The sequence below is a fragment of the Lolium perenne genome, chromosome 3 (assembly GCF_019359855.2).
Source record: "Lolium perenne isolate Kyuss_39 chromosome 3, Kyuss_2.0, whole genome shotgun sequence".
Lineage (NCBI taxonomy): Eukaryota > Viridiplantae > Streptophyta > Magnoliopsida > Poales > Poaceae > Lolium > Lolium perenne.
In genome coordinates, this window is record NC_067246.2 from 313,382,882 (window position 1) to 313,443,829 (window position 60,948).

The 60,948-nt window shown below is 42.7% G+C and overlaps 3 protein-coding genes across 4 annotated transcripts in view; 2 read left to right on the plus strand and 1 right to left on the minus strand.

The window, feature by feature from the left end:
• Positions 1–252, plus strand: part of LOC127345499 (uncharacterized) — a 1,363-nt gene extending 1,111 nt beyond the window's left edge. The window contains exon 1 of the mRNA XM_051371979.2: positions 1–252. This exon is cut by the window's left edge and continues 1,111 nt beyond it. Within this exon, the coding sequence (XP_051227939.1) occupies positions 1–71 (71 nt within the window). The 3' untranslated portion in view covers positions 72–252.
• Positions 253–29,337: 29,085 nt separating this feature from the next.
• On the minus strand, positions 29,338–30,816 carry LOC127345500 (uncharacterized). Its single transcript, XM_051371980.2, has one exon. The coding sequence runs from the start codon at positions 30,693–30,695 to the stop codon at positions 29,760–29,762; it is 936 nt and encodes a 311-aa protein (XP_051227940.1). The 5' UTR covers positions 30,696–30,816; the 3' UTR covers positions 29,338–29,759.
• A 28,055-nt stretch (positions 30,817–58,871) lies between these two features.
• LOC127345501 (uncharacterized) lies at positions 58,872–60,306 on the plus strand. Of its 2 annotated transcripts, none has more exons than XM_051371982.2 (2): positions 58,872–59,336; positions 59,464–60,306. In XM_051371982.2, exons 1-2 carry the CDS (start codon positions 59,142–59,144, stop codon positions 59,815–59,817), a joined length of 549 nt encoding a protein of 182 aa, XP_051227942.1. In that variant the 5' UTR covers positions 58,872–59,141; the 3' UTR covers positions 59,818–60,306. The 2 variants fall into 2 exon arrangements, with proteins under 2 accessions (XP_051227942.1, XP_051227941.1); XM_051371981.1 differs by having other exon boundaries at positions 58,873–59,336; positions 59,461–60,306.
• Positions 60,307–60,948: the final 642 nt, after the last annotated feature.

Genomic DNA, 60,948 nt, shown 5'->3' on the forward strand with positions numbered 1-60,948 from the left:
TTCCTCTGACGGCGAAGCTGGCCAAAATCTCTGAAACTCTCTCATCCCCTGAGCCTGCAGACAGATCTTAAATTGAATTGATGATGTATTGTGTGTTAAATCATGGCTTCGACAAACAATAAGTCAGGACTGATGAGTTTCCCGTAAAGTGGGACGCTATACTGAATGTTTTTTGCACGGACGATATACTGAATGCTGATATGCATTGTCGTTGTACTAATAATACTGTAATACAGGAGCTTCATTAGCAGACGTCGATGCAGCCAAGGTACTCGTTCTCACAGCCGTTGCCACACGGCACGGTCAGCTGCCGCTGGCTCATCATCATCGTCCGCGGCAATGACACGCTGGTCGTCACGGCGGCGCACCCGGCCGACGCCTGCCACGCCAGCATCTCCCTGACGCAGTCGTGTACGCACTGGTCTGCCGCCTCGCCGCCGGCCTCGTCGTTGATCGCCACTGGCACCCGACTACAGCTCGCCGTCGACATCATAGTCAGGACGACCGCGGTGACGACGAAAAGCGTTGGCGACACTGCCATACGAGAAAAGAGCGCCATTCCGATTGATCGTGGCGTGATCAGCTCAATGTGAAATAAGCCTGCTTAAACGAATGGGACACGAGACTACGAGAGACGGAGAGAGTTAGGTAGTTGTTTGGACGAAATTATGCAGGGCCATTAGCAAGCTAACTACTTCAATGAGCATACAAGGAAGGATTCTCTGTATGGACTGTATGTCTGTATCACGGCCACCGGATTTTCAACGGTCAATTTTGCCGATCGCTCACGCAAACAAACCACCGTGCCGCACTGTCTTTTTTTTTTTTTTTGAGGGAACGAAAGGTAACTTCTAGCCACCTTCTTTTGGGCTATCAACAGCCCACAGGAGAGACCGAAGAAATTATAAGGGCCATGGTAAATTATCTGATGGGCCTGTTGCATGTTTGCGCATTCGAGTTATTGTGTTGCACTCTTTTTTTAAAAAAATGTCCCTTTGCTTTTTATTGGCTTCCCGCGATAGGCCCCTTAAGAAAGAAAGATCAAGTTTTTTTTGGACTCAGCTCTCGAAAACGTTCATAGGGGTAGGATGTGCGTGTGTGCTGACGAGAGATAACCAGCAGAAAAATCTAGCCATCCGCCAGATGAAGTGGTCGGTGGCGAACTCCCTGATCTTCTACCTAGATGCGATATGAAAATGGTTGATGACGAGAGATCTCGCCCGAATGATAAAATTCAGTTGTCGCAATCCCCACAGACAGCGCCAATTGATGAGGGGTAACCTCGGCAATGCCCATGCATATGGACTTCGGGTTTCGTGAGAAGACAACGATGGAGATTCCGGGAGCGAGAGTAGGCACACGACGTACCCAGGTTCACGTCCCGTTGGTGGAGGATCGCTACATCCTACTATCAATCCAGTATATGATCATAGTTGTGTTACAAGGAGCTACCAAAGGCAGAGTTGTGTTTCTCTAATCTAATATTCTGTTTATGTTGTCATATGTCTAAGGGGTGCCTCTGCCTTGTTTTATATATGCAACTAGCCTAGGTTTACAAGAGTTATTCTGTTTCTTGTACTCCAAGTCGATATGACGTGCGGGTCCAACTTGTCTAATCTTTGTATTGGGGCAATTCCATAATGGGCCCAGCCAGGTATAGTAATAATGGTACCCGAAAGGGTATGCCCATGATATGTGCATTCACAGGGATAAGCATATGTGCATATTTGTGAGCGTTTGTGTCTGTACTGTGTTTTGAAAAAACCCTCCGCGGTAAGCTTTTTTTTATTGAGAGAAAACACGATTTGAGGTGTTCTTCATTGAAATTAAAAAAAAGATCGACATCACCGAAGGAGAGATACTTAAAGTGGGAGACTAACTCCACTATGGGTCATGCGGGGTGTATGTCTACCCAGCAGAGAGAGAGATACTTGAAAAGGGGGAAACTAACTCCACTCAATTGTGCAGGACGAACGTAGGACCAGAAGAAAAACCCTACCGTACATGAGGAGTCGGGGGAGGGTGGAGGGGGAGCAAATGTAGTCTATCTCTCCTAACTCGAGCGTTTTACCCTCATGGGGGTGGGGGTGGGAATGTGGGTTAGTTGTACGTTTTAGGTCTTCTTTGGTAATCGAGTATTATAGGAATTAGTGGGGATAATACTCTAGAGTATTTGGTAAAATCGTTGCCGTCACCCAATCCCCACAAAACCCCATCCTCAATCCACTAGGTAGCAGTTGAGTATTGGGGATCGATAAAAATACACCAAAGTTTGAAAAAAGTGGATATTAAAGTCGCTTATACTCTAGCACCAAACATGCATTTAGAATAAGTGGGGATTTAAAATTTTATGAAGATTATCTCCACTAATCTCCAATAAACACTAGAAACAAACAAGGCCGTAGGGGTGTTAGTTGTACTTTTAGCACAGTTAAACAACCAGGTATCCAACTGGTACGTGCGAAGGAATCCAGGAGGCGGTGGAAAGAAGCTACAAAACCCATCTAGGGTTCCGTCCTCCTCGCCGGCGATACCGCCGGTCCGCTCCACCTCCGGTGGCCTTGGGGTCTTGGAGGTGTGGCAGACCACGGTCCCTCGCCGGCGGGGAGTTTTCGTTCTTAATTTAGTTTGCTTTTCAGTCTATTTTTTTGGGATGGTGAGACGGTGGCTACATCCTGAAGTCAGAATAAGGTCCTCCCCGCCCTATCCTCGCTCCGATGGTGCATCTAGCGCTGAAGGAGGGTGCATGGAGTTGTGTGCCCATCGGATCTCCTGGGATCCGGTCGGTTTCGTATTTATTGGTGTGGCTTTATGATAGTCTGTTCCGATCTACGGTTATCATCATTGGTGATGGTTGCTGCTCTGGTGCGCTGGTCCTTTGGGACCTTAGCATGATGACTTCCCGTCTGTCTACTACAACAAGCTCTACTACGACAAGCTTTTCCTGACTCCGGCGATGGAGGGGCGAGGATAGTGATGTCTACGCACGCTTCTATTTCTGTAGACAGTGTTGGGCCTCCAAGAGCAGAGGTTTGTAGAACAGCAGCAAGTTTCCCTTAAGTGAATCACCCAAGGTTTATCGAACTCAGGGAGGTAGAGGTCAAAGATATCCCTCTCAAGCAACCCTGCAATTACGATACAAGAAGTCTCTTGTGTCCCCAACACACCTAATACACTTGTCAGATGTATAGGTGCACTGGTTCGGCGAAGAGATAGTGAAATACAAGGGATATGGATGAATATGAGTGGTAATAACAATCTAAAATAAATATGTCAGCAAGCAAACATGTAACAGAACTTGTTGGAAACGGTGTTTCAATGCTTAGAAACAAGGCCTAGGGATCATACTTTCACTAGTGGACACTCTCAACATTGATCACATAACTGAATAAATAAATGCTACTTTCTACACTCTCTTGTTGGATAACAAACACCATTCATTGTGTAGGGCTACAAAAGCACACCTCAAGCCGGAGTAAACAAGCTCCACAACATCCGGAATTCATATTAAAGTAACCTCTAGAGTGCATAATGGACCGTTGCAATTTAGACCGAGTACTAACATAGCATACACACTGTCAACAATAGCTATGAAAGGGGGAATAGATCGCATCAATACTATCATCGGTTCACAGACAAGCGGGAAGAGCGATTTACACAGGTTCGGGGCCCTCGATGAGGTAAAACCCTTACGTCATGCCTGTCTGTTCTTGATTATGATGACAATGGGTTACAATGGGGTGCCGAATAGTTCGGCTGAGATCTCATCGAGATTACTACTGCTAGGGTTACCTAGCTCTAAGCTTTTTCTGGCTATGATCGCTAAGATTGTTCGTGTCCCTCGGCAGCCCCTCTCCTGGCCTTTATATAGGAGGCCAGGTCTCAAGGGTCCTAACCGAGTACGACTAGGTTTACAGCACTTTTAGATCTAATCTTTCCTTGTTGACCGCTTCCTTGTCTTGCCCGTCAAGGCTTCTTCCGGTGCGCTGTCCAGGTGGCCCATCTAGCCTTCGGGTGTCTTCATGGGCCTCCAATTAGTCAATATAGGATAGGGCAACGTCCATTACTCGAAGGGTAGTGCCCACGTCAGTAGCCCCCGAGTGTCTAGCCGAAGATAGTTCGGGTAGAGACTAATGCATGTCTTCTCCTGATGTTCTTTGCTTGTCTTGAATTTGCTCCGTCTTCTGTTTATCGGGTGCGCGCCAGCGCTCCCGATGGGAGTAGCCCCGAGTCTAGGTACGGATGCTGATAATCCGTGCGTAGACTCAAGTTGTACTACTCGAATATTTTCCTCTGTCGATGTTTTTCACAGGTCTTCATAGGTCATCCGGTATATTTTCTTTATGCAAAGGATAATGAGTAACGTGCCCAAATTTTGTTGGTTAACTACCGATGGCAAAACAACGTTACCCTACACAGAATCAAGTCCCCGGGCATGATCCTGGAGTGCAAAAAACTTTTATTGGGTGTGTATCATGCACTCCCGATGGGAGTGTCTAGGTGCAAGCACTTGTAACCGAGTGCAGACTCAATCCTTCTTCCTTCGACTGCTTATTCTGTCGAATCTCGATTTTATCGGGTGCGCGTCAGCGCTCCCGATGGGAGTAGCCCCCGAGTCTAGGTACAGATGCTTGCAATCTGTGCGTAGACTCAAGTCTTTCACCCGATAACTTTTCATTTTTTCCTTCGGATGCTTCTGTGTTTCTCTTTTTTTTATATATGACGTCACTGTCGCGGGCTGATTGACAGGATTTGACCTGACGTGTAACTGCTGTGGGCCGATTGACAGGACTTGACCTAACGGGCCCACCCTAGCTCTGCGCGGGCAGGTTTTAGGGCTTGATTAATGCACGCGTGAGGATCGAGGCATCTTCTCAATTTTCGCGCGACGTGGGAATAATGGGCCGCCGGTTCCACTCCTTCTTCAAGCGCCACATGTACGGTCAGATCTTCCCCACTCCCCACGATGCTTTGTGGAGTTATGGCCACGATTGGGCGCAAATTCATACGGGATAAATAGGGAGCCTCCTCTCTTTTTTATCTTTTACCCCGTTTACTGCTCATCTTCTCCTTCAAGCCTTCCTGTTCCTCCACCTCTTCGTCAGAAGCTCCGTTCACCATGGGCAAGAGGAAGAGCGGCAGTACGTCGGAGGCGGGCAAAGTTAGCCGCGATTGGAGCGCCTCCGCCATTTCCAACCGCGACATCAACAAACTCCGCGCTCTCGGCTTCATCTCCGCATCTGAGGATGACATTCGTCTCCCAGGTTCAGTTTCTCGCCCAAAGCCCCCGAAGGGCTTCACTGTTATGTTTGCTGCTTTCTTATTCCGTGGCCTTTCTCTTCCGGCCCACGAGTTTCTTCGTTCCCTCCTTTTCTTTTATGGGATTCAGCTCTAGCAGCTGACCCCAAAATTCCATCCTCCACCTTTCCATTTTTATTACCGTCTGCGAGGCCTTCCTCGGCATTGAGCCTCACTGGGGCCTTTGGAGGAAGATTTTCTACGTGAAGCGTCACAACGACAGTAATGGCCCCCCCGTTGTCGGTGGCGTTGGCTTTGTCGTCAGGAAGGAGGTCGATTACTTCGACTACCCGATGAAGGAATCCGTCCAGGGCTGGCGCAACAAGTGGTTCTACCTGCGAGATCCCGCTGTTCCTGGGCGGCGTTCAAATCTCCCTCTTTGGGATGACGTCTTGGTTGCTCAAAAGAAGAAATCTTGGCAAAACACCCTTTCTCCCGAAGAAAAGGCGACAGCCAATGAACTGTTTGAGCAGATAGTCACTTTGAAGAATTCAGGAGGCCTGACGATGTGCGGCACTGAAGTGGTTTCAGTGTTCCTACAACGTCGAGTGCAGCCACTGATGTCCCGCCCTCACCAGATGTGGCTTTATACTGGCAAAAGCGACAAGTCAAGGATCAACTCTGCCGACCTGTCGACAGATGAGCTTCGAGACGAAGTTCGTCGCCTAACATGCCTTAGTACGAAGGACACCATTGTCTTGACGTCGGCTCGTCCTCCTTATGATCTCAAACACCTCCCGTACGAGGTAACCTTACTGCTCCTTGTTTATTGTTATTATTTATTTTCCTGTCTGTGCCTTATAAGTTTCTTTCCTTCTGCAGGCTCCCATCGTTGCCCAATGCTATCCTCCCTCACCCGAGAGCGGCTTGGTATTGGAGGATGACGATGACGATTCTGAGGGAACCGAGGACGTTCAACACGTTCTTGAAGACAGCGATGTCCAGGAGGAGGAAGCTGCCGAAGATGACACCTTCCTCAGGAGCAGGCGTCGTAAGCAGGTACACGATGATCTCATCACCTCGGCTGAATCAAGTCCTAGAGGAGGAGATAATGATGCCGATGAAGCTGCTTCGCCTCCTCCTGCTAAGAAGAGTTCAATAAGTTTCTTCGTGGACGAAGATGACCTGGATCTGTGAGCATCTATACTCTTTTTGTTTTAATCTATTTCCCGTCATCCTTTATGCTAACTGTGTATTGTACTTAAGTAGCTCCGATGACGATGTTCCTCTCGCGAAGAGGGCCAAGCTTGCCTCTGTGAAAGCAGCATCGGCTAAGGAGTCAAATCCTTCTCCCGCCAAGTCGACACCTCCTTCACGAACGGGTGTGGAGAAGGTCCCAGTATCAAGGGTTATCCCTTCTGATGATGCTCCCACCCCGTCAGCTGGTCGTGATCATGTAAGTACTTAATCTTCCTGGTTTTGCCAAGTTTCTATTGTCTGGCTCCTCTTGATTTTTCCTAGCTGCAGCCGATTTATGCTACAGTCGACGTCGTGGCGGACTTTGCTGAGCAATTCACTCGCCTTGAAGCCGAAAACTCCCAACTTCGAAAGGCCGTCAAATCTTCGGCTGATCAGGTGGTCGAAGCCAACAGGCTTGCTACTGATGCCAAGAATGAGAACGCCTTGTTGAAGGAAGAGGTGAAGAGGCTAAAGCGTCAAATGAAGGATGATCAGGATGCCAGGCGTGCTGCGGCGGCTGCAATTGATGAGAAGGAAGGTGTCCTCCGTGAATCCGTCAAGAATTTATTAGGTAAAAACCCTCATGGTATTCTGCTTCTTTCTTGATGTTTCTTTGTTGATTGTTGATATGTCTCTCTTTCAGAGGCTGCCAACATAACTGTCAGCCGACGCCATCAGCTCCGAGAGGATTCCACAGCCGACGCTTTATCACTTGCCACCAAGTCCAATACCCAAATCCTTAAACTGCTGCAAAAGTCTAACGGAGCACTGTCGAAGCTATACTCGATGATCTTCCTGAAGATGACGTTGGACAAAACTCTCGACGAGATGGCGGAAGCTTTCCTTGTCAATCCTTCTGAACCTGCGGAGGTACTGAAACGCCGCAGCCGCTTGGTTGGAGCAGTCTTTACTTTTCAGTTGCTTATGGGTCATGGGATGGGGTCGGAATTGGAGGAGTTTTCTAAGGCACTGCCTGTCGATGATGAAAACCATCTAGTCGATCTTGAGTCTTTCAAGAGATCGGCAATAACTTGTGCCAACCGACTTCTGAAGCTGGTGGATGAAGCGCAAGCCAGACCTGTTCCTGAGTCTACCCCTGGTTCATCGTCGGCAATCCCTTGAACTGTTTACTTGACTTGTTGTACATAAGATCATTCGTAACTCCAAAAATTCGGCTTTGTTGCCAATTTAAACATCCTTTTGTTTGTATGATGTGTGCTTGATGCTCCCGATGGGAGTTTTTATATTAATGCTTAGTCTGAACTGAAGACCGTACTGCAGATTCCTTCATCTTCTTCCCGTGCCGAGCTCTTTCCGAACCCTTCGAGTAATGACGAATCAGACCTTGTTCGTCGTTTACGTGATCAGGTGTCCTGTCTGAATAAGGACATCACCTCTCTTCGTGCGATGGCTGCCTTGGTGAAGAAAAAGGGAGAGATAGCGACTGCTGTCGAGCAATATGCTCTCGATGGTCTTTATATTGCTACCGAAAGTTTGAGCTGTAAGTATTAGCCTGCCTTCTGGCATAGCTTGAATGTTTTTTTTTACTTGACACTCGTTCCTTTTCCAGTTGTAGCTTCAGATGCGGCTGAGGAAGACAAAAAGATCCATGAAGAGGTTGAGGCGATGACCGACGTCGCACATCCAACACATGGTCTGTGGTTGCATCGTCCGAAGGCTGTCGTCATGGCGAAGTTTAAGTACCGGGTGATGAAGGCACATTATTACTTTGATAAGTACTATGCCCATCTCATGATGGTTTGGAACACCTTGTTCCCTCTGGACCAAGCACCCGAAACCTTATCTGGCTTATTTACCCGATTCAAGTCTCCTGAGAGGATTCGGCAGCTGGTGCGGAAAGAGCTTCTGGCTGGTGCTGAACTTGCCTTTGCTTCAATATTGGCGTGCCATCCATCTTTAGACTTGACAGCCGTAGCGAATACTGAAAGAGATTTAAGCCAGCATTATGATGTTGCTAGAGGTCCTGCTTACACCGTCGTTTCTCGGATGGAATCGTGCCTTGAAAAGGATCTGAAGGCCCACTGGGACCGGGGGACCCGATTATGAATGTAATAACCTTGTATCTGCATAAGATTGTTTACTGCGTACGCTGCACGCTATGTTAGTTTGATTAATATTTTATTGTCGAGTGCGGCTGAGTGATCAGTTCAACCTGCTTTCTCGACGACTTCGTTGAATTTTATGCAATGTTATTGCGAAGCCGATATGTAATTTATTCGAGAGCTTGGCTTCGTCACACGGTGCACCGGTTTGAGCCTTATCTCGTGATAATGTAACCATCGACTGCAGCTCTCGCAGATTTTTCGAGGCTTGGATTGGTTGTTTTTGTGTGTCATTAATCTTAGCTCTCGCTGAGAGTATTCAATTAAAGACACTATATAAGCCAGCGCTCCCGATGGGAGTTAGAGCCGATTGTAAGGACTCCAAACGTTATGCTCGGGTGCCAAAGCCTGAAGCAAGAAAAAGGTAGAAAATCTGATTAGATCTTTATTCATAATGTAAAGCAACTCTATAGGCCGTTAAAAAACAATCGTGTCCTATGTATAGAACCGTCGCAACTGCGCGATGTTCCATGGATTCTCGACGTCTTTTCCTGAGGCTGGATTTTTGAGCCGATAGGCTCCTCCTGGTATCACTTCAGTGATGATGTATGGTCCTTCCCATGGAGATTCTAGCTTCAGGGGTCTTTTTTTGCTTCAGCCGAAGTACCATATCCCCAACAGTGAAGCTTCGACTGCGTATTCGTCGGCTGTGGTAGTTTCTCAGCGCTTGCTGGTATACCGTTGTTTTTGCCAAGGCGATGTCCCGTGCTTCGTCGAGGAGGTCGACGGCGTCTTGCAGCGCGATATTGGAGGAAGACTCTGTGTATGCTGTCACTCGAGGGGCTTCAAATCGGACGTCGGCTGGTAAGACTGCTTCGGCTCCGTACACCAAGAAGAATGGAGTGTATTGAGTCGACCTGTTGGGCGTGGTACGCAAGCTCCAGAGCACGGATGGTAACTCTTCGACCCAGGCTCCGGCCGTGCCTTTAAGGCGTTTCTTGAGGCCATCTCCTATTAGGCCATTGATCCTTTCCACCTGGCCGTTGGTCTGGGGGTGAGAAACTGATGCGAATTTCAATTTGATTCCTCCGTCATCACAAAATTTCCTGAACTCCTCGGAATCAAAGTTGGAGCCATTGTCTGTGACGATGCTGTGGGGCATACCAAATCGACAAGTTATTCCCTTGAAGAATTGAATCGCTGTTTCGGCTTTTTGGTTTCGTACAGGTACTACCTCGATCCACTTAGTGAATTTGTCGACTGCGACCAACAAGTACGTGTGTCCTCCGGGTGACGATCTTGGCAGCGGTCCAACTTGATCGAGTCCCCATTGAGCAAAAGGCCATGCCAAGGGTATTGTCATTAAATCCGTTGCAGGAGCGTGTGGTTTTGATGAAAATCGTTGGCAGGGATCACACTTCATGACTAGGTCCCTAGCATCCGACGCTGCCATTGGCCAGTAAAATCCTGCCCTAAAAGCTTTGGCCACAAGGGCCCTACTTCCTGCATGATGCCCGTAGGTTCCTTCGTGTATCTCACGCAACAGTGCTTTTCCATCGTCAATGGCGATGCACCTTTGGAAGATCCCTGAGATGCTACGTTTGTAAAGCTCACCATTTATCACGGTGAAAGCTTTTGAACGTCTGACGATTCGCCTAGCTTCTACAGAGTCTTCTGGCAGCTCTTGTTTTGTCAGATATGCTAGGAATGGTTTGGTCCATAGTGGCTCAAGGAGGAGGACTTGTTCGGCAGGAGGGGCTGGAGATTCTTCAGCCGAAGGGGTTTGCTGTGAGCTTGCCTCTAATTCATCAGCCGATGAGTTCGGAGGTGCCGACGTCTTTTCTTTTATTGATCGTTGAGCGATCACTTCGTAAAACACTCCGTCTGGGATGGGGGAGCATGTAGACCCGATGTTTGCCAAAGTGTCGGCTTCCTCATTACTGGCTCTGCCAATATGTTTGAGCTCGCATCCTTCGAATTTAGCCTCCATATTCTGATACAGCTGCCGATAAGCGATCATGTTGTCACTAACTGCGTCGCACAAGTTCATCGACTGCTGCACCACCAAGTTCGAGTCTCCATAAATTTCTAGGCGAGTAGCACCACACGCTTTTGCCATTTTCATTCCATGCAACAACGCTTCGTATTCTGCTTCGTTGTTTGTTGGCAGAGAGAAATTCATGCGTAGTATATACTTCATCTTATCTCCCTGCGGTGATATCATCACCACTCCTTCTCCTGCACCTGTACTCCGTTTCGACCCATCGAAGTACATTGTCCACGACCCTGACATGTCGGGTGTTGCCGGTGTCTGTGACTGGATCCAATCTGCCACCAAGTCTGGAAGTACTTGGGATTTTACCGCCGTTCGGTTGACGTAAGTTATGTCGTGTGGTGCTAGTTCGATAGCCCATTGGGACACCCGACCTGTGGCTTCAGGATTGGTCATTATGCTCTTCAGGGGCGCTTCACTTACAACTTTAATCGGATGTTCCGTGAAGTATTGCCGCAACTTGCGAGCTGACCTCCATACTGCATATGCCAGTTTCTGGTGATGGGGATACCTCTGCCTTGCAGGCGTAAGTACTTCACTGAGATAATAAACGGGCCGCTGCACACCATGGACTCTTCCTGCTTCCTCTCGTTCGACGACTAGAACGCTGCTGAAGACTTGTGCCGTTGCAGCTATGTACATGAGCAACGTCTCCTTCTCGCGTGGAGTCACAAGTACTGGGAGGTTGATAGGATTTTCTTCAAGTTGTCGAAGGATTCCTGTGCCTCCTTTGTCCACTCGAACTTTTCTGATTTTTTCATCAGGTTGTAGAAGGGCAAGGCTTTCTCCCCCAGCTTTGCAATGAACCTGCTGAGCGCTGCCAGTCGTCCCGCCAGCTGCTGCACTTGGTGCAGATTCTTTGGCGGCTCCATATCGAGAATGGCTTTGATTTTTAAGGGATTGGCTTCGATTCCCCTGGCCGATATGAAGTACCCGAGTACTTGTCCTCCGGGTACTCCGAAGAAGCACTTTTTGGGATTCAACTTGATTTTGTATCTGTCCAGATTGTCGAAGGTTTCCCGTAGATCATCGATGAGTGTGGCTGCGTGCTTCGTTTTCACCACAGTGTCATCGATGTAAACTTCAATGTTTCTTCCGATCTGCTCCGCAAGGCACGCTTGCATGCAGCGTTGGTAAGTGGCTCCTGCATTTTTCAACCCGAAGGTCATGACGTTGTAACAGAAAACGCCGTGTGGGGTGATGAACGCGGTTATCTCCTGGTCTTCTTTCTTCAGTTTAATCTGGTTGTACCTGGAGTATGCATCGAGAAAAGAGAGACGGTCGCATCCGGCTGTGGAATCGACTATTTGGTCTATTCGAGGTAACGGGAAATGATCCTTCGGGCAGTGCTTGTTAAGGCTGGTATAGTCGATGCACATGCGGAGGGCGGTTGTGTCCTTCTTCGGCACCATAACGGGATTGGCCACCCACTCAGATTCCTTAAGCTCTCGAATAAACCCTGCCTTGCGGAGCCGATTAACTTCTTCGCCAATTGCTCTTCTCTTTGGCTCAGAAAACCATCGCATTGATTGCTGTACTGGTTTAGCCGTTGGGTCAACATTCAGGGCGTGCTCAGCGAGTTCCCTGGGGATACCTGGCATGTCGGATGGTTCCCATGCAAAAATCTCCCAGCGCTCACGGAGGAACTCGATGAGCGCGCCTTCCTATGCGTCAGTGAGATCAGCCGAGGTATTGACCGTCTTCTTCGGGTCAGTAGGGTGCACCTGCAGCTTCTTAGTTTCCTTCGCAGTGTCGAACTCATCGGATCTCACGTTTCGATTGTCGGCTGGTGGCTGTGTATGGTCTGTAACGGTATCGATCGTGTTGAGTTCTTCCTTGGCTCCAAACTTCGAGGCGATCTTCTGGAACTCCCTATCGCAGTTGTCTGATCGAGCGAAGCTACCGTGAACGGTTATTGGGGTCCCGTTGTTGCCTGGCATCTTCAGTTTCAAGTATGCGTAATGAGGCACGGCCATGAATTTAGCGAACGCAGGCCTGCCGAGGATGGCGTGGTACTGAGATTCCCAGTCGACTACCTCGAACTCGATCTTTTCTTTCCTGAAATTACTGGGTGTACCGAAGACTACGTCTAATGACGTTTTGCCTAGCGAGTAAGCGGGTCGAGTCGGTATAATGCCGTGGAACCCTGTATCAGATTCTCTTAACATGTCGACTGTCAAACCCATTGCTCTCATTGTGCTGGCGAATAGCAAGTTCAAGCCACTTCCTCCATCCATGAATACTTTCTCCATGTTGTACCCTCCAATCTGCGCTTCAAGGACAAGGGCCGCGTGACCGGGCCTTGGGACAGCTTTCGGGTGATCCGCCCTGCTGAAGGTGATGCTTTGCTCTGACCAATTGATGAAATCCGGCGTATCAACCATGGTGACTTCTGCATATTTTACTTCTCGAGAGAACTTCTTGATTTCTCTCTTCGAAAAGCTGGTTTTATGGATCATGTTGATTTGTCCACGTAACGCTGGGAATACTTCGGATGGTACATATTCGTCTTTTTCCATTGGCTCATATGGTACCGGTACATATGGTTCTGGCGGATGGTCGTAGGACCTTGCTTTCTCCTCCATCATACGTACTCTTGATACAGCTCCAGCTCTAAGATCATCGCAGAACTGTCGAATCTCTAGGAAGTGTCGGCAGTTCTTCAACGGATGGCTGGACTTCTCCCGACCATCTTTTGGGTCATAGTAGGAGTGGAGGTAACATGGCGCCTCGAGTTGCTCCGTGGCCGAGAGGTATGGAGAACGGGTGCGACCCCTGATTGTCGATGTGTCATGGCATCCTTGCTCAAACTGCCGAGGATGAACTGCCGTTTTGCCTTCCTCTTCACGATATGAACTTCTTCGCCTCTTCCTTTGCCCAGCCGCGGTGTCAAGATCCCCTCGGTCGCTCTCTTGCGTGCTTCTGGGTGAAATTTTTAGGGTTGTCACTGAAGGGACACCCTCCGGGGGTACGGCCTTTGAGTCGGAAGCGCCGGCCCTCGGGAGGCGGAGGAAGCCTCCGGAGTCGATGATGAAGTGGACGCCACCGAAAACAGCCTCCGGGTCGTGAGATGATGCCATAGAGTTTAGATGAAGTGCTTCGCGGCGCAGCACGAACTCGAAGGACCCGCAGCGGACCGGATCTCTTGGCTCCGCCGGCGTCGGTGATTCGAGTAAAAACGCCGCGGATGTGACTGGTGCTGCCGATGCTTTGCCTTGTGCCGACAGGCTTCCCACAGACGGCGCCAATTGTCGAGGGTACTCCTCGCCAATGCCCTCCGATAGGGGCTTAGGGTTGATGGAATCCTGCAAGCTGACACGAGACATCGGTTCACAGACAAGCGGGGAGAGCGATTTACCCAGGTTCGGGGCCCTCGATGAGGTAAAACCCTTACGTCATGCCTGTCTATTCTTGATTATGATGAAAATGGGTTACAATGGGGTGCCGAATAGTTCGGCTGAGATCTCGTCGAGATTACTACTGCTAGGGTTACCTAGCTCTAAGCTTTTTCTGGCTATGATCGCTAAGATTGTTCGTGTCCCTCGGCAGCCCCTCTCCTGGCCTTTATATAGGAGGCCAGGTCTCAAGGGTCCTAACCGAGTACGACTAGGTTTACAGCACTTTTAGATCTAATCTTTCCTTGTTGACCGCTTCCTTGTCTTGCCCGTCAAGGCTTCTTCCGGTGCGCTGTCCAGGTGGCCCATCTAGCCTTCGGGTGTCTTCATGGGCCTCCAATTAGTCAATATAGGATAGGGCAACGTCCATTACTCGAAGGGTAGTGTCCACGTCATACTAACATAGCATACACACTGTCAACAATAGCTATGAAAGGGGGAATAGATCGCATCAATACTATCATAGTAATAGTTAACTTCATAATCTACAAGAGATTACAATCATAACCTACGCCAAGTACTACATGATGCACACACTGTCAACATTACATCATGGAGGAGGAATAGACTAGTTTAATAACATCACTAGAGTAGCACATAGATGATATTCAACTAGATCACAAAGCTCATGATCACATAAAGATCACATGGGAGAGAGAGATGAACCACATAGCTACCGGTACAGCTCTTAGCCTCGAGGGAGAACTACTCCCTCCTCATCATAGGAGACAGCAGCGGCGATGAAGATGGCGGTGGTGTCGATGGAGATGCCTTCCGGGGGCAATTCCCCGTCCCGGCGGCGTGCCGGAACAGAGACTTCTGTCCCCCGAATCTTGCCTTCGCGATGGCGGCGGCTCTGGAACTTTTCTCGTATCGTGGCCTATCTTTTTAGGGTTTTCACAACGGAGGCTTTAAGTAGGCGGAAGGGCAGCCTCGGAGGGGTCCTGGGGGACCCACACACTAGGGGGGCACGCCCCCCCTTGGCCGCGCCGCCATGTGGGGTGGGGCCCCCTTGGCTCCCCTCTGGTCCCTCTTCGGTGCTCTGGAACCTTCCGTGGAAAATAGGACCCTCGGCGTTGATTTCGTCCAATTCCGAGAATATTTCCTTTGTAGGATTTCTGAAACCTAAAACAGCACAAAACAGGAACTGGCACTTTTTTTTTTGAGGAGCATGACCGTAGGGGAATCCCCTACGGTATAGATTTTCTATTTATATAAAAGCCACGAGTCAGAGGACTCAATACCAAGTTTACAAGGGAGCTAAGGGGGGAAGAAATGAACAAGATGCAAAATACACATAGCTATAGAGAAACTAAGTAAAAGTAGACTGCAACCAAGCCAGCAGTTGTTGCACTAACATAGGCTTAACTCTGTACTGATGTAAAAGCAAGTCGCTCTGGAAACGCACTTTCCATCTACCCAAAGACGTGCTCTGATCCTTGAAAATATAATCATTTCTTTCCTTCCATAAGTTCCATGCTGCGCAACAAAATATTTCCATGAAACATGGTCCAACAAAAGTGGATTTTGCCAAGGCAATGCGTTGGGAGATAGGCAAAGTGCAATCCCAGGATATACCAATATAAGCCCAACAAGAAGATGCAAAGGAGCACTGGAAGAAGAGATGATCCCTGGTCTCTAGAGTATGCCTTGGACAGAGAACACATTCAGGCCCGTCAGTAATATTCCACTGCTTTCTGAGCATCATATCTTTTGTGTTCAAACGGTCTTTAAGAAGCAGCCAAATAAAAACCTTGAGTTTGGGAAGGCTCTTCGATTTCCAAATAAATTGAAGAGTATTGTCTTGGGGAGCTTGGGCGAAGGCAAAATTATAGTATCTAGCTGAAGTGTAAATGGAGCTGCCCCAGGGAAAGATTCTTGCATCATTGGCGGTCACATCAGTGATCAAACCATTCAAATAACCTTGAATTTGGTGGAGCTCTTCAAATGCTTGGACCGAAAGAGGAAGTAAAAAGTTGGAACTCAAGTCAGGAGAATGTGCAAGCTCTGCAACAGTAGCATCTTCATTGAGGGAGAAAGAGAACAGTCTAGGAAACTGATCGCATAACAGGCCATTCACATGCCAGGAGTCTTTCCAAAATAGAACGGTCTCACCATTTCCAATAGCACAAGAAGTCAAAGATCTGTAATCCTGAACAAAACTGAAAATGTCCTTCCACCAAAAGGAACCTCTACTAGTTTGGGCATGAGGGGCACCATGAGGATACAGAGACCAAATCAAATTTACCCAAGGGACATCCGCCTTGCTATAAAATTTGTGTAGGTGTTTCATAAGCAAGGCTTTATTTTGGAGCTCCAAGTTCAAGACCCCAAGACCACCACAGTTTTTAGGCTGGCAAACCATCGACCAAGCCGCCAGAGAATTGACTGCACCTTCCCCCTCCTCCTTGGCCCATAGACAGTGTCTACGAGACCTATCGGCAATATTGATAATGGTTTTTTGAACTTTGAGAGAACATAAGAAGTGTATTGGGAGGGAGGACAAAACTGACCGAACCAGTTGCAACCGGCCACCATAATCCAAGAACCTAGCACTGGCATTAAGTCGCCTCTCAATTTGGTCCGTGATGGGCGTCAGATCTTGGATGGTGGGTTTTGTGGTGCCTAAAGGGAGGCCGAGGTATGTAAAAGGTAAGGTACCCACAACACAGCCAAATGCATCAGCAAGATATTGCAAGAAGTAGTTGTCAATATTAATAGGCATTAAGCATGACTTAGAGTAATTCACTCGTAGACCAGTAGCTGCTAAGAAAACAGAGAGCAGATGTTTCAGAGCCAGGAGTTGATCAGGGCAAGCTTGCAGAATAAGGAGTGTGTCGTCAGCGTACTGGACAATCGGAAAGCTGGAGTTAGGTATAGGGAGTGGGGCAGTAAGGATTCCTTGAGACGCTAGAGCATTAACCATAGATTGTAAAAGATCTGCCCCCGCGACAAACATAACCGGGGAAAAAGGATCACCTTGGCGAACTCCACGCCGACAAGGGAATTTAGCTCCAGGAACGCCATTAAGAAGGAAGGAACTGGCACTTCGGCATCTCGTTAATAGGTTAGTTCCGGAAAATGCATCAAAACGATATAAAGTGTGAACAAAACATGTAAGTATTGTCATAAAACTAGCATGGAACATCAGAAATTATAGATACATTTGAGACGTATCAAGCATCCCCAAGCTTAGTTCCTACTCGCCCTCGAGTAGGTAAACGATAACGAAGATAATTTCTGAAGTGACATGCTATCATAATCTTGATCAATACTATTGTAAAGCATATGAGATGAATGCAGTGATTCGAAGCAATGGTAAAGACAATGAGTAAACAACTGAATCATATAGCAAAGACTTTTCATGAATAGTACTTTCAAGACAAGCATCAAAAAGTCTTGCATAAGAGTTAACTCATAAAGCAATAGATTCAAAGTAAAGGCATTGAAGCAACACAAACAAAGATTTAAGTTTCAGCAGTTGCTTTCAACTTTCAACATGCATATCTCATGGATAATTGTCAACACAAAGTAATATGATGAGTGCAAATAAGCAAGTATGTAAGAATCAATGCACACAGTTGACACAAGTGTTTGCTTCTAAGATAGAAAGAAGTAGGTAAACTGACTCAATATAAAGTAGAAGAATGGCCCTTCGCAGAGGGAAACATGGATTACTATTTTTGTGCTAGAGCTTTTATTTTGAAAACATAGAAACAATTTTGTCAACGGTAGTAATAAAGCATATGTGTTATGCATAAGACATCTTATAAGTTGCAAGCCTCATGCATAGATTACCATTAGTGCTCGCACCTTGTCCTAATTAGCTTGGATTTACATGGATTATCATTGCATAACATATGTTTCCACCAATTGTTACAAAGGTGTACCTCTATGCCGCCTGTACAAAGGTTTAAGGAGAAGGTTCGCATTGGATTTCTCGCTTTTGATTATTCTCAACTTAGACATCCATACCGGGACAACATAGAAAACAGATAATGGACTCCTCTTTAATGCATAAGCATTCAACAACAAATAATATTCTCATAAGAGATTGAGGATCAGTGTCCAAACTGAAACTTCCACCATGATTCATGGCTTTAGTTAGCGGCCCAATGTTCTTCTCTAACAATATGCATACTCAAACCATTTAATCATGATAAATCACCCTTACTTCAGACAAGACGAACATGCATAGCAACTCACATGATATTCAACAAAGGTGTAATATTTGATGGCGTCCCCAGGAACATGGTTACCGCTCAGCAAGCAACTTATAAGAAATAAGATACATAAGCTACATATTCAATACCACAATAGTTTTTAAGCTATTTTCCCATGAGCTATATATTGCAAAGACAAGGAATGAAATTTTAAAGTTAGCACTCAAGTAATTTACTTTGGAATGGTAGAGAAATACCATGTAGTAGGTATGTATGTGATACGTCTCCAACGTATCGATAATTTCTTATGTTCCATGCCACTTTATTGATGATACCTACATGTTTTATGCATACTTTATGTCATATTTATGCATTTTTCGGCACTAACCTATTAACAAGATGCCGAAGAGCCAGTTGTTGTTTTCTGCTGTTTTTGGTTTCAGAAATCCTAGTAAGGAAATATTCTCGGAATTGGACGAAATCAACGCCCAGGATCTTATTTTTCCACGAAGCTTCCAGAACACCGGGGAAGATACGAAGTGGGGCGACGAGGCGGCCAGACGCTAGGGCGGCGCGGCCCAGGCCCTGGCCGCGCCGGCCTAGTGTGTGGGCCCCTCGCGTCGCCCCTAAACCTACCTCCTCCGCCTACTTAAGCCTTCGTCCATAATAACTCCAGTACCGAGAGCCACGATACGGAAAACCTTCCAGAGACGCCGCCGCCGCCAATCCCATCTCGGGGGATTCAGGAGATCACCTCCGGCACCCTGCCGGAGAGGGGAATCATCTCCCGGAGGACTCTTCACCGCCATGGTCGCCTCCGGAGTGATGAGTGAGTAGTTCACCCCTGGACTATGGGTCCATAGCAGTAGCTAGATGGTCGTATTCTCCTAATTGTGCTTAATTGTCGGATCTTGTGAGCTGCCTAACATGATCAAGATCATCTATCTGTAATGCTATATGTTGTGTTTGTTGGGATCCGATGAATAGAGAATACTATGCTATGTTGATTATCAATCTATTATCTATGTGTTGTTTATGATCTTGCATGCTCTCCATTACTAGTAGAGGCTCTGGCCAAGTTTTTGCTTTTAACTCCAAGAGGGAGTATTTATGCTCGATAGTGGGTTCATGCCTCCATTAAATGGGACGTGATGAGAAAGTTCTAAGGTTGTGGATGTGCTGTTGCCACTAGGGATAAAACATCGATGCTATGTCTAAGGATGTAGTTGTTGATTACATTACGCACCATACTTAATGCAATTGTCTGTTGTTTGCAACTTAATACTGAAAGGGGTTCGGATGATAACCTGAAGGTGGACTTTTTAGGCATAGATGCATGCTGGATAGCGGTCTATGTACTTTGTCGTAATGCCCAATTAAATATCACTATACTCATCATATCATGTATGTGCATGGTCATGCCCTCTTTATTTGTCAATTGCCCAACTTTAATTTGTTCACCCAACATGCTTATTCTTATCGGAGAGACGCCTCTAGTGAACTGTGGACCCCGGTCCATTCTTTTAATCGAATACAATCTACTGCAATACTTGTTCTACTGTTTTCTACAAACAATCATCATCCACACTATACATCTAATCCTTTGTTACAGCAAGCCGGTGAGATTGACAACCTCACTGTCACGTTGGGGCAAAGTAATTTGGTTGTGTTGTGCAGGTTCCACGTTGGCGCCGAAATCCCTGGTGTTGCACCGCACTACACTCCGCCGCCATCAACCTTCAACGTGCTTCTTGGCTCCTACTGGTTCGATAAACCTTGGTTTCTTACTGAGGGAAAACTTGCCGATGTACGCATCACACCTTCCTCTTGGGGTTCCCAACGGACGCGTGCTGTACGCGTATCAAGCTCTTTTTCTGGCGCCGTTGCCGGGGAGATCAAGACACGATGCAAGGGGAGTCTCCACCTCCAATCTCTTTACTTTGTTTTTGTCTTGCTTTATTTTATTTACTACTTTGTTTGCTGCACTAAATCAAAATACAAAAAAATTAGTAGCTAGTTTTACTTTATTTGCTATCTTGTTTGCTATATTAAAAACACAAAAAAAAATTAGTTACTTGCATTTACTTTATCTAGTTTGCTTTATTTACTATTGCTAAAATGAGTAATCCTGAAGTTGAAGTTCGTTCATTTAAGCAACAAGGGGGAGAATGTTTAAAAGATGCTTGGTATAGAATTAGTGATGTCCATAATATGTGCACTAAGAAACACTCCACCACTATCCTACTCAGGAATTTTTATGTTGGTATCTCTAGCTGGAATAGGTATGTTCTTGATTGTCTCATGGGAGGTAACTTCCTAGGTACTCCTGCTTAGAAGCTAGTTGCATTATTGAGAGTTTATTTGGAATACCGCCTGTTAATGAAGTTAAAATTGAAACCTCTCTTGAAGATGTCATGAAAAAGTTGGAAACCATAGAGCAAAACCTTCCAAGTATTGAGACTAATTTGGGAGCATTACTTGATAGCACTGATAAACTTGATAAATCTCTAGGTGGAGTTAATGAGAGAATTGCCATCTTAGAAGCTTGTGCTATTCATGATAATCAAACCCAAAGGATTAGTGAACTTGAAGAAGCTATGGGAACCTTAGGTTTAACTTTTTCATCTATTAAGTTTAGAGAGAAAGCTTACGTGGGTAAGGAGCAAAAGTTCATGTATGTCTCTAAGGTGCATAAACCAAAAAGCTATTATAGGCCTAAAATTGATAAAGCTCTTAAAACCACTATAGATAAGGGAGCATCTAAGATACCTAATGGGACAAATTGTGAAAATTATGATGTTGATGCTTCGTCTCTTGATAATACTTGATATACACTTTCTGCGCCTAGCTGAAAGGCGTTAAAGAAAAGCGCTTATGGGAGACAACCCATGATTTTACTACTGCACTTTTATTTTATATTTGAGTCTTGGAAGTTGTTACTACTGTAGCAACCTCTCCTTATCTTAGTTTTGTTTCATTGTTGTGCCAAGTAAAGTCGTTGATAGTAAGGTTTATACTAGATTTGGATTACTGTGCAGAAACAGATTTCTTTGCTGTCACGAATCTGGGCCTAATTCTCTGTAGGTAACTCAGAAAATTATGCCAATTTACGTGAGTGATCCTCAGATATGTACGCAACTTTCATTCAATTTGAGCATTTTCATTTGAGCAAGTCTGGTGCCTCAATAAAATTCGTCTTTACGAACTGTTCTGTTTTGACAGATTCTGCCTTTTATTTCGCATTGCCTGTTTTGCTATGCTTGATGGATTTTTCTATTCCATTAACTTTCAGTAGCTTTGTGCAATGTCTAGAAGTGTTAAGAATGATTATATCACCTCTGAACATGTGAATTTTGATTGTGCACTAACCCTCTAATGAGTTGTTTTGAGTTTGGTGTGGAGGAAGTTTTCAAGGATCAAGAGAGGGAGATGATACAATATGATCAAGGAGAGTGAAAGCTCTAAGCTTGGGGATGCCCCGGTGGTTCACCCCTGCATATTTCAAGAAGACTCAAACGTCTAAGCTTGGGGATGCCCAAGGCATCCCCTTCTTCATCGACAACATTATCAGGTTCCTCTAGTGAAACTATATTTTTATTCCATCACATCTTATGTACTTTGCTTGGAGCGTCTGTTTGTTTTTGTTTTTGTTTTGTTTGAATAAAGTTGGATCCTAGCATTCATTGTGTGGGAGAGAGACACGCTCCGCTGTTGCATATGGACAAATATGTCCTTAGGCTTTACTCATAATGTTCATGGCGAAGGTTGAATCTTCTTCGCTAAATTGTTATATGGTTGGAAACGGGAAATGCTACATGTAGTAATTGGTAGAATGTTTTGAATAATGTGATACTTGGCAATTTTTGTGCTCATGTTTAAGCTCTTGCATCATATACTTTGCACCTATTAATGAAGAAATACATAGAGCTTGCTAAAATTTGGTTTGCATAATTGGTCTCTCTAAGGTCTAGATAATTTCTAGTAAGGGTCGAACAACAAGGAAGACGGTATAGAGTCTTATAATGCTTGCAATATGTCTTTTATGTGACTTTTGCTGTACCGGTTCATACTTGTGTTTGTTTCAAATAACCTTGCTAGCCTAAACCTTGTATCGAGAGGGAATACTTCTCATGCATCCAAAATCCTTAAGCCAACCACTATGCCATTTGTGTCCACCATACCTACGTACTACATGGTATTTCTCCGTCATTCCAAAGTAAATTGCCTGAGTGCTACCTTTAAAATTTCTATCCTCTACCTTTGCAATATATAGCTCATGGGACAAATAGCCTAAAAACTATTGTGGTATTGAATATGTACTTATGCACTTTATCTCTTATTAAGTTGCTTGTTGTGCGATAATCATGTTCCTGGGGACGCCATCAACTACTCTTTGTTGAATATCATGTGAGTTGCTATGCATGTCCGTCTTGTCTGAAGTAAGGGCGATTTACCATGAGTTGAATGGTTTGAGCATGCATACTGTTAGAGAAGAACATTGGGCCGCTAACTAAAGCCATGATCCATGGTGGAAGTTTCAGTTTTGGACAAATATCCTCAATCTCATATGAGAAAATTAATTGTTGTTGAATGCTTAAGCATTAAAGAGGAGTCCATTATCTGTTGTCTATGTTGTCCCAGTATGGATGTCTAAGTTGAAAATAATCAAAAGCGAGAAATCCAATGCGAGCTTTCTCCTTAGACCTTTGTACAGGCGGCATAGAGGTACCCCTTTGTGACACTTGGTTAAAACATATGTATTGCGGTGATAATCCAGGTAATCCGAGCTAATTAGGACAAGGTGCGGGCACTATTAGTATACTATGCATGATGCTTGCAACTTGTAGGATATAATTTACATGATGTATATGCTTTATTACTACCGTTGACAAAATTGTTTCTTGTTTTCAAAATCAAAGCTCTAGCACAAATATAGAAATCAATGCTTCCCTCTGCGAAGGGCCTTTCTTTTACTTTTATGTTGAGTCAGTTCACCTATTTCTCTCCACCTCAAGAAGCAAACACTTGTGTGAACTGTGCATTGATTCCTACATACTTGCATATTGCATTTGTTATATTACTTTATTTTGACAATATCCATGAGATATACATGTTACAAGTTGAAAGCAACCGCTGAAACTTAATCTTCCTTTGTGTTGCTTCAATACCTTTACTTTGAATTTATTGCTTTATGAGTTAACTCTTATGCAAGACTTATTGATGCTTGTCTTGAAAGTACTATTCATGAAAAGTCTTTGCTATATGATTCATTTGTTTACTCATGTCATTTACATTGCTTTGATCGCTGCATTCATTACATGTGCTTACAATAGTATTGATCAAGATTATGATGGCATGTCACTCCAGAAATTATCCTTGTTATCGTTTACCTACTCGGGACGAGCAGGAACTAAGCTTGGGGATGCTGATACGTCTCCAACGTATCGATAATTTCTTATGTTCCATGCCACTTTATTGATGATACCTACATGTTTTATGCATACTTTATATCATATTTATGCATTTTCCGGCACTAACCTATTAACGAGATGCCGAAGAGCCAGTTGCTGTTTTCTGCTATTTTTGGTTTCAGAAATCCTAGTAAGGAAATATTCTCGGAATTGGACGAAATCAACGCCCAGGATCTTATTTTTCCACGAAGCTTCCAGAACACCGGGGAAGATACGAAGTGGGGCGACGAGGCGGCCAGACGCTAGGGCGGCGCGGCCCAGGCCCTGGCCGCGCCGGCCTAGTGTGTGGGCCCCTCGCGTCGCCCCTAAACCTACCTCCTCCGCCTACTTAAGCCTTCGTCGATAATAACTCCAGTACCGAGAGCCACGATACAAAAAACCTTCCAGAGACGCCGCCGCCGCCAATCCCATCTCGGGGGATTCAGGAGATCACCTCCGGCACCCTGCCGGAGAGGGGAATCATCTCCCGGAGGACTCTTCACCGCCATGGTCGCCTCCGGAGTGATGAGTGAGTAGTTCACCCCTGGACTATGGGTCCATAGCAGTAGCTAGATGGTCGTCTTCTCCTAATTGTGCTTCATTGTCGGATCTTGTGAGCTGCCTAGCATGATCAAGATCATCTATCTGTAATGCTATATGTTGTGTTTGTTGGGATCCGATGAATAGAGAATACTATGCTATGTTGATTATCAATCTATTATCTATGTGTTGTTTATGATCTTGCATGCTCTCCGTTACTAGTAGAGGATCTGGCCAAGTTTTTGCTTTTAACTCCAAGAGGGAGTATTTATGCTCGATAGTGGGTTCATGCCTCCATTAAATCTGGGACAGTGACAGAAAGTTCTAAGGTTGTGGATGTGCTGTTGCCACTAGGGATAAAACATCGATGCTATGTCTAAGGATGTAGTTGTTGATTACATTACGCACCATACTTAATGCAATTGTCTATTGTTTGCAACTTAATACTTGAAGGGGTTCGGATGATAACCTGAAGGTGGACTTTTTAGGCATAGATGCATGCTGGATAGCGGTCTATGTACTTTGTCGTAATGCACAATTAAATCTCACTATACTCATCATATCATGTATGTGCATGGTCATGCCCTCTTTATTTGTCAATTGCCCAACTGTAATTTGTTCACCCAACATGCTTATTCTTATCGGAGAGACGCCTCTAGTGAACTGTGGACCCCGGTCCATTCTTTTAATCGAATACAATCTACTGCAATACTTGTTCTACTGTTTTTTGCAAACAATCATCATCCACACTATACATCTAATCCTTTGTTACAGCAAGCCGGTGAGATTGACAACCTCACTGTCACGTTGGGGCAAAGTAATTTGGTTGTGTTGTGTAGGTTCCACGTTGGCGCCGGAATCCCTGGTGTTGCGCCGCACTACACTCCGCCGTCATCAACCTTCAACGTGCTTCTTGGCTCCTACTGGTTCGATAAACCTTGGTTTCTTACTGAGGGAAAACTTGCCGCTGTACGCATCACACCTTCCTCTTGGGGTTCCCAACAGACGCGTGTTGTACGCGTATCAGTATGGTGGACACAAATGGCATAGTTTTTGGCTCAAGGATTTGGATATACGAGAAGTATTCCCTCTCAATACAAGCCTTTGGCTAGCAAGGTTGTTTGAAGCAAACACAAGTATGAACCGGTACAACAAAACTTACATAAGAACATATTGCAAGCATTATAAGACTCTACACTGTCTTCCTTGTTGTTCAAACACTTCACCAGAAAATATCTAGACTTTCGAGAGACCAATCATGCAAACCAAATTTCAACAAGATCTATGGCAGTTCTTCATTAATAGGTGCAAAGTACATGATGCAAGAGCTTAAACATGATCTATTTGAGCACAACAATTGCCAAGTATCAAATTATTCAAGTCATTATACCAATTACCACATGAAGCATTTTCTGTTTCCAACCAAATAAAAATGAACGAAGCAGTTTTCAACCTTCGCCATGAACATTAAAACTAAAACGAGGAACACAAGTGTTCAAATGAAAAAGCGGAGCGTGTCTCTCTCCCACACATGGATTGCTAGGATCCGAATTTATTCAGAGAATGAAAATAACAAAACGAAAATAAAACACACAGACGCTTCAAGTAAAGCACATAAGATGTGATGGAATAAAAATATAGTTTCACTAGAGGTGACCTGATAAGTTGTCGATGAAGAAGGGATGCCTTGGGCATCCCCAAGCTTAGATGCTTGAGTCTTCTTAAAATATGCAGGGATGAACCACGGGGGCATCCCTAAGCTTAGACTTTTCACTCTTCTTGATCATATTGTATCATCCTCCTCTCTTGACCCTTGAAAACTTCCTCCACACCAAACTCAAAACAAACTCATTAGAGGGTTAGTGCATAATCAAAAATTCACATATTCAGAGGTGACACAATCATTCTTAACACTTCTGGACATTGAACAAAGCTACTGGAAGTTAATGGAACAAAGAAATCCATTCAACATAGCAAAAGAGTAATGCGAAATAAAAGGCAGAATCTGTCAAAACAGAACAGTCCGTAAAGACAAATTTTTCAGGGGCACTTAACTTGCTCAGATGAAAAATCTCAAATTGAATGAAAGTTGCGTACATATCTGAGGATCACGCACATAAATTGGCAGATTTTTCTGAGTTACCTACAGAGGGGCCTACTAAAATTCGTGACAACAAGAAATCTGTTTCTGCGCAGTAATCCAAATCTAGTATCAACCTTACTATTAAAGACTTTACTTGGCACAAAAATGCAATAAAATAAAGATAAGGAGAGGTTGCTACAGTAGTAACAACTTCCAAGACACAACAAAACAGTAGCAAAATAAAAACATGGGTTATCTCCCAAGAAGTGCTTTCTTTATAACCATTAAGATGGACTCGGTAAATTTAATGATGCACTCGCAAGAAATAAGAATTGAAGCAAAAGAGAGCATCAAAAAGCAAGTATGAAACAAATTTAAGCCTAACCCACTTCTTATGAAAAGGAATATTGTAAACAAATAAATTCATGTAGAACAAAGTGACAAGCATAGGAAGATATAACACGAGTAACTTCAAGGTTCTCAACATAAAGAGGGGAAACTTAATATTATTAAGATGCATATAACCATGTTTCCCTCTCTCATAATAACTTTCAGTAGCATCATTGATGAAATCCACAATATAATCATCACTTAAAAAATTCTTATTCACATGCATAAAAGTATCATTACTCTCCACATAAGCATAATCAATTTTATTAGTAATAGTGGGAGTAAAACTATCACAACCATCATTGTAATCATCATAAATTGTAGGCATGGTATAATCATAATAAACTTTATCCTCCATAGTAGGTGGCACCAAAATACCACTATCATTATAATCATCATAAATGGGAGGCAAAGTATCATCAAAGAAAATTTTCTCCTCAAAACTTGGGGGACTAAAAATATCATGCTCATCAAAACCAGCTTCCCCAAACTTAGAATTTTCCATAGCATTAGCAACAATGGTGTTCAAAGCATTCATACTAATAACATAGCCATTAGCATGCATATAAAGTTACATAGGTTTTTTAATTTTCTCTTCAAACACCTCATGTCCTAACTCAAGATAAATTTCATAGAGATCTCTAATTTTTTTGTTGTTTTCCATTAAACCTAACTAATGAAATAAAAACAAGTAACAAAAAATGCAATTGCAGGATCTAAAGGAAATAGCTTCGAGCACTCACACACCGGCAACAGTGCTAGGAAATAGCTTAGTAGTCGGAGGATGTGAATACCTTTTACCTTACCTCCCCGGCAACGGCGCCAGAAAATAGCTTGATGTCTACGCACGCTTCTATTCCTGTCGACAGTGTTGGGCCTCCAAGAGCAGAGGTTTGTAGAACAGCAACAAGTTTTCCTTAAGTGAATCACCCAAGGTTTATCGAACTCAGGGAGGTAGAGGTCAAAGATATCCCTCTCAAGCAACCCTGCAATTACGATACAAGAAGTCTCTTGTGTCCCCAACACACCTAATACACTTGTCAGATGTATAGGTGCACTAGTTCGGCGAAGAGATAGTGAAATACAAGTGATATGGATGAATATGAGTGGTAATAACAATCTGAAATAAATATGGCAGCAAGCAAACATGTAACAGAACTTGTTGGAAACGATGTTTCAATGCTTAGAAACAAGGCCTAGGGATCATACTTTCACTAGTGGACACTCTCAACATTGATCACATAACTGAATAAATAAATGCTACTTTCTACACTCTCTTGTTGGATAACAAACACCATTCATTGTGTAGGGCTACAAAAGCACACCTCAAGCCGGAGTAAACAAGCTCCACAACATCCGGAGTTCATATTAAAGTAACCTCTAGAGTGCATAATAGACCGTTGCAATTCAGACCGAGTACTAACATAGCATACACACTATCAACAATAGCTATAAAAGGGGGAATAGATCCATCAATACTATCATAGTAATAGTTAACTTCATAATCTACAAGAGATTACAATCATAACCTACGCCAAGTACTACATGATGCACACACTGTCAACATTACATCATGGAGGAGGAATAGACTAGTTTAATAACATCACTAGAGTAGCACATAGATGATATTCAACTAGATCACAAAGCTCATGATCACATAAAGATCACATGGGAGAGAGAGATGAACCACATAGCTACCGGTACAGCCCTTAGCCTCGAGGGAGAACTACTCCCTCCTCATCATAGGAGACAGCAGCGGCGATGAAGATGGCGGTGGTGTCGATGGAGATGCCTTCCGGGGGCAATTCCCCGTCCCGGCGGTGTGCCGGAACAGAGACTTCTGTCCCCCGAATCATGGCGGCTCTGGAACTTTTCTCGTATCGTGGCTTATCTTTTTAGGGTTTTCGCAACGGAGGCTTTAAGTAGGTGGAAGGGCAGCCTCGGAGGGGTCCTGGGGGACCCACACACTAGGGGGGCGTGCCCCCCTTGGCCGCGCCGCCATGTGGGGTGGGGCCCCCTTGGCTCCCCTCTTGTCCCTCTTCGGTGCTCTGGAACCTTCCGTGGAAAATAGGACCCTGAGCGTTGATTTCGTCCAATTCCAAGAATATTTTCTTTGTAGGATTTCTGAAACCAAAAACAGCACAAAACAGGAACTGGCACTTCGGCATCTCGTTAATAGGTTAGTTCCGGAAAATGCTTCAAAACGATATAAAGTGTGAACAAAACATGTAGGTATTGTCATAAAACTAGCATGGAACATGAGAAATTATAGATACGTTTGAGACGTATCAGACAGCGGCGCGCCTTCGGCTCGTGCTAGTGTTTGTAGTCGTCGCTAGATGGTCCGAGTACCAATTTGTATTACTCCGTATTTTTTACTTTTTGGGTTATTTGTAGTACAGTTGATGATTATTAATAGATCGGTGAATTTCTCGCAAAAAAGCAATCAGCCTCCTTTTGAACAATAAAGTTGTTAAACAATTGAGTAGTTCACTGAGTCATGAGCTCTTGCAGCCAAAATATATTTTGTTCTCTTAACTCTAGCTGCCATAAACAGCTAGTATATATACATTGCAGTTTGACAAAAAAAACACAAATTTGTGCCTCTAAAAGGCAAAATAAAACTCAGTTTGTTTCCGGCGCATTCATCATTTTTGTGTAGATCTAAAACGTATTTATGGGCACATTAATACATATACATACTAGATGTATATAAGGTGACAGGTTATTCTAATATCCTCCATATTTTTTTAACAATGAAATGGAGATTTAGAAGAAAAAATCAACCTATGTCAACTATTGTGCCCCGTGCCCATTAGTTTCAACAAGCCCATCGCTTGAATAGTTTACTGGAAAGATCAGAGGCGAGTTGGAAAGATCAACAGATCAAGTATGTCACAAATTTTGGACAATCGTTGAGCAGCTAGCCCGCCCATCGCTGACCCACACCCCACTCTGTTCCCTTCAGAACGCTGCGATCGAAACGGTTATCTTGGCTGCTGATCTATTAAGCTCGTGTCTCAATGACATGTCGATCCATCTTCACTCACGGAACAAGAATCTTTCTGTGTTATACATGGATCGATCAGATGATCACATCGTTAATTTTTCCCAGAGGATTGAGCTTAACTAGCTAGTTTCGCCATCAATGGAATGGCAGCTGTTCCTTGATGGCTTGATGATGCTCCATGCACTGTTGGTAGAACACCGTAGCGGCCACCGTGGAGTGGAACAGCGCGCCGGTGGACGGCAGGAGATATCCAGGCACGAAGACGAGAGCCCATGCGGTACCACAGTACGCGGCAAACGCGTACGCCGGGTAGATGGCGGCCGGCAGGAGGTTCGCCACGAGCACCAGCACGGCGGCCTCCTTCCTCCTCGCCCTCGCGGTCACCAGCCGCCACGCTCGCCAGAAATGGGAGCCCCCGCCGCCACCTTCCTCTGCCGCCGACACGACGATGGCCAGCGTGAAGACGGCGGCGAGGCAGAGATGGGCGACGAGAGCGAGGAGGAAGAGGAGCAGCAGACAGCCGGAGATGCAAGACTCCATGCCGCCGGTTTCCGCGTGGGTGGCGCTGTACATCCACCAAGCCACGAGTGACGCCGTGAGAAGAACCGTGCACGCGAGTTCGAGGACGGCGACGAGCGCGGAGGTGGCCAAGGCGCAGCGGATCCTCCCCGTGGCCGCCTTGCCTCGGACGAGGTCGGCCAACGAGCACGGACGTCCATACGCAGTCGCGGAGGCGGCCAGCGCGACGGCGACCTGCGTGGCCAGCTTGCTGGCGAGGTACGCGAGGTAAAACAGGAGCAGCTTCTCGGTGTGCTCGAGGAACCCGTCGCTTTCCACGGCGTAGCGGACGCGGACATCGTTCCTGATCAGCAACTTTACCTGGAGAAGGACGGAGGCGGTGATAGGCTGGACGAAGACGACGGCGACGGCGACGGAGACGAAGGTGTGTGCAAAGGCGAGAGCGAAGAGCGACGCGAACAGGCTCCCATTTCGCGTGGGAAGGATCAAGGATTCCGCGACGAAGCTGAGACAGGATGAGGAACCTGCGGTGCTTGCTACTGTTGCGGCCATGGTGGAAGTGGAACTGATGAATTTGCTGAGGGATCAGGAGAGATACCGGCCGGAGTTTGGCCGTCGAACGTTACGTGTCCGTAGCCACTAGCTTGTAAATGGATGGATTTGCGTGGTGGTGCGCTGGCTCATGGCTGACTAGTCGTTTGAAGAAAATTCTTTGAAGACGACTTGGAAATTTACGAGTCGTCGGTCATTCAGTCCACCGTGATATATTCCGTTGGATTTGTTAGCTCTATGGTTGGTTGTCCTGCATTAGTCGGCTAGAGCTCAGTCAACAAAGATCTAATAAATCTCAGTCGCTGACATGAGTAGCTTAGGGCATCATGTATTGCTTGCTTAGTCTGTTTTGCTGATGTGAGCAGCCGCACTGTCTAGCTAGGGATTGCTTGCATGCGGTCGCGCTGAGGGGCTGCCTAGCACGAAGACGTTTAAAATGACATTTTGGCGTATGCAATACCTAATATGATATGTTGGCGTCAGTATACAGAAAGAAAAATAACAGAGCTCCATACATAATTGTATTTTTCACTATAAAAAAGTTGCAACCGACAGTAGCAAAATTTTAATTGCAACCGACATGCAACTAGAAAAATCTCAATTGCATCTCACGTGCAACTGGAAAAATCTTAGATGCAACCCACGTGCAACTGGAAAAATCTTAGATGCAACCCACGTGCAACTGGAAAAATCTTGATGCAACTCACATGCAACTAGAAAAATCTCACTTGCAACCCACATGGAACTGAAAAACGCTCATTTCTAACCCACCCGGAACTAGAAAATTCTCACTTGCAATCCATGCAGAACTGCAAAAATTCCATTGTACCCCATGGTAACTGAGAAAATCTCAGTTGCACCCACATGCGACTAGAAAAATATCAGTTGCAACCCAGATACAACCGAAAAAGTTCCAGCTGCAACTCATGTGCAACCATAAAATTCTCGGTTGCAACCCATGTGCAACAAAAAAATAATATTTACAACCCACGTGTAAGTGAAAAACTCTCAGTTGCAACTGGTTTGCACCTATAAAAATCCAGTTTGCAATCCATGTGCAACTATAAAAAAACTCGGTAGCAAGTTAGGCAAAACTAAAAAATCTTAGTTGCAAGCTAGGCATAGGAAGAAAAAAATTCAGTTGCAACCCATCTGCAACCGAAAAAATGTCAGTTACAACCCACGTGTAACCAAAATAATCTCAGTTGCAACCTATGTGCAACAGAAAAAATCTCGGTTGCAAACAATGTGTAACTAAAAAATATCAGATAATGTTTTATCAACTGGCAAAATAAAGATTCAAAAGGGACAAGAAAAATTAAATATGTTTCTTGTGAGTCATTCTGTTAGAAGATATGCCTACGGGGCATGCTAGTCACTAGATTGCTGTAAAAAAAACCAGAAGTGTGTGCATGCATGTGGATGTACTAGCGGATATGTATGTCACGCAACACGGCCGGACAGAAACACAACAGCCACAATGGCCCGAGACCTCACGTACTCCACAGTCCGTGACATGAGCAAAAAGAACACAAAAAAACACAGATCTTGAAGCATTCCATCATACGGTTCTGGACGTGACTAAGATTTAGAGGAGCTCGGGCAATTTAGAACTAGCAAATCCGATTTTTTATTTTGCTAAGTCTTCAGTCGACCTGAGAATTCAAATTATCAACTGATTTGGAAAAGTGTATAAGTTTAGAAAGAGGAGTAACATATATGTTATGGGATTTGCACTTTTCTTGATTGACTTAGTCAACTAAGGCATAAATGAATACTTTCTCCCTTTATATTTGTGTCCGGCGCTCTAATAATTATCAACTGATATGTAAACAACCAATTAATGAAATGTTACATATCAAAGTAGTACTCGCTCCATTACAAATTTATTAGGGTATTACGCATTTCCAAAAAAGTTAAACATTAAGTTGGTCAATAAAATATAAAATATGTAGCGTAAAAATTATATCATTTGAAACTTATTTTAATTATGAATCCGATAATATTATTTTTTAGACATATATGTTATATTTTCTTAACCAAATTAATGGTTAAAGTTGTCCTTTAAGTTAATAATGTCCTAATAAATTGTGCGTGAGTTGGTGAGCTCTCATCTGCGAATTGGTAGGATGAATGTGTTGAACATTTCAGGCCCAATTGCAAACTGGAATGGGAAAGGTGAAACGAATGTGGGGACCTCCTATACATCGACTGGGTCGGTGCGGACGCGGTGCCGCACACCCCCGATCTAGCGGTTGTATAATAGGCCACAGCCACGGCCCATCACGTGAGCTTTTCTTTTTCTTATTCTATTTTCATCTTTTTTGTTTATATTTTCGTTTGTTAAAACCTAAACTGTTTTTATGTTCGAAAGTTTAAATTTTGTGATTTTTAAAAAATTCTAGTTATTTACAAAAAAAAAATCAAAAATTGAACATTTTTCAAATTTGAAAAAAAATTAGATTGAACAATTTTCAATTTTTTTATTTTTTTAGATTTGAACATTTTTGGAAAACGAACATATTTTAAATTTGAATATTTTTCGAATATGAATTTTTTTGAATAGGGACAATTTTAAAATTTGAAAAGTTTTATAATTTAGCACTTATCAAACTTGAACAATTTTCACTTTTGAACGTTTTTCGAATTTGTATTTCAAATTTGAACTTTTTCGACTTTGAACAAAAGGAAAAAATAAAACAAAACGAAGGAAACAAAAAATCAACACAAAAGATAAAAGAAAAAACGGAAACAAAAAACAAAAAAATCGAAAATGGGCTCGGTCCAATACCCGACCAACTATGGCGTGCCTGGTAGGTAGGCACCGACCTGGTCGGTGTATGGCAAATCGGGCGCACCGCACATCCATGCGGCACATGGCCTAGCCCATATACCGTTGTCTTTGATTTTTCTGTTTAGGTTTTTTTTCGTTTTTTGTTAGTTTCTCTATTTTAATGCTTTTTGTTGGTTTTTTCGTCTTTCCAAAATGTTTGTTTTGAAAAATATTAATTTTCAGAAAATAGGTTCAATTATTAAAATTATTCAGTTTTAAAAAATGTTTAAATTTTAAAAAATGTTCAATTTAAAAAATTCATTTTAAAAAGTTTTGAAAAATATTCAGCCTAAAAAATTGTTCAAATTTAAAATCGTTCAATTTTTTAAAAAATCAAATTAAAAAGTTCATGTTTTGAATTTTTTATTTTTATTAAAAAATCAGCTAGTTAGAAAATCGGGCGAACTACCGAAAGCGCAGAAGAAAGAGCAGAATACCATACCTCCCTATTTGGGCCTGGCCCAAAAGACACCGGGGGTGTGCGGGATGGCGATTGACATCAACCTAGTCGGTATAAATGAGCGAGAAGTGCTATATGCCACCCTGGTCGGCCCTTTGCACACACCGCACACCCTAGGCGGGTGTGCTCGCCCGACCTAGTATCTTTTCTCTCCTTTTGCTTTTTTTTTCTTCTATTATTTCATTTATGTTTTGCTGGAATATGAACAAATTTTGAATCTAAACTTTTAAAAATTTGAACAAATTTAGAATATGAACATTTTTTGAATTTCAATAATTTTCGCATTTGAATAATTTTGAACAAATTTCAAATTTGAAAGAATTTCAGATTCTGGACTTTCTCAAAATTAGAACAGTTTTTGAATTTTAATATTTTGAACAATTTTTTATTTCAATAGTTTTTTATTTTGAACAATTTTCGAATCTGAACATTTTTAAAATTTCAACAATTTTCAAATCTAATCATTTTTCGATTTGAAATGAATTGAAATATTTTCCTAACAATTTTCAAATCTGAAACAAAAAAGAAGAAGAAAAAAAAGATCACAGAAAACTAAAAGGGCAAATTTCCTGAAATGCGAATTGGGCCCAGCTTGTATAAGTGTGTGCGTAAAGGAGCGTCCTCGGTGTATAGGATTTGCCCGAATGTGTGGGGGGGGGGGGGGAGGGGGGGTGCTGTACGCCGACCTGGTCGGTGCGGACCAGGCGCCGCACACCCCCCAGGCGGGTTGGTGGGCCGGCCCAACATTCCCACTCTTTCTTTTTTTTGTTTCTTTTGTTTTTTTGTTTTTTCTGTTCAATTTTCTTTTTTACGTTTTTTAAAAGCTCATTCTTTTTAGACCCGATTTTAAAAATTATTTTAGTTTTTCTGAAATTTAAATATTTTTAAAATTTGAACATTTTTTGGATTGGAACAATTTTCAAATTGGAACAAATTTTAAAATTGAACAAAAAAATTCAAAATTTATTATTTTTTATATATGAACAAATTTCGAATTTGAACAATTTTTTTATTTGAACAATTTTTTATTTGAACAATTTTCGTATTTGAACAATTTTTTTATTTGAACAATTTTCATATTTGAACAATTTTTTATTTGAACAATTTTCGAATTTGAATTTTCTCGAATATTTGAGATAAAACATTTTACATTTAAATATATATTTAAATTTAAAAAATTAAATCTTAAGAACGAAAAAAACAGAAAATAAAAATAAACAGAAAATAAAAAGAAACAAAAAAGAAAAAACAGGAATGAAAAAAAAAATGAAAAAGAAAAGAAAAGAAAAAGAAAAGAACAGGAAATGATCTCAAAAAAAGAAACGGCCAAGTGGCCCAACACCCGAACTGGGCCGGCCCGTACCGCGCGCGGGGGTGTGCGGCGCGCGGTACGCGCCGACCTGGTCGGTGTATAGGAAATCCGATGTGTGGGTTACTTGTACTCCCAGGAGTAGTTGCCTCCTGGGCTGGTAACCAGGCTAAGCCCAATATCTTCTTACACAGGCTTAAGAAACTCTGGCCGTCCCCGGGCCCAGCGAGCATCCCTACCAAAAAATAATGCCATCGGCAGTCGGCACTAGGCTGCCTCGTCCCAGATCTATCGGTTCGTAGTTCTCTTTCAGACGCTGATAAACCGAAGGAAGGGCAGTATGGTAAAATTTCTCGAGAAAATATCAGGTCACACTTTGCTTGAGATGGGAGTGAGTGAGGGACAGAGGTGGTCGGCGCGTGGTGCGTGTCAGGACGGGCCTGGTGGCCGGCGAGATCCGGTCATCAATCCGGGCGTGAGATCCAAGGCACACACCACCTTGGCCTTGGGAACCCAACCAACCAAAACAAACCAAAGCTGCCGGGGGCTTCCGTCAATTCCGCAACCGTGCCATCACCGTGTCGGTTGTTTGAACGTGCAGCGCCGCACAAAATTAATCAATACCCCTGGCACCACAACCTCCTCACGGGATCGTACTATTTTGATTGATGAACACAACTCCAGCAATCTCTCCGCGCGCACACGCAGATCGTCCTTTGCTACTGTCGTGCCATCAGAAAAAATATGTATGCGTCGTGAGCTGTGGTGGTGATAATTGAGCAAGAAAATTATACTTGTATAAAAAGGTGTAGCGAACCACGTATCATGCCGTTAGGAACACGCAGAGTCAACTGGTATCATATGGCCATGTTATTAGGTTGTTAACATCAAACAGGAGACGTCGTACATCCATGATGGGGATCTGATGCCCCCGGCCTCTCTCGCACCAAAGAAACAATCAGGCTGAGGAACAATCTGGAGACACAAGCACAACTTGTGTTTGTGCTGCGCCGCGGCACCATGCGCGTGAAGAGTAAGGGCATCTTGAGCCCACCTTTTTTTTATATTAATGTGTCCCTGTTAATTTGTTTGGGTCCATTCGTGAACAGGAAAAGGATACTAGTGTTCTTTTCGGTTTACTGGACGGAGGTAAACCCAGTGGCAACGTTTTTTTCTTTAATAACATTTCATATGTAATCATAATTTTACATAGGGTGAAAGCAAAAAAATATGACATAATTAGCAAGTAAGCTAAACCCCTCGCTAAACTAGGGTTGCACCGGTGTCTTCTTCGAGTCCTCGTCATCTTCATCGATCTTGATGACCCAGCTGCGGTGACCACGAACATGGTGGCACGGGCGCGAGTGGCCATTATATCGAAAGCTCCAACGCAAGAGGTTCACGCACATTTTTTTTCGAAAAGGGGGTGAACCCCGGCTTCTGCATCATGACGATGCACACGGCCCTTTATTAAAACTTAGTTCAAAACACAATTCGTTTACAAGCACACATCAACGAAGATCGATACAAGAATCAATCATCGAAATAAACCAGCATACTAAGACTATAAATCAACATAGCCTCCTAGTATGACGCCAACCAGCCTGGCACAAGATATCCTGAGCAACCATCAGGAGCTGTATGCAGCCAGAAACCATGGCATCCCGCTGTCCCTCCGGGGAAAGTAGAGCCCAGAGTTGGACCCAATGGGAGACCATATGAAGAACCTGCAAAAAGTTAAAAGAGGATTTTTTATTAAAGATTATGTCATTTCTAATCCTCCAAATAGACCAACATAAAGCAGACACCCCAATCCGGATAAAAGCCTTAGATTGTCTATTTACTTCATTTAACCAATTACCAAACATATTAGTAATATTGGTTGGAGGTGGAAGATCATAAGTAAAAGTAACCGTACGCCATACGAGTTTAGCTAGCGGACATTCAATAAACAGATGTTGAATAGTCTCCTGCTTCCCACAGAAAACACATTTTGTACATCCATTCCAATGACGTTTCGCTAAATTATCCTTAGTTAATAACACTTTATTACTCAAGAACCACATAAAAATCTTAATCTTTAGCGGTATTTTCACCTTCCACAAATACTTTCTCAAGTAAGGAGTATGATCACACATCATATCTTCATACATCGACTTGACAGAAAACAGCCCATTAGGTGTCAACTTCCAAACAAAACGATCATCCTCATCGTTCAAATTAATCATCATTAATCTTCTACATAATTGTATCCACGAAGTCCACTTATTATCATTTAATAACCTCCGAAAAGTAATATGCAAAGGTGATTGGGCAAGCACGTGTGCAACAGTAACATTCTTATGATGTACAATATTATACAAGGACGGGTATTGCTGGGCCAAAGAGGTATTTCCTAACCAGACATCTTCCCAAAAGCGGATGGACTTACCATTACCAACTTTGAAAGAGCCCCTAGAATAAAACTCCTGTTTGACCACCATCAATCCTTTCCAAAAGGGGGAATCAGTAGGCTTAGCCTCAACCTCTGATAACGTCTTATGTGTTAGATATTTGTTATGTAGCAACTCTTGCCACACCCCGTCCTCATTTAAAAGTTTGAAAAGCCATTTACTCAATAAACATTTATTCTTGATTTCGAGTACCTCAATACCTAACCCTCCTTGATCTTTGGGTCTACATACAATATTCCATTTTGTAAGCCAATATTTCTTTTTGTTTTCGTCAGACTGCCAAAAGAATCGAGATCTATAGAAGTCTAAACGTTTCCTTACCCCAACAGGTATTTGTAGGAAAGACAACATAAACATTGGTAAACTAGTCAACACTGAATTGATAAGAACTAACCTATCACCATAGGATAATAACTTCCCTTTCCAGCATCCTAATTTACCTTCAAAACAGCTCTCTACCGGATACCAATCTGAATTCCTTAGTTTTTGTAATGGATTGGAATACCCAAGTATCTAAAGGGGAGTTGTCCAATATCACATCCAAAGATCTGTTTATATTGGAGCTCCTCCTCCTTTGCCTTTCCAAAACAAAAAATCTCACTTTTGTGGAAATTAATCTTAAGACCTGACAGCTCTTCAAAGAGACACAAGATTAATTTCATATTGACGGCTTTACTAAGGTCATGTTCCAAGAATAGGATTGTATCATCGGCATACTATAATATAGAGAGTCCTCCATCAACTAAATGAGGAATTAACCCTCCTACCTGACCATCTTCTTTTGCACGTTCAATTAAGATAGCAAGCCTATCCACTACAATATTGAATAGCATTGGAGATAAAGGGTCCCCTTGCCTTAAACCTTTCCTTGTCTGAAAATAATGACCAATATCATCATTTACCTTGACACCAACACTACCTCCTTGAACAAAATGTTGTACAATCCTACCCCATTCTGGAGAAAAACCTTTCATTCTCAAAGTTTCTTGTAAAAAAGGCCATTTCACCTTATCATATGCCTTCTCAAAATCAATTTTAAATAATACCCCATCCATTTTCTTAGTATGTAGTTCATGGATTGTTTCATGAAGGATAACTACCCCTTCCAAAATATTCCTTCCTGGCATAAAAGCTGATTGAGTTGGTTTAATCACTCTTGGGGCAATCCCCGAGATACGATTAGTCCCAACTTTAGTGAAAATCTTAAAGCAAACATTCAACAAACAAATAGGTCTATATTGTTGGATCTGAGTCGCATTTTCCTTCTTAGGTAACAAGGTGATAACCCCAAAATTAAGTTTATAAAGGGGCAGGTCCCCATCACTAAACTGGGAAAACAATGCCATTAAATCATCCTTTAAAACTTCCCAAAATGTTTGATAAAACTCAGCTGGAAAACCATCTGGCCCAGGAGCTTTATTCAACTCCATTTGAGAAATGGCCTCGAACACCTCCTTTTCAGTAAAAGGAGCCGACAAGATCTCATTCTCCTTTGGAGAAATCTGAGTGATATCCTGAAATTCCTCTTCAACAAGAGAAATATTGTTTGGCACATGTGCTAGCACAAGTGTAGGGGCTGCCACCTAGCCCACACAAGGCCTGCCTCGGCAGAAGGCCACGACAACCATGGCGACATCTCGTCCACCAGGCATGTTGTAGTCACCGGCGGCATGGCAGGCGGCCCTGCGCCTCGTGGACTTCCATATGGTGACAATGAAGAAGTTTCACCTGCCTAGCTGCTCGGCACCTCAATCTATGACTCCTAGAGGATGAGCTTGAGTGCCTCTTAATCATGCAGCTCCGCCGGCTACAAGGGACCTCCTCCTCCTGCTTGACGGCCGCTATCTCCTGGCCGTACTTGAGGAGGACCCAAGTGGTCAAGCTACTGATAACAGCGATGTAGAAGACGAGCGAGCATTAGGTCATTGCCATGTGGGAAGAGGACGCCATCTCTCTCCTGGGTTGCTCCCTCCCTGGCGGCTCCGGAGACGCCCTCCCATCTCTAACCACCCCTCGCCCCACCGCCTCCAGTCCTGCCCCGCTGGCTACTGCTGTTGCCCTCGTCGGCAGTGGTAGCGGCGCTGTTTGCGGCAAAGACGGCGGCTGGGATGGCGATGTTCCGCCCGCAAGGTTCCTTGGGAGATGGTAAACTCCGATGGGAGCACAGGTGTAATATCCCAGGTATTGGGGTTACAAAAATAGAGGAAACAGATGTGTGCATTGCATTCATGCATAGAAAATCTGGGGAATTTTCGCGCTTTAAAGTAAAACAGTCACAGTAACTGAAGTTTCACTTGACCTTGGTGGAATTGAAGTAGCTCATCAAGTCAAGCGCTATAAACCTCAATGTGACTTCGCTAAAACCTTGTTTTGGGTAGAGATGATTTGATCTAAGGGGTTAGATCAAATGGAATTAAAACCAACACAAGAACATATGAATCAAGGAACCACTACTGGATCTTATTAAAGATCATAACATGGAAATCCTTTCCATAACATATGAGCATACATCTATTTGGAAATCAAGTAACCATAAAATCAAGAAACCATTCTTCATCTATCTTTTCCATGTCCTAAGACTAATCCTTGATCCTACCATGAACCTCATGGTATTCAATTGACTTCACTCTTGGAAACAAGACAAGGAGATCAACTCCAGAAATATATATCCTCCTCTATTCCAAATTATTATACATCAAACCTAGAGAGAGGAGAGTTCTATATTATTTATTAGATAAGCAATGACAAACCTTGAGGCAAACCTTGGGTATAAATATCCATATGATCACAACATCATCTTCAAGAGGAACCCTAGAGTATTATTCAAGTCATTCCCAAATGAGAGTGAGCATTCATACTAAACCTAGCTTTATCTATTTAAGAATAAAGGACAACCATTGAACTAGAGTATTAGGAGTACACCATAACCTAGAATAATCCATTTTTATATAAGAGAGCTCAAGCCATGGTGTTACTCTCAAGTAAGTTGAAGCAACACTTGGGTTTGAGGGAGAGAACTATCCTTATACCAGATGATAATATCATCCTTGACTAAGTAGAACTCTAACATAATATCTCAGGCATTCTCCTGAGATATAAACTTTAGAGGCAACCATAGTAGTCCCATTCAAGAAGGTAAATTAGAAGTACTATACCCTAGTTGATCAAGACAATGCTTGATCATGGAAGTGAGAATTCCATTTAATGAGAGATCCTTAGGAAGCCAAACCTTGATTATTATAAATTGTGTAATGATCATAAACCTAAAGAACTTGAGGTTAAGATATTAAGAACAAGATGATCATATATAATTTATGAGCATGCCTTGGAGATATGTGAGGATAAGTTAAATCCTAATAGGATTAGTAGATATCCTTCACCACATGAAATCATAGGGAGGTAATTAGTAAAGAAACCTAAGCTTGTATTCCAACCTTAACTTGTGAACCACTTGGTGATCACAAGTAGAAATCTACCACATCTACATTCCACTTATTCTTCACCTAAGAAACATAAGAAAACCTTAGAGTAAAACTCCATACCTAATATGGTGAGAAACCATCCATTCATATGACCAAAGTTAACTATAAAAAGAACCATAACAACTTTATTTACTTTAACAATATGTTAAGGGCACAATAGAAGTCTATTGGTAGCAGATAAAACTAATTCTCATATCCTTAGTAACTAAGGGAGCACATGAAATAATAAGCAAGTAACCATTTTATCATGCATTGGGGAGAGTAAACCTAGCCAATGCAACATGGTGTCATCTCATATCTACAACCTAGCATTATATCTCAACTCTACTTTATGCATCACATGGGGATCACAAGTATAAACCCAAGACCATGCTTAAGCTAAAATAGGAATCAGGGGATTGTTTAGCCAACCCTAAAATGAATCAAGATATCAACTTGACCTATCTTTAAAGCCATACCAATGTAGTTGCAACTAACTATTGTTTCCAAATAAATAGAAGTCTCATGAGAGGAATAGGATATACCTAAGCATTTGAAACCAAGGTTTAAGAAAGCAATACTAGTAACTCTAGAATAGCCTTAGACAATTTTCCAAGTCCTTAAACTAAATAGGCACATAAAATAATGTTCATGAAATTCTCTTCTCAAAAGAGAACCTAAAAATAAGCCCTATCTTACAAATAAATTATTCATAAAGTAATACATAATAAAAGCTTAACCATGATGAGGGGATTATCTAAAACCTCAACAATATCCCTTGAACACTAAAAGATGTGAAATAGAAATAATCCTTGTTTTGTCACATATTTAAAAATAAATTCAACCAAATAACCAATGCATCTCAATTATGAAACATATTCACATTAGGGGCTACTTATTCCCTGATAAGAAGAAGCCAACCATTTGAATTCATTCAACACTGATTTAAAATTCAAACCAGAAATACAAAAGTATAAAATAGCAAAAGAAATATAAAACAGAAAAAGAAAATAGATAAAAGAGAGGAAAAAGAGAGCTTACCTTACCACGCAGCAGCCCAGCTGAAGCCCACCAACACGGCCCAAGCCGCAGCCCAACGCCAGCCCACGTACCCCTTCGGCAACAAAATAAAAGAAGGAGCTCATCCTCATCCCTTCGTCTCGCAGGTCGACAGCACGACGGCGTGCCCATCTTCCCCTCGTCGCTGGCGGTCTCTCCTGCCTCGACGACGTGACGGGGCGCATTTTGGCGTCGTATAAAAGCCCCACGATGGACAGCAGCTTCAGATTCTTCCCCCTCTGTTCAATTCCTCTCCACACCGAAACCCTGGTCGCACCGGTCACCACTTCCGCCGGCGATTGGAGCAACCCCAGGCCAAGCTAAAGGCACCACCGTGACCGCCGTCCTCGACAAGCTACTCCCACGGGAGGAATCGAGTTGAGGTGCCCGAGATCGACGCCGACGATCTCATCTTCTCCGGCGTCAGCATCAACCAATTCCGGCGAACCTGGCCGTCTCCGGCCAAGCCGTCAAGCCCGGCGTGTTCCTGGTGAGCTTGCGATTCGCCTGAGCCTAATATTGCATCATATCATCGCATGTAGCTAGTTCTTGTAACTTGTTCGGAGTTCACCGCCGCGGAGACGTTCACCGGCGTGGTCTCCGGTGACCATTAGTTGGGGGCGCCGCCTCCATAGTGTTCAGCATCTCGAGCCGCACCTAACTGGCATGTCCGCCCGTCCCCTACTGGCCGGAATCGCCGTCGCCGGCCACAACGGGCTCGCCGGAGTTGAACTCCTATGCCCTGTCAGCACTTGGACTTGGTCCACGCTGACGTGGCCACCAACAGAGCCACTGGCCCACCGGTCAGCCCCTACGGGTAGGTTAGTCCGGGTATAGTTAGCATTTGTAGTTTTAAATTTAAATCCATTAAATTGCTGCAACCTTACATGAAATTTAGAAAATTCATATGAACTCAGAAAAATTAAAATAAGATATTAAAATTCTTAGAAACGAAAACTCTATCTAATAAAAATATAATATGAAATTTTTATTTTTAATAAAAATTCAATTATTTAATACTTGTTATTTAAGCCCTATTTATTAATTCTAAATTCTATTAAAATTCAATAAATAAGGAAAACTTTAAAAATTAAATAGAAACCAGTAAATAAATAAAGAAAACTTTAAAACTAATTTATTTATTTATTATTTTGTTAAGTCCTTATTAGAGGGATTTAAACCCTGATTAATAATTATCTTAATTATTATTTCTTTAAAAAATAAGAAAATGCCAAATCCAATATTATTTTTAATTCAAAATTATTAATAACTTTAACTTTGCAAACAAGTTATTAATTCAATAATTTTAGGGTAATTAGAAAACCCTAGTTCCATAAGGGAGAAAACTAGAAACCTATCATTTTATGAGAAACCCTAAAACCCTAACTCCATTAGGAACCCTAGTTCCATTATTACATGTGAACCCTAAATTGCTTCTAACCTAAATCCTAGGTTAGAGCAAGTGATTATGGTACCTTCTTTCAAATTATAGAACCATAGTAGCAACTAAATACTCATCATGTCCACATAAAATGTAGTAGACCTATCACTAATAGGTGGATATTCCATGTGTTCATCTTCATCAGACCTAGATAATCAAGTAGGGTCAACCAAGTGTAAAACCTAGATTTTATTACCAAAACCATCATCCCCAACTATCCATGCTTAGCATCACACCATTGTGATGAACTCCAATAGTATCTATGCCCAATGTCTACCATTAAATAACCATAGTCCACTGAACCCTAAAGGTAGTTCATAATTATGAACCAACCTACTTAAGAGCCAAATATTCCTTACTTAGTGAATCCAATAAGCAAACCCTAGACAACCTCAAACCTAATTGCAATACTTCTTATTACTCAAGAAGTATGTTCTTCAAAAGTTATTCTTTTGAAGAAAACAATGAGTAGCCAGCAACCCTGCCTTATAGGACCTATAAAACCTAGCCAGGTATCATTAGCAAGATAAACCAACCTTGACAACTACCATGTATAATGAATTACTTAGGATGCCTAGGCTTATCTTAACCTTACAAGCCCTAGGTGTTGATGAAACCAACTTTGTTGGGATCCATCTAATACCTATTCCAGCAACTACATGAAGCCATAGTCAACCATAGAAAACCACCCACTTAATTATCATACTTGCTCTTTATTAAAGAACATGTTCTTCAAAAGTTATTCTTTTAAAGTATATGATAATTAATCATTAACCATGCCATATAGTACTAAACTGACCACTGTTCTTTACTTGTTAATATTATGCCAATTATCATTCTTTGTGTGCTCAATTAATTATTATGCATTATCATCTACCTGTTTATAATGCCAAGTAATCACACCTGAATAAGAACCTTGTATGTGAATCACTCTAAAAGTGCAACACACCTGAACCAATCATTACAACTCCCTGATCCTAAATCATCGGGGTTGGGTCACGCTTAGAGCGATTGCATCTCATTCTTATGCATTATTGCATCCTTGCCAATCTTTTAAACATCGTCCTTATCGGACGATGATGCTATTTCAGAATTTGGAGTTATTGCGTATCGAAGACCTTGTCTGCATAATCTTGCAGTCAAGAAAGGCAAGTTCATCACTTGCTCATGTCATTTGAGTATTTCTATCAAATTACTTGCAAAGTACTATGGTTATCACTATTGCATAAAAACCAAAACCACTACTTTCATAACTATGAATATGACTATGTGGTGGGCAATGGAACCATGGATTGTGTTGATATGGTGGAGGTTCCATTGCAAGGGTTTATATCCATCTAGGATTAAACAACAAATGTCGATGATTCTTGTGCCGTAATACCCGTGTTAACCATAAGATCCGGAGTGGGACGGAGTAGTCAAAAGTGTTTCCACCTCTCGTTCATCAACGGATGCGCTTTACCGTAGACACTTGTATCTGTCAGGGCAAGCGGTTGGCTGGGGAAGCCTTAAGTCCCCACGGCATAGTCCGTAGACACTTGTCGCTCGAAGAGCAAGCGGTTGGCTGGGGAAGCCTTAAGTCCCCACGGTATTGCGGTCTATGATGGGTTGCAGCTACCGGCGAAGGAGTTTGGTTAACGAGTCCCAAACTGTTGTCGTGGTCGGGGTCCACCCGTGAGTGGGAATAATGGGACCGGCGAGGACCCAGGGTCGGGGCATGCAACAAAGGGTGGGTGTTCGAGGTAGCGGAGGAACATGATTGGCTAGACCTTATACCGGGCCTCACACCATAGGAAGTGTGGACGGGAGAGCTGCCTGGTTGGCACCAAGGTTAAGATCTCTTATGGGTAAAGCAACACACCTCTGCAGAGTGTAAAGAACTGTGACCTGCCACTCCCTGTTCCGGGATATGGAACTGCGAACGCGGCCGGAAAGGAGCTCCATGAAGTTCTAGTAAACCGGTGAAGGCTGACGGACATAGTTCTTCTGAATAAAAGCAACCTTTTGAAGAAATGGTTATGAAAACTTGCATTGGTATTAGACTTTCTGGTCTAATGCTGTAGCTAGTGCATTAAACACCTCTTTCCTATAATGAACTTGTTGAGTACGCTCGTACTCATCCCACTCTTAAATCCCCTGCTTAGATATGGAGGCATCGAAGGAGGATCCACAGTGCAACTCGAAGGCCGAGGAGTCAACAACTACTTCAAGAGACAAGACCCTATCAGAGGAGTCATATACCACATCCAACAAGGAGAAAACCTAGTTTAGCCATAGAAGTGAACTAGCTTCCTAAACCTAGCTCCTATTTAGCTAGAATCTATTCATAGCCCTATAGCTAGTCAAATACTCTACAAATAGAGTTCGTGACAGGATTAGACTATGAGTCGTTCTTTTGGAGTTTATTTGCAGATTTACCTCATTGTAAAGTAGGAGGCTGTGCTGATCTTATGTAATAGAGTCAGAGTTGTAATTCTATAGACATACCTTGGACCCGCATATGTTTCTGTTGTACCACTCTGAGCGATATAATACTAGTGGAACGGTGTTTCATTGGTGTTGTATCAGACTTGCATACTACACCATGCAGTGGTATGCCGGGTCACCACAGTTGGTATCAGAGCAAATGCTTTGACCTTAGGATTAAAACCCTTTAAAGGAGACCTATAGGATTGGTAGTGTCTATAGGAAGTTGTCGTAGGTAAACCAAATATTTTTATGACTTGAGATGGATATTCACTTGAGAATAATCCTGACACACTTGAGTCAACATTTCTTACCTAGCTTACTAAGATAAAGTAAAATTAGTCAGCTAATCCCAAATATGTAGTATACCATTAAGTCCTCAAAACAATAGTTGAGTAAATCACAGTTGGTATACAATACATGGTAGTCCAAAGAGAGGATACAACCATAAAGAAACTATCCTATTGGAAGATGTGTACCAACTCAAGTTATGATTAAGTAAGAATTATTCAGACATGTAATAGGAGTAAATCAAGTGATGAAGATAATTAAGGAATCCTAATAGAAGATGTAGACCAAGTTAAGTAATGAGTAATTAAAATTATCTAGACATGTGAAACAATTGATAGTAAGTAATAATTATGAGTCCTATTAGGTAGCATAGACCCTGATGAGTCCATCATGGGAAGTAAGGAAGAAAGATAGGAATAAAATATGTCTACATGATAGAGATGCTAATCATATATGATTCACCTGAGAATCATTATGTGATGGACTAGAACATTAATATTAGGAGGAGTTTGATAAGAAGCTAGACGCGAACAATAGAGTAAGATTTGTGTTCCAAAACCATGGGAACTGTGTCAAGTACATCAGAACCCTAGTTATATGGTAAGAACATATGGAAGTATATGAGCTATATTTCCATAGTTATGTGTTTAGTGTAGCAATGTTAGAACCTAGACATATCATGTGAGATAGTCCTCAATAAAATGAAAGTTAAGTAATACTTCCAAAGAAAATTAGGTTAACCTTAACCATCCCAAACTACTTTGTTTCAAGTTTATCTCATTGCAAATGTGCAATTAATGTAAAGGTTGAGACAAATAGTAGACTTCCATAAGTGCTAAGTATCAAGATATAAACCTATCTTATATGGTGTTATATACTACACATCAAAGCCTGATGTTTAGAGATGTCTTACTCAATTATTATATTCAGGCCTATGATGATGTGTATTATAAACACAAAGCTGAATCTTCTAGGATTTTATTGGATTTTCATTGTTTGACTAGATCCATACATGAAGTTTGACTTTGATATGCAAATGCATGTTGCAATATCAAGCTCTTACTTGATGCTATAGATCTAGAGGGTAATGGTAAACGTGTGAGGAAGTGACGAATTCTGACGTTTTTGAAGACAAGATGAAGGTTCATCAGAATAAGGAAGCAAAATTGTGGGAAGCAACCACAATATTCAGAAGGAAGTACCAATCAAAACTCATGCTTTACCTCAAGAGAGGAGTACTTTAGTATATAAGAAGCATGAAGGTGAGAAATCTGGTGATTATGGTGAAGCTCAAGCAGATCCATAGTCAACATCAAAGAGGGAATGCATGGGATATCACTTAAGATACTATATTCATAGTGTCAGCTAGTGGTTTTTCTGCAAAATAAACCCTGAATGAAGGAAGATGATATATGAAATCATAGCAGATATAAGAAGACCATAGTTGATATCAGAAGACCATAGTTGATATAGGATCAATACTGCGAGATAAAGTAGAAGATGTCTCGTCCAGTTAATTAGAACCTATAATAGAATACATTTTTAGATAACAAATAGCCACAATTGATATCAACTAGTCCATAACTGGATTCTTCATACCAAGAAATTGTGAACAAATAAAATTTTGTTAGCCAAATAACAATGACCTATAATCATTTAGTCGAAGGATTCACATTGGAAGTCCACAATTGAGTGGATACACCATAGATATTCTCCACAAGACCTTATAAGAGTACAAACCATAAACTAGACCTAGACCAATATTCTCACCATAAGTACAATGGTTGGAAGAAAAGGAGTTTAAGACCATAAGAAAACTCTAAGGGGTAGAGTAAAGATTGAGTTGGATGTACCACGACTCAATACTTTGAGTAAGATATAAGAAGAAGATCTGAACTGAGAGGAAGTTCGATCTTATTTTCATAAGATTAATGAACACTACTTTCAGAAAGATGTCAGACCAGAAGCCGAGGTTCATACCTCGAGGAAGTAAGAAGTGGACTATAACTTGAGAAAGTGAGTAAAATTTTACTCAAAAGTACGGAAGCTCAAGTAAGCTAAATATAATGAAGTTGGACGAAGGAAATACCGTAGACCAATAAAGCTCAAGAAGGCCAAAGACCGAAGAAGATTGAACATACCAAAACCAAAGACTAGTTGAAAGATTCCTTTCATGGAACCTAAAGGAACCAAAATTGTTAGAGGTATCAACTATAATCCATGATTGGATAGACTAAATGAGTCTAATCCATTATTAGGGAAATAAACCATCAAGACCAATTCCATAGTAAGTACCTTACCAAGTACCATAATTGTAGTTTTGGTAGTAAGGGAAAAACAAAGACCTATCTTACCAATTAGGAGTATGTTATCCAATTAGTCTTCAGTTAAGACTAGCAGCACTAGAAAAAGTTCCATCATAAAATGTCCAAAGAGAAAGGAAACAAGTTCATAGAGTTGAAAGAAATCAAATAATTAAAGTTAGAAGCCATGGCTCAGAGAAAGGTATCGTAGAACTGGAGTAAGAAACTAATGTTCAGAGACAAACCCTAATGGATTCCAGGAAGAATCTGGACAAGGGATATATTCAATTATATCCAGTGAGATCACCACGGAGTTTGAGAAAAGAAGTAGTCTGCACAAGTCAGATCCACACTCCGAAACGTGAGAGAGATCAAACTTCGAGGGCGAAGTTTAGTTTAAGGGGTAGAGACTGTAATATCCCAGGTATTGGGGTTACAAAAAAAGAGGAAACAGATGTGTGCATTGCATTCATGCATAGAAAATCTGGGGAATTTTCGCGCTTTAAAGTAAAACGATCCACAAAGAATCGAAGTTTCACTTGACCTTGGTGGAATTGAAGTAGCTCATCAAGTCAAGCGCTATAAACCTCAATGTGACTTCGCTAAAACCTTGTTTTGGGTAGAGATGATTTGATCTAAGGGGTTAGATCAAATGGAATTAAAACCAACACAAGAACATATGAATCAAGGAACCACTACTGGATCTTATTAAAGATCATAACATGGAAATCCTTTCCATAACATATGAGCATACATCTATTTGGAAATCAAGTAACCATAAAATCAAGAAACCATTCTTCATCTATCTTTTCCATGTCCTAAGACTAATCCTTGATCCTACCATGAACCTCATGGTATTCAATTGACTTCACTCTTGGAAACAAGACAAGGAGACCAACTCCAGAAATATATATCCTCCTCTATTCCAAATTATTATACATCAAACCTAGAGAGAGGAGAGTTCTATATTATTTATTAGATAAGCAATGACAAACCTTGAGGCAAACCTTGGGTATAAATATCCATATGATCACAACATCATCTTCAAGAGGAACCCTAGAGTATTATTCAAGTCATTCCCAAATGAGAGTGAGCATTCATACTAAACCTAGCTTTATCTATTTAAGAATAAAGGACAACCATTGAACTAGAGTATTAGGAGTACACCATAACCTAGAATAATCCATTTTTATATAAGAGAGCTCAAGCCATGGTGTTACTCTCAAGTAAGTTGAAGCAACACTTGGGTTTGAGGGAGAGAACTATCCTTATACCAGATGATAATATCATCCTTGACTAAGTAGAACTCTAGCATAATATCTCAGGCATTCTCCTGGGATATAAACTTTAGAGGCAACCATAGTAGTCCCATTCAAGAAGGTAAATTAGAAGTACTATACCCTAGTTGATCAAGACAATGCTTGATCATGGAAGTGAGAATTCCATTTAATGAGAGATCCTTAGGAAGCCAAACCTTGATTATTATAAATTGTGTAATGATCATAAACCTAAAGAACTTGAGGTTAAGATATTAAGAACAAGATGATCATATATAATTTATGAGCATGCCTTGGAGATATGTGAGGATAAGTTAAATCCTAATAGGATTAGTAGATATCCTTCACCACATGAAATCATAGGGAGGTAATTAGTAAAGAAACCTAAGCTTGTATTCCAACCTTAACTTGTGAACCACTTGGTGATCACAAGTAGAAATCTACCACATCTACATTCCACTTATTCTTCACCTAAGAAACATAAGAAAACCTTAGAGTAAAACTCCATACCTAATATGGTGAGAAACCATTTATTCATATGACCAAAGTTAACTATAAAAAGAACTATAACAACTTTATTTACTTTAACAATATGTTAAGGGCACAATAGAAGTCTATTGGTAGCAGATAAAACTAATTCTCATATCCTTAGTAACTAAGGGAGCACATGAAATAATAAGAAAGTAACCATTTTATCATGCATTGGGGAGAGTAAACCTAGCCAATGCAACATGGTGTCATCTCATATCTACAACCTAGCATTATATCTCAACTCTACTTTATGCATCACATGGGGATCACAAGTATAAACCCAAGACCATGCTTAAGCTAAAATAGGAATCAGGGGATTGTTTAGCCAACCCTAAAATGAATCAAGATATCAACTTGACCTATCTTTAAAGCCATACCAATGTAGTTGCAACTAACTATTGTTTCCAAATAAATAGAAGACTCATGAGAGGAATAGGATATACCTAAGCATTTGAAACCAAGGTTTAAGAAATCAATACTAGTAACTCTAGAATAGCCTTAGACAATTTTCCAAGTCCTTAAACTAAATAGGCACATAAAATAATGTTCATGAAATTCTCTTCTCAAAAGAGAACCTAAAAATAAGCCCTATCTTATAAATAAATTATTCATAAAGTAATACATAATAAAAGCTTAACCATGATGAGGGGATTATCTAAAACCTCAACAATATCCCTTGAACACTAAAAGATGTGAAATAGAAATAATCCTTGTTTTGTCACATATTTAAAAATAAATTCAACCAAATAACCAATGCATCTCAATTATGAAACATATTCACATTAGGGGCTACTTATTCCCTGATAAGAAGAAGCCAACCATTTGAATTCATTCAACACTGATTTAAAATTCAAACCAGAAATACAAAAGTATAAAATAGCAAAAGAAATATAAAATAGAAAAAGAAAATAGATAAAAGAGAGGAAAAAGAGAGCTTACCTTACCACGCAGCAGCCCAGCAGAAGCCCACCAACATGGCCAAAGCCGCAGCCCAACGCCAGCCCACGTACCCTTTCGGCAACAAAATAAAAGAAGGAGCTCATCCTCATCCCTTCGTCTCGCAGGACGACAGCACGACGGCGTGCCCATCTTCCCCTCATCGCTGGCGGTCTCTCCTGCCTCGACGACGTGACGGGGCGCATTTTGGCGTCGTATAAAAGCCCCACGATGGACAGCAGCTTCGGATTCTTCCCCCTCTGTTCAATTCCTCTCCACACCGAAACCCTGGTCGCACCGGTCACCACTTCCGCCGGCGATTGGAGCAACCCCAGGCCAAGCTAAAGGCACCACCGTGACCGCCGTCCTCGACAAGCTACTCCCACGGGAGGAATCGAGTTGAGGTGCCCGAGATCGACGCCGACGATCTCATCTTCTCCGGCGTCGGCATCAACCAATTCCGGCGAACCTGGCCGTCTCCGGCCAAGCCGTCAAGCCTGGCGTGTTCCTGGTGAGCTTGCGATTCGCCTGAGCCTAATATTGCATCCTATCATCGCCTGTAGCTAGTTCTTGTAACTTGTCCGGAGTTCACCGCCGCGGAGACGTTCACCGGCGTGGTCTCCGGTGACCATTAGTTGGGGGCGCCGCCTCCATAGTGTTCAGCATCTCGAGCCGCACCTAACTGGCATGTCCGCCCGTCCCCTACTGGCCGGAATCGCCGTCGCCGGCCACAACGGGCTCGCCAGAGTTGAACTCCTATGCCCTGTCAGCACTTGGACTTGGTCCACGCTGACGTGGCCACCAACAGAGCCACTGGCCCACCGGTCAGCCCCTACGGGTAGGTTAGTCCGGGTATAGTTAGCATTTGTAGTTTTAAATTTAAATCCATCAAATTGCTGCAACCTTACATGAAATTTAGAAAATTCATATGAACTCAGAAAAATTAAAATAAGATATTAAAATTCTTAGAAACGAAAACTCTATCTAATAAAAATATAATATGAAATTTTTATTTTTAATAAAAATTCAATTATTTAATACTTGTTATTTAAGCCCTATTTATTAATTCTAAATTCAATTAAAATTCAATAAATAAGGAAAACTTTAAAAATTAAATAGAAACCAGTAAATAAATAAAGAAAACTTTAAAACTAATTTATTTATTTATTATTTTGTTAAATCCTTATTAGAGGGATTTAAACCCTGATTAATAATTATCTTAATTATTATTTCTTTAAAAAATAAGAAAATGCCAAATCCAATATTATTTTTAATTCAAAATTATTAATAACTTTAACTTTGCAAACAAGTTATTAATTCAATAATTTTAGGGTAATTAGAAAACCCTAGTTCCATAAGGGAGAAAACTAGAAACCTATCATTTTATGAGAAACCCTAAAACCCTAACTCCATTAGGAATCCTAGTTCCATTATTACATGTGAACCCTAAATTGCTTCTAACCTAAATCCTAGGTTAGAGCAAGTGATTATGGTACCTTCTTTCAAATTATAGAACCATAGTAGCAACTAAATACTCATCATGTCCACATAAAATGTAGTAGACCTATCACTAATAGGTGGATATCCCATGTGTTCATCTTCGTCAGACCTAGATAATCAAGTAGGGTCAACCAAGTGTAAAACCTAGATTCTATTACCAAAACCATCATCCCCAACTATCCATGCTTAGCATCACACCATTGTGATGAACTCCAATAGTATCTATGCCCAATGTCTACCATTAAATAACCATAGTCCACTGAACCCTAAAGGTAGTTCATAATTATGAACCAACCTACTTAAGAGCCAAATATTCCTTACTTAGTGAATCCAATAAGCAAACCCTAGACAACCTCAAACCTAATTGCAATACTTCTTATTACTCAAGAAGTATGTTCTTCAAAAGTTATTCTTTTGAAGAAAACAATGAGTAGCCAGCAACCCTGCCTTATAGGACCTATAAAACCTAGCCAGGTATCATTAGCAAGATAAACCAACCTTGACAACTACCATGTATAATGAATTACTTAGGATGCCTAGGCTTATCTTAACCTTACAAGCCCTAGGTGTTGATGAAACCAACTTTGTTGGGATCCATCTAATACCTATTCCAGCAACTACATGAAGCCATAGTCAACCATAGAAAACCACCCACTTAATTATCATACTTGCTCTTTATTAAAGAACATGTTCTTCAAAAGTTATTCTTTTAAAGTATATGATAATTAATCATTAACCATGCCATATAGTACTAAACTGACCACTGTTCTTTACTTGTTAATATTATGCCAATTATCATTCTTTGTGTGCTCAATTAATTATTATGCATTATCATCTACCTGTTTATAATGCCAAGTAATCACACCTGAATAAGAACCTTGTATGTGAATCACTCTAAAAGTGCAACACACCCTGAACCAATCATTACAACTCACTGATCCTAAATCATCGGGGTTGGGTCACGCTTAGAGCGATTGCATCTCATTCTTATGCATTATTGCATCCTTGCCAATCTTTTAAACATCGTCCTTATCGGACGATGATGCTATTTCAGAATTTGGAGTTATTGCGTATCGAAGACCTTGTCTGCATAATCTTGCAGTCAAGAAAGGCAAGTTCATCACTTGCTCATGTCATTTGAGTATTTCTATCAAATTACTTGCAAAGTACTATGGTTATCACTATTGCATAAAAACCAAAACCACTACTTTCATAACTATGAATATGACTATGTGGTGGGCAATGGAACCATGGATTGTGTTGATATGGTGGAGGTTCCATTGCAAGGGTTTATATCCATCTAGGATTAAACAACAAATGTCGCCAGTGATTCTTGTGCCGTAATACCCGTGTTAACCATAAGATCCGGAGTGGGACGGAGTAGTCAAAAGTGTTTCCACCTCTCGTTCATCAACGGATGCGCTTTACCGTAGACACTTGTATCTGTCAGGGCAAGCGGTTGGCTGGGGAAGCCTTAAGTCCCCACGGCATAGTCCGTAGACACTTGTCGCTCGAAGAGCAAGCGGTTGGCTGGGGAAGCCTTAAGTCCCCACGGTATTGCGGTCTATGATGGGTTGCAGCTACCGGCGAAGGAGTTTGGTTAACGAGTCCCAAACTGTTGTCGTGGTCGGGGTCCACCCGTGAGTGGGAATAATGGGACCGGCGAGGACCCAGGGTCGGGGCATGCAACAAAGGGTGGGTGTTCGAGGTAGCGGGGGAACATGATTGGCTAGACCTTATACCGGGCCTCACACCATAGGAAGTGTGGACGGGAGAGCTGCCCGGTTGGCACCAAGGTTAAGATCTCTTATGGGTAAAGCAACACACCTCTGCAGAGTGTAAAGAACTGTGACCTGTCACTCCCTGTTCCGGGATATGGAACTGCGAACGCGGCCGGAAAGGAGCTCCATGAAGTTCTAGTAAACCGGTGAAGGCTGACGGACATAGTTCTTCTGAATAAAAGCAACCTTTTGAAGAAATGGTTATGAAAACTTGCATTGGTATTAGACTTTCTGGTCTAATGCTGTAGCTAGTGCATTAAACACCTCTTTCCTATAATGAACTTGTTGAGTACGCTCGTACTCATCCCACTCTTAAATCCCCTGCTTAGATATGGAGGCATCGAAGGAGGATCCACAGTGCAACTCGAAGGCCGAGGAGTCAACAACTACTTCAAGAGACAAGACCCTGTCAGAGGAGTCAGATACCACATCCAACAAGGAGAAAACCTAGTTTAGCCATAGAAGTGAACTAGCTTCCTAAACCTAGCTCCTATTTAGCTAGAATCTATTCATAGCCCTATAGCTAGTCAAATACTCTACAAATAGAGTTCATGACAGGATTAGACTACGAGTCGTTCTTTTGGAGTTTATTTGCAGATTTACCTCATTGTAAAGTAGGAGGCTGTGCTGATCTTATGTAATAGAGTCAGAGTTGTAATTCTATAGACATGCCTTGGACCCGCATATGTTTCTGTTGTACCACTCTGAGCGATATAATACTAGTGGAACGGTGTTTCATTGGTGTTGTATCAGACTTGCATACTACACCATGCAGTGGTATGCCGGGTCACCACAACAGGGCAGTGCGGATTTCCGGCCGGGGCCTAAGGCCCTCCGTCGGTGTGGCGGCGACGAGGAGGTGGTGCACCCCTAGCGAGTCTTCGACGAGCATGATGGCATGCCGGATCATCCGGCCGAGATCTAGGCTAAGGCCGATCTCGCTAGATGGGTTCAGCCACGGTGGGGGCGATATGGTCTGGAGGCTCCTCGGATCGCCGGCACTTGCAGCCTTGCGCCTGGACTACCTCTTTCCTCTCCGACCAATCCGGAATAGAGGCGACTGACGGCGTGAGGGCCTGCTCATTGATGCATGTAAAATGCATCCATGAACTTTGTCCTTTATCATATTGAATTCCCACATATTTGCAACATATATGATGATAATATGATGTTTACATTTATTTATGGGGATTTACCGGTGATCCCCTTTATTTAGTTTATAACTCTGCAGAACAGGAATTTGTTGTTTTGTGTATTTTTTTTCACTTTCAGAGACCTATACGGAGACATATTGAGCTGGAATTTTTGGAGCGTCATTATTTCATCGTGAGAAGCATCTTGGGACCTAGAAGCACACCTGGATGGGCCTGAGGCCCAAAAGAGCCCTGGTGGCGCGCCCAAACATGTAGGGCGCGCCACCTGCCCTCTTTCGGCTATCGATCGTCCAAATCACTTGATTATTTCACCCACCTACATATTTTGACCTAAAAATCACTATATATATGGCCCCGAAAAGTTCTCGGGAGGAGAGCGCCGCAAAAACATAAACACAAAACAGAGGTTGCGGCAACGAAGATTGGAGGGGGAAATTCCGCCGGGATCACCGCCGGAGGGATTTCCACCTTCTGCAACATCTTCATCATCATCACCATGATCAAGGGGAGTGGTCCACCTCTGGACTACAGGTTTGTGGTAGTAGCTTGATTTATGTCTCTTTTGTTTTTCATAGTTCTTTGTGCCATATGAGCTCCTCTACATGATTATGGCCATATTTATAATACATATGTGGTGGATCCTTATTATATGATAATGTGTTATGAGATATTGTCATAATATGTGTAAGATGTATTGATAGATGCATATTATGTACCCCGTTCTTATATATTTATTCTGATCCAACTTTTACGCAAGAGCGTGTGTGGGGTGATGTGTGTATTAGGTGGAGTAGCATGGTTTTATTGATTGAATAGTAACAACAAATTCATAATTTATTATGGTTTTGCCTTTTGTTTTGCTACCTTACTAGGGATAAAGTGAATGCATGTGCTATGTTTGTCACATGATAAAAGTGATGATCTTGTTTATTCAAGATAGCATATTTGATATTCAAACATCATGTCAAAGTACTTATGGTGATGCTCTGATAATTCTTAATACAAGATTGCATGGACTTTTCCTTTTCTTGTGGAGTATAAGAGAGATGTGTTGCATCATCTCTATATTAGGACGTGATGCCCATATGCATGCGTATCTTTCACATGTTATTATTTCGTATCTTCATATCTCATTGATGAATTGTTACTGTCCACTACAGCTTCTAAGAGAGAATAGTCAAGTGAACCCATGAACCCCAATCCACCTTTTATCATAAGAAACACCTTTATATTACTTTTATCTTACTTTCTATTTGTTTCCCTATTTTAATTCGAAAATATAAAAATATTTAGTTTTTCTATTTGCATCCAAAACCCCAAAACAATCAACCATTTTACTCTTTTTTTACTTAGTTACTTTATTTTATCTAGTTTTACTTATTTTATTACTACTTGTGTTTTATTTACTTACACGAAACCTTGTGCTTGACAACCACGCGGTGGAGTTGGGGACACAAGGCTTTATTTTACTTTGCAGGATTGCTAGAAGAAGAGAGGGAGAGATACCTCTTTGCGTAGCTCCCTGAGAGTTCGATATAACCCCCGAGTCACTCTTATGGGGAAAATTGCTTCCTAGACTACACACTCTGCACTTGGTGTTCCAATGTTTCAAGAGTTTTTGTTGGTGTTGTAAAGCTCCATCACTTGTCTGCATCATTGCATAAAGGTGGTTGCCTTAGGGTTTCTCTTGTGTGAAGATGAACACCCACCTAAGGGCGGGCTTTCTTGATCTGGCAAATGTGTTGAGTTTTGGAATGCTCCCCGGCGAATGTAACAGTGCACCTTATGCCTGGAGTTTGCTGGAATGGGTGATATTCGGTCGTGCGCTCCCATGCTTTTATTCTGACTGTTTGGTTCTGGAGGGAGCGACGCGAAGCTCTGTTCTTTCTTGCCACCAGGTGACATTTTGGTCCATGGTGAAGTCAGAGGCGGAGAATATCATGGAGGCCGGATTGGAGGACTAGCAATGGAGTTTTGAGTCTCTGCGCAGTTGAGGGAATTGCTTGGTGGGGGAGGCACCACATGTAAAGTTTAGAGTGAAAATCCAATGTCTTGCCTTAATTGGTTGTGCCTCACAATGGTCTTGTTGAAGGCATTATTTTAAAAGCGGTGACTATCTTCTGGGTGAAACCTAAGATCTTTCATCGGGCGACAACGACGCTTGTGCATTGTTTTTCTTTTTGAAGGCGTCGCTTTTGGAGAGACTGAAGTTTATGTCTTGTCTTTGTGGTGGTTATATTGTTGCTGCTAGGGCTAGAATTATGTTGCGGGGCTTTTATTTCCTAGTTTATTTCTTTCTTTTTTAGCTGTGTGCATCTGTATTGTCATTAAGGTATTGCGTTATTGCACAGTTGGATGTAATTGGTATCTCTCGATATCAATATATTCTATTTATCGGAAAAAAATGTGGGAAGAGGACAAACGCAAGTGATCTGCGGCACGTCCACGTAGATGCCACTATCGGCTCAAATTCAATCCATGGATCTATACTATTTCTTAGTCAACTGAGAACGAGATAATATCACTAAAGTTCAGTTGTAACTTATATTGCCACTCATAACTAGCACAAATCACGATGCTAATCGAATGGTGTAACATTTGACTGAACACTAAAATTAACTGAGAAGTAGCAAATCCATACTTTATGTTATGTCTGGTTACTAGAAATTGGTGGGCACACAAACACAGCATGTGCGGGTTTGGTTGAATCTCCTCTCACTAGCGCTGGACATCGATCGTTAAGCAACCACTGTCCCACTAACAGTCTCGTGTTAGCAGCAGATGGGCGGTGAGCAATAAAGAAATTATAAATGGCGCTACCAAAAAATAATGGAAGGAAGGAAGGAGAGACGTGGTCCACCTGACCTGCACAACCGGGCGCCAACTCACCGGAGGCGGTTGGTATATCTGTGGTGGTCGAGGCGGTCAGCACCGCTCGCATCGCATCGCATTTGCATTGCCTGCCTGCCGACTCCTTCCCACCAGCCTCCTCCTACTTCTTCACACCGAAGGCAGAGCCAACCAACCAACTCCCCCTCCGTTCCTTCAGTTCATCCGCTCCCTCCCCCATTTCTATTCCGAGTGGACCGGCAGAACGATTGATCCATCGATATATTTAGCTGTGGAGAGAGGCGCAGGGCGTCTGATTTTGGTATAGCCGAGTTCTTCTTGCGAGAAAGTTGGGTGAGGATATGCCGACCGGAACGATGAGGAGCATGTTCGTCGAGTCGTCGTCCTCGTCGTCGGGCAGCGGCAGGGATAGCAGGGAGCCGGAGCCGGTGCTCTGCGCGCCGCGCCCGCGGAGGGCGCAGGTTCACCCCTGCAGCGCCGACCTCATCCTCGGCCCGCCGCCCTTCCTCCTCAACTCCTCCGGCAACAACAAAAAGGTACGCTTACCCACCGTCTCTCCCGTCAAGTCCTTGCAAAACCCGTAATCTTTCGTCGTTGTTGGCAAAAATCTCTCTTTTTGTAGATCTTTCGCTTACAAAGATCTGTTCTTTTTTATCGCAGCAGAGAGAAGGGAAGAGCAAAACGGCCGAGCACGATGAGGAGGACGAAGGAGGCTGGTCGCTGTTCGGCGGGTCGCCGCCTGCGCGAGCCGACAACCCGCTGGTCCACGACCCCCACTTCCTGCTCAACCAGCGCCACCACGGCGCGGCCGTCGCCGCATCGGACATCAGCCTCGCGGTTTTTGACAGCCACCGCAACAACCACCACGTGCCCACCTATAGCAATAGCACTAGCCATAGCAGCAGTTTTGCCCCGTCGTACGCGCCGGCGGTGAGGATCCAGGGCTTCGAAGTCTCTTCCTGCCGGAGCTCCCACGGCAGCAACGGCGGAGGCCGCGTGCTCTCCGCCCGCGCCTGAGCCCGACCGGTCTCCGGCACGGCAGCCGACAGATCCCGAAGGGAGAGAGAAGCCACCACCGTCCTCATCAACCCTGTACAGTTTTCGCCGGCCGCGTATGTACTCCTAGTTACCGTATGCTACTACGTGTGTTCCTTGTGGTATATACATACGGGTGGGTTTATTACAATTAACATAAGAAGATCGATAGAGACCAAGACTAAGTTAAGAAGAAGAAGAGTAGTTGATCGTCCACACATAAGAAGAGGATCAAGAAGAATAGAGAGTTTTACTCGATTAGATTTTATTTGTGTTATGTTTTGTAGATATCATGAGCGTCAGTCAATCTTGTTCTGAGAGTCAGCCCTGGATGATAAAGAAATCATCATCAGTTCATCTCGCCGCCATGTATGTAATCACCATGGCTGTACTGTAAAAAGAAATGATGATGATGAAGAAGAAGTTTGTACATATACTCGTATGTAATCGAATTGCATCAAGTTGATTCAACTGCATGCCTCCCCCTCGTTTTGTTCTTCAGAAGTTCAGATACAGTGTACTCGATCAGTCAGTTGGTTATCATGGTTCTTGCCAAAATTCGTGCAGAATTAGGCAGGAACAAGTGCGATCCTGTCTGGTTTCATCAAGTTGATTCAACACTCTCTCCCTCGTTTTCTTCTTGAGACACAGTGTCCGTTGATTTGTTCTTCAGGCACAGTTGGACCATTAGTTGGTTACCATCGTTGCTGCCAAAGTTTAGTGCGGAGGATTCGAGCAAGCAATTAGGCAGGAATAATAAGTACGATCCTGTCTGGTTGTTGAAATCGAGCAGATCGCATGATTCCATCCACTAGCTAGGTCCAACGTTCCGGACATGGTGAGCTGGTTGTGAGATCTCATCTCATCTCATCAGCCGACCAGATTTTCCCGACGCACATGCGACTTTCGGTGGCGTTGCTTCGGTGGACGGCAAAGCGTGGAAACCAAGCTCGGCCGCGCCATTGACCGCCTCTCTCTCTCTCTCTATCAAGTGGAGTGGCGTGGCCTGTCGGGTCGCAACCCATGGATCTATCCGTATCGATCGATCAATGTATTCCACGGGCCAGGACGGCGACCCGTTCGCTGGGTTGCTCGGTTCCTTCGGTCCGACGT

Bases quoted from the DNA above. Each gene is read 5' to 3' on its own strand.
- LOC127345500 (XM_051371980.2), bottom strand. From the start codon at position 30,695: ATGGCCGCAACAGTAGCAAGCACCGCAGGTTCCTCATCCTGTCTCAGC.
- LOC127345501 (XM_051371981.1), top strand. From the start codon at position 59,142: ATGCCGACCGGAACGATGAGGAGCATGTTCGTCGAGTCGTCGTCCTCG. The intron at 59,337-59,460 runs GTACGCTTACCC...TTTTTATCGCAG, and splicing joins CCTCCGGCAACAACAAAAAG to CAGAGAGAAGGGAAGAGCAA.